We start from the raw sequence: 72,089 nt of genomic DNA, 5'->3' as shown, positions 1-72,089 counted from the left end.
TGAGGGACAGGAGTCACACCCAGTGAGGGACAGGAGTCACACCCAGCGAGGACAGGAGTCACATGTAGTGAGGGACAGGAGACACACCCAGTGAAGGACAGGAGTCACACCCAGTGAGGGACAGGAGTCACACCCAGTGAAGGACAGGAGTCACACCCAGTGAGGGACAGGAGTCATAACCAGTGAGGGACAGGAGACACACCCAGTGAAGGACAGGAGTCACACCCAGGGAGGGACAGGAGACACACCCAGTGAGGGACAGGAATCACACCCAGTGAGGACAGGAGTCACATGTAGTGAGGGACAGGAGTCACATCCAGGGAGGGACAGGAGTCACACCCAGTGAGGGACAGGAGACACACCCAGTGAGGGACAGGAGTCACATGTAGTGAGGGACAGGAGTCATATGTAGTGAGGGACAGGAGTCACACCCAGTGAAGGACAGGAGTCACACGCAGTGAGGGACAGGAGACACACCCAGTGAGGACAGGAGTCACATGTAGTGAGGGACAGGAGACACACCCAGTGAGGGACAGGAGTCACACCCAGTGAGGGACAGGAGTCACACCCAGTGAGGGACAGGAGTCACACCCAGTGAGGACAGGAGTCACACCCAGTGAGGGACAGGAGACACACCCAGTGAAGGACAGGAATCACACCCAGTGAGGGACAGGAGTCACACCCAGTGAGGACAGGAGTCACATGTAGTGAGGGACAGGAGACACACCCAGTGAAGGACAGGAGTCTCACCCAGTGAGGGACAGGAGTCACACCCAGTGAGGGACAGGAGACACACCCAGTGAGGGACAGGAGACACACCCAGTGAAGGGCAGGAGTCACACCCATTGAGGACAGGAGTCACACCCAGTGAGGGACAGGAGTCACACCCAGTGAGGGACAGGAGTCACATGTAGTGAGGGACAGGAGTCACAGCCAGTGAGGGACAGGAGTCACATCCAGTGAGGGACAGGAGACACACCCAGTGAGGACAGGAGTCACACCCAGTGAGGGACAGGAGTCACATGTAGTGAAGGACAGGAGACACACCCAGTGAGGGACAGGAGTCACACCCAGTGAGGGACAGGAGACACACCCAGTGAGGGACAGGAGTCACACCCAGTGAGGACAGGAGTCACACCCAGTGAGGGACAGTAGACACACCAAGTGAGGGACAGGAGTCACACCCAGTGAGGGACAGGAGTCACACCCAGTGAGGGACAGGAGTCACATAGTGAGGGACAGGAGTCACATAGTGAGGGACAGGAGTCACACCCAGTGAGGGACAGGAGACACACCCAGTGAGGGACATGAGTCACACCCAGTGAGGGACAGGAGTCACATCCAGTGAGGGACAGGAGTCACACCCAATGAGGGACAGGAGACACAATTAGTGAGGGACAGGAGTCACATTCAGTGAGGGACAGGAGTCAAATCCGGTGAGGGACAGGAGACACACCCAGCGAGGACAGGAGTCACATGTAGTGAGGGACAGGAGTCACTCCCAGTGAGGACAGGAGTCACGTAGTGAGGGACAGGAGTCACACCCAGTGAGGGACAGGAGTCACACCCAGTGAGGGACAGGAGACACACCCAGTGAGGGACAGGAGTCACACCCAGTGAGGGACAGGAGACACACCCAGTGAGGGACAGGAGTCACACTCAGTGAGGGACAGGAGTCACGTGTAGTGAAGGACAGGAGACACACCCAGTGAGGGACAGGAGTCACACCCAGTGAGGGACAGTAGTCACATGTAGTGAGGGACAGGTGACACACCAAGTGAAGGAAAGGATTCACACCCAGTGAGGGACAGGAGACACACCCAGTGAGGGACAGGAGACACACCCAGTGAGGGACAGGAGTCACACCCAGTAAGGACAAGAGTCACATGTTGTGAGGGACAGGAGACACACCCAGTGAGGAAAGGAGTCACATGTAGTGAGGACAGGAGTCACACCCAGTGAGGGACAGGAGTCACACCCGGTGAGGGTCATGAGACACACCCAGTGAGGGACAGGAGACACACCCAGTGAGTGACAGGAGTCAAACCCAGTGAGGGACAGGAGTCACACCCAGTAATGGACAGGAGTCACACCCAGTGAGGCACATGAGACACACCCAGTGAGGGACAGGAGTCACACCCAGTGAGGACAGGAGTCACATGTAGTGAGGGACAGGAGTCAGACCCAGTGAGGGACAGGAGTCACACCCAATGAGGGACAGGAGACACACCCGGTGAGGGGCAGGAGTCACACCCAGTGAGGGACAGGAGTCACACACAGTGAGGGACAGGAGACACACCCAGTGAGGACAGGAGTCACACCCAGTGAGGGACAGGAGTCACATGTAGTGAGGACAGGAGTCACATGTAGTGAGGGACAGGAGTCACACCCAGTGAGGGACAGGAGTCACACCCAGTGAGGACAGGAGTCACATGTAGTGAGGGACAGGAGTCACATGTAGTGAGGGACAGGAGTCAGACCCAGTGAGGGACAGGAGTCACACCCAATGAGGGACAGGAGACACATCCGGTGACGGGCAGGAGTCACGCCCAGTGAGGGACAGGAGTCACACACAGTGAGGGACAGGAGACACACCCAGTGAGGACAGGAGTCACACCCAGTGAGAGACAGGAGTCACATGTAGTGAGGACAGGCGTCACATGTAGTGAGGGACAGGAGTCACACCCAGTGAGGGACAGGAGTCACACCCAGTGAGGACAGGAGTCACATGTAGTGAGGGACAGGAGTCACATGTAGTGAGGGACAGGAGTCACACCCAGTAAGGACAAGAGTCACATGTTGTGAGGGACAGGAGACACACCCAGTGAGGAAAGGAGTCACACCCAGTGAGGGACAGGAGTCACACCCGGTGAGGGTCATGAGACACACCCAGTGAGGGACAGGAGACACACCCAGTGAGTGACAGGAGTCACACCCAGTGAGGGACAGGAGTCACACCCAGTAATGGACAGGAGTCACACCCAGTGAGGGACATGAGACACACCCAGTGAGGGACAGGAGTCACACCCAGTGAGGACAGGAGTCACATGTAGTGAGGGACAGGAGTCAGACCCAGTGAGGGACAGGAGTCACACCCAATGAGGGACAGGAGACACACCCGGTGAGGGGCAGGAGTCACACCCAGTGAGGGACAGGAGTCACACACAGTGAGGGACAGGAGACACACCCAGTGAGGACAGGAGTCACACCCAGTGAGGACAGGAGTCACATGTAGTGAGGGACAGGAGTCACATGTAGTGAGGGACAGGAGTCAGACCCAGTGAGGGACAGGAGTCACACCCAATGAGGGACAGGAGACACACCCGGTGAGGACAGGAGTCACACCCAGTGAGGGACAGGAGTCACACCCAGTGAGAGACAGGAGTCACATGTAGTGAGGACAGGAGTCACATGTAGTGAGGGACAGGAGTCACACCCAGTGAGGGACAGGAGTCACACCCAGTGAGGACAGGAGTCACATGTAGTGAGGGACAGGAGTCACATGTAGTGAGGGACAGGAGTCACACCCAGTGAAGGACAGGAGTCACACCCAGTGAGGGACAGGAGTCACACCCAGCGAGGACAGGAGTCACATGTAGTGAGGGACAGGAGACACACCCAGTGAAGGACAGGAGTCACACCCAGTGAGGGACAGGAGTCACACCCAGTGAGGACAGGAGTCACATGTAGTGAGGGACAGGAGACACACCCAGTGAAGGACAGGAGTCACACCCAGTGAGGGACAGGAGTCACACCCAGTGAGGGACAGGAGTCACACCCAGTGAGGGCAGGAGTCACATGTAGTGAGGGACAGGAGACACACCCAGTGAAGGACAGGAGTCACACGCAGTGAGGGACAGGAGTCACACCCAGTGAGGACAGGAGTCACATATAGTGAGGGACAGGAGACACAACCAGTGAAGGACAGGAGTCACACCCAGTGAGGGACAGGAGTCACACCCAGTGAGGGACAGGAGTCACACCCAGTGAGGGACAGGAGACACACCCAGTGAGGGACAGGAGTCACATAGTGAGGGACAGGAGACACACCCAGTGAGGGACAGGAGTCACACCCAGTGAGGACAAGAGTCACATGTCGTGAGGGACAGGAGACACACCCAGTGAGGGACAGGAGTCAGACCCAGTGTGGACAAGAGTCACATGTAGTGAGGGACAGGAGTCACACCCAGTGAGGGACAGGAGTCACACCCAGTGAGGACAGGAATCACATGTAGTGAGGGACAGGAGTCACGTAGTGAGGGACAGGAGACACACCCAGTGAAGGACAGGAGTCACACCCAGTGAGGGACAGGAGACACACCCAGTGAGGGACAGGAGACACACCCAGTGAAGGGCAGGAGTCACACCCAGTGAGGGACAGGAGTCACACCCAGTGAGGGACAGGAGACACACCCAGTGAAGGGCAGGAGTCACACCCAGTGAGGGACAGGAGTCACATAGTGAGGGACCGGAGTCAGACCCAGTGTGGACAAGAGTCACATGTAGTGAGGGACAGGAGACACACCCAGTGAAGGACAGGAGTCACACGCAGTGAGGGACAGGAGTCACACCCAGTGAGGACAGGAGTCACATGTAGTGAGGGACAGGAGACACAACCAGTGAAGGACAGGAGTCACACCCAGTGAGGGACAGGAGTCACACCCAGTGAGGGACAGGAGTCACACCCAGTGAGGAACAGGAGACACACCCAGTGAGGGACAGGAGTCACATAGTGAGGGACAGGAGACACACCCAGTGAGGGACAGGAGTCACACCCAGTTAGGACAAGAGTCACATGTAGTGAGGGACAGGAGACACACCCAGTGAGGGACAGGAGTCAGACCCAGTGTGGACAAGAGTCACATGTAGTGAGGGACAGGAGTCACACCCAGTGAGGGACAGGAGTCACACACAGTGAGGACAGGAGTCACATGTAGTGAGGGACAGGAGTCACGTAGTGAGGGACAGGAGACACACCCAGTGAGGGACAGGAGTCACACCCAGTGAGGGACAGTAGTCACACCCAGCGAGGACAGGAGTCACATGTAGTGAGGGACAGGAGACACACCCAGTGAAGGACAGGAGTCACACCCAGTGAGGGACAGGAGTCACACCCAGTGAAGGACAGGAGTCACACCCAGTGAGGGACAGGAGTCATAACCAGTGAGGGACAGGAGACACACCCAGTGAAGGACAGGAGTCACACCCAGGGAGGGACAGGAGACACACCCAGTGAGGGACAGGAATCACACCCAGTGAGGACAGGAGTCACATGTAGTGAGGGACAGGTGTCACATCCAGTGAGGGACAGGAGTCACACCCAGTGAGGGACAGGAGACACACCCAGTGAGGGACAGGAGTCACATGTAGTGAGGGACAGGAGTCATATGTAGTGAGGGACAGGAGTCACACCCAGTGAAGGACAGGAGTCACACGCAGTGAGGGACAGGAGACACACCCAGTGAGGACAGGAGTCACATGTAGTGAGGGACAGGAGACACACCCAGTGAAGGACAGGAGTCTCACCCAGTGAGGGACAGGAGTCACACCCAGTGAGGGACAGGAGACACACCCAGTGAGGGACAGGAGACACACCCAGTGAAGGGCAGGAGTCACACCCATTGAGGACAGGAGTCACACCCAGTGAGGGACAGGAGTCACACCCAGTGAGGGACAGGAGTCACACCCAGTGAGGACAGGAGTCACATGCAGTGAGGGACAGGAGTCACACCCAGTGAGGGACAGGAGTCACATGTAGAGAAGGACAGGAGACACACCCAGTGAGGGACAGGAGTCACATGTAGTGAGGGACAGGAGTCACACCCAGTGAGGGACAGGAGTCACATCCAGTGAGGGACAGGAGACACACCCAGTGAGGACAGGAGTCACACCCAGTGAGGGACAGGAGTCACATGTAGTGAAGGACAGGAGACACACCCAGTGAGGGACAGGAGTCACACCCAGTGAGGGACAGGAGACACACCCAGTGAGGGACAGGAGTCACACCCAGTGAGGACAGGAGTCACACCCAGTGAGGGACAGTAGACACACCAAGTGAGGGACAGGAGTCACACCCAGTGAGGGACAGGAGTCACACCCAGTGAGGGACAGGAGTCACATCCAGTGAGGGACAGGAGTCACACCCAGTGAGGGACAGGAGACACACCCAGTGAGGGACAGGAGTCACACCCAGTGAAGGACAGGAGTCACATCCAGTGAGGGACAGGAGTCACACCCAGTGAGGGACAGGAGACACAATTAGTGAGGGACAGGAGTCACATTCAGTGAGGGACAGGAGTCAAATCCAGTGAGGGACAGGAGACACACCCAGTGAGGACAGGAGTCACATGTAGTGAGGGACATGAGTCACTCCCAGTGAGGGCAGGAGTCACGTAGTGAGGGACAGGAGTCACACCCAGCAAGGGACAGGAGTCACACCCAGTGAGGGACAGGAGACACACCCAGTGAGGGACAGGAGTCACACCCAGTGAGGGACAGGAGACACACCCAGTGAGGGACAGGAGTCACACTCAGTGAGGGACAGGAGTCACATGTAGTGAAGGACAGGAGTCACATAGTGAGGGACAGGAGTCACACCCAGTGAGGGACAGGAGACACACCCAGTGAGGGACATGAGTCACACCCAGTGAGGGACAGGAGTCACATCCAGTGAGGGACAGGAGTCACACCCAATGAGGGACAGGAGACACAATTAGTGAGGGACAGGAGTCACATTCAGTGAGGGACAGGAGTCAAATCCGGTGAGGGACAGGAGACACACCCAGCGAGGACAGGAGTCACATGTAGTGAGGGACAGGAGTCACTCCCAGTGAGGACAGGAGTCACGTAGTGAGGGACAGGAGTCACACCCAGTGAGGGACAGGAGTCACACCCAGTGAGGGACAGGAGTCACACCCAGTGAGGGACAGGAGACACACCCAGTGAGGGACAGGAGTCACACTCAGTGAGGGACAGGAGTCACGTGTAGTGAAGGACAGGAGACACACCCAGTGAGGGACAGGAGTCACACCCAGTGAGGGACAGTAGTCACATGTAGTGAGGGACAGGTGACACACCAAGTGAAGGAAAGGATTCACACCCAGTGAGGGACAGGAGACACACCCAGTGAGGGACAGGAGACACACCCAGTGAGGGACAGGAGTCACACCCAGTAAGGACAAGAGTCACATGTTGTGAGGGACAGGAGACACACCCAGTGAGGAAAGGAGTCACATGTAGTGAGGACAGGAGTCACACCCAGTGAGGGACAGGAGTCACACCCGGTGAGGGTCATGAGACACACCCAGTGAGGGACAGGAGACACACCCAGTGAGTGACAGGAGTCACACCCAGTGAGGGACAGGAGTCACACCCAGTAATGGACAGGAGTCACACCCAGTGAGGGACATGAGACACACCCAGTGAGGGACAGGAGTCACACCCAGTGAGGACAGGAGTCACATGTAGTGAGGGACAGGAGTCAGACCCAGTGAGGGACAGGAGTCACACCCAATGAGGGACAGGAGACACACCCGGTGAGGGGCAGGAGTCACACCCAGTGAGGGACAGGAGTCACACACAGTGAGGGACAGGAGACACACCCAGTGAGGACAGGAGTCACACCCAGTGAGGGACAGGAGTCACATGTAGTGAGGACAGGAGTCACATGTAGTGAGGGACAGGAGTCACACCCAGTGAGGGACAGGAGTCACACCCAGTGAGGACAGGAGTCACATGTAGTGAGGGACAGGAGTCACATGTAGTGAGGGACAGGAGTCAGACCCAGTGAGGGACAGGAGTCACACCCAATGAGGGACAGGAGACACATCCGGTGACGGGCAGGAGTCACGCCCAGTGAGGGACAGGAGTCACACACAGTGAGGGACAGGAGACACACCCAGTGAGGACAGGAGTCACACCCAGTGAGAGACAGGAGTCACATGTAGTGAGGACAGGAGTCACATGTAGTGAGGGACAGGAGTCACACCCAGTGAAGGACAGGAGTCACACCCAGTGAGGGACAGGAGTCACACCCAGTGAGGACAGGAGTCACATGTAGTGAGGGACAGGAGTCACATGTAGTGAGGGACAGGAGTCACACCCAGTGAGGGACAGGAGTCACACCCAGTGAGGACAGGAGTCACATGTAGTGAGGGACAGGAGTCACATGTAGTGAGGGACAGGAGTCACACCCAGTGAAGGACAGGAGTCACACCCAGTGAGGGACAGGAGTCACACCCAGCGAGGACAGGAGTCACATGTAGTGAGGGACAGGAGACACACCCAGTGAAGGACAGGAGTCACACCCAGTGAGGGACAGGAGTCACACCCAGTGAGGACAGGAGTCACATGTAGTGAGGGACAGGAGACACACCCAGTGAAGGACAGGAGTCACACCCAGTGAGGGACAGGAGTCACACCCAGTGAGGGACAGGAGTCACACCCAGTGAGGGCAGGAGTCACATGTAGTGAGGGACAGGAGACACACCCAGTGAAGGACAGGAGTCACACGCAGTGAGGGACAGGAGTCACACCCAGTGAGGACAGGAGTCACATATAGTGAGGGACAGGAGACACAACCAGTGAAGGACAGGAGTCACACCCAGTGAGGGACAGGAGTCACACCCAGTGAGGGACAGGAGTCACACCCAGTGAGGGACAGGAGACACACCCAGTGAGGGACAGGAGTCACATAGTGAGGGACAGGAGACACACCCAGTGAGGGACAGGAGTCACACCCAGTGAGGACAAGAGTCACATGTAGTGAGGGACAGGAGACACACCCAGTGAGGGACAGGAGTCAGACCCAGTGTGGACAAGAGTCACATGTAGTGAGGGACAGGAGTCACACCCAGTGAGGGACAGGAGTCACACCCAGTGAGGACAGGAATCACATGTAGTGAGGGACAGGAGTCACGTAGTGAGGGACAGGAGACACACCCAGTGAAGGACAGGAGTCACACCCAGTGAGGGACAGGAGACACACCCAGTGAGGGACAGGAGACACACCCAGTGAAGGGCAGGAGTCACACCCAGTGAGGGACAGGAGTCACACCCAGTGAGGGACAGGAGACACACCCAGTGAAGGGCAGGAGTCACACCCAGTGAGGGACAGGAGTCACATAGTGAGGGACCGGAGTCAGACCCAGTGTGGACAAGAGTCACATGTAGTGAGGGACAGGAGACACACCCAGTGAAGGACAGGAGTCACACGCAGTGAGGGACAGGAGTCACACCCAGTGAGGACAGGAGTCACATGTAGTGAGGGACAGGAGACACAACCAGTGAAGGACAGGAGTCACACCCAGTGAGGGACAGGAGTCACACCCAGTGAGGGACAGGAGTCACACCCAGTGAGGAACAGGAGACACACCCAGTGAGGGACAGGAGTCACATAGTGAGGGACAGGAGACACACCCAGTGAGGGACAGGAGTCACACCCAGTTAGGACAAGAGTCACATGTAGTGAGGGACAGGAGACACACCCAGTGAGGGACAGGAGTCAGACCCAGTGTGGACAAGAGTCACATGTAGTGAGGGACAGGAGTCACACCCAGTGAGGGACAGGAGTCACACACAGTGAGGACAGGAGTCACATGTAGTGAGGGACAGGAGTCACGTAGTGAGAGACAGGAGACACACCCAGTGAGGGACAGGAGTCACACCCAGTGAGGGACAGTAGTCACACCCAGCGAGGACAGGAGTCACATGTAGTGAGGGACAGGAGACACACCCAGTGAAGGACAGGAGTCACACCCAGTGAGGGACAGGAGTCACACCCAGTGAAGGACAGGAGTCACACCCAGTGAGGGACAGGAGTCATAACCAGTGAGGGACAGGAGACACACCCAGTGAAGGACAGGAGTCACACCCAGGGAGGGACAGGAGACACACCCAGTGAGGGACAGGAATCACACCCAGTGAGGACAGGAGTCACATGTAGTGAGGGACAGGTGTCACATCCAGTGAGGGACAGGAGTCACACCCAGTGAGGGACAGGAGACACACCCAGTGAGGGACAGGAGTCACATGTAGTGAGGGAGAGGAATCATATGTAGTGAGGGACAGGAGTCACACCCAGTGAAGGACAGGAGTCACACGCAGTGAGGGACAGGAGACACACCCAGTGAGGACAGGAGTCACATGTAGTGAGGGACAGGAGACACACCCAGTGAAGGACAGGAGTCTCACCCAGTGAGGGACAGGAGTCACACCCAGTGAGGGACAGGAGACACACCCAGTGAGGGACAGGAGACACACCCAGTGAAGGGCAGGAGTCACACCCATTGAGGACAGGAGTCACACCCAGTGAGGGACAGGAGTCACACCCAGTGAGGGACAGGAGTCACACCCAGTGAGGACAGGAGTCACATGCAGTGAGGGACAGGAGTCACACCCAGTGAGGGACAGGAGTCACATGTAGAGAAGGACAGGAGACACACCCAGTGAGGGACAGGAGTCACATGTAGTGAGGGACAGGAGTCACACCCAGTGAGGGACAGGAGTCACATCCAGTGAGGGACAGGAGACACACCCAGTGAGGACAGGAGTCACACCCAGTGAGGGACAGGAGTCACATGTAGTGAAGGACAGGAGACACACCCAGTGAGGGACAGGAGTCACACCCAGTGAGGGACAGGAGACACACCCAGTGAGGGACAGGAGTCACACCCAGTGAGGACAGGAGTCACACCCAGTGAGGGACAGTAGACACACCAAGTGAGGGACAGGAGTCACACCCAGTGAGGGACAGGAGTCACACCCAGTGAGGGACAGGAGTCACATCCAGTGAGGGACAGGAGTCACACCCAGTGAGGGACAGGAGACACACCCAGTGAGGGACAGGAGTCACACCCAGTGAGGGACAGGAGTCACACCCAGTGAGGGACAGGAGACACACCCAGTGAGGGACAGGAGACACAATTAGTGAGGGACAGGAGTCACATGTAGTGAAGGACAGGAGTCAAATCCAGTGAGGGACAGGAGACACACCCAGTGAGGACAGGAGTCACATGTAGTGAGGGACAGGAGACACAACCAGTGAAGGAAAGGAGTCACACCCAGTGAGGGACAGGAGACACACCCAGTGAGGGACAGGAGACACACCCAGTGAGGGACAGGAGTCACACCCAGTAAGGACAAGAGTCACATGTTGTGAGGGACAGGAGACACACCCAGTGAGGAAAGGAGTCACATGTAGTGAGGACAGGAGTCACACCCAGTGAGGGACAGGAGTCACACCCGGTGAGGGTCATGAGACACACCCAGTGAGGGACAGGAGACACACCCAGTGAGTGACAGGAGTCACACCCAGTGAGGGACAGGAGTCACACCCAGTAATGGACAGGAGTCACACCCAGTGAGGGACATGAGACACACCCAGTGAGGGACAGGAGTCACACCCAGTGAGGACAGGAGTCACATGTAGTGAGGGACAGGAGTCAGACCCAGTGAGGGACAGCAGTCACACCCAATGAGGGACAGGAGACACACCCGGTGAGGGGCAGGAGTCACACCCAGTGAGGGACAGGAGTCACACACAGTGAGGGACAGGAGACACACCCAGTGAGGACAGGAGTCACACCCAGTGAGGGACAGGAGTCACATGTAGTGAGGACAGGAGTCACATGTAGTGAGGGACAGGAGTCACACCCAGTGAGGGACAGGAGTCACACCCAGTGAGGACAGGAGTCACATGTAGTGAGGGACAGGAGTCACATGTAGTGAGGGACAGGAGTCAGACCCAGTGAGGGACAGGAGTCACACCCAATGAGGGACAGGAGACACACCCGGTGAGGGGCAGGAGTCACACCCAGTGAGGGACAGGAGTCACACACAGTGAGGGACAGGAGACACACCCAGTGAGGACAGGAGTCACACCCAGTGAGGGACAGGAGTCACATGTAGTGAGGACAGGAGTCACATGTAGTGAGGGACAGGAGTCACACCCAGTGAGGGACAGGAGTCACACCCAGTGAGGACAGGAGTCACATGTAGTGAGGGACAGGAGTCACATGTAGTGAGGGACAGGAGTCACACCCAGTGAAGGACAGGAGTCACACCCAGTGAGGGACAGGAGTCACACCCAGCGAGGACAGGAGTCACATGTAGTGAGGGACAGGAGACACACCCAGTGAAGGACAGGAGTCACATCCAGTGAGGGACAGGAGTCACACCCAGTGAGGGACAGGAGACACAATTAGTGAGGGACAGGAGTCACATTCAGTGAGGGACAGGAGTCAAATCCAGTGAGGGACAGGAGACACACCCAGTGAGGACAGGAGTCACATGTAGTGAGGGACATGAGTCACTCCCATGGAGGGCAGGAGTCACGTAGTGAGGGACAGGAGTCACACCCAGCAAGGGACAGGAGTCACACCCAGTGAGGGACAGGAGACACACCCAGTGAGGGACAGGAGTCACACCCAGTGAGGGACAGGAGTCACACCCAGTGAGGGACAGTAGTCACATGTAGTGAGGGACAGGTGACACACCAAGTGAAGGAAAGGAGTCACACCCAGTGAGGGACAGGAGACACACCCAGTGAGGGACAGGAGACACACCCAGTGAGGGACAGGAGTCACACCCAGTGAAGGACAGGAGACACACCCAGTGAGGGACAGGAGACACACCCAGTGAGGGACAGGAGTCACACCCAGTAAGGACAAGAGTCACATGTTGTGAGGGACAGGAGACACACCCAGTGAGGAAAGGAGTCACATGTAGTGAGGACAGGAGTCACACCCAGTGAGGGACAGGAGTCACACCCGGTGAGGGTCATGAGACACACCCAGTGAGGGACAGGAGACACACCCAGTGAGTGACAGGAGTCACATCCAGTGAGGGACAGGAGTCACACCCAGTAATGGACAGGAGTCACACCCAGTGAGGGACATGAGACACACCCAGTGAGGGACAGGAGTCACACCCAGTGAGGACAGGAGTCACATGTAGTGAGGGACAGGAGTCAGACCCAGTGAGGGACAGGAGTCACACCCAATGAGGGACAGGAGACACACCCGGTGAGGGGCAGGAGTCACACCCAGTGAGGGACAGGAGTCACACACAGTGAGGGACAGGAGACACACCCAGTGAGGACAGGAGTCACACCCAGTGAGGGACAGGAGTCACATGTAGTGAGGACAGGAGTCACATGTAGTGAGGGACAGGAGTCACACCCAGTGAGGGACAGGAGTCACACCCAGTGAGGACAGGAGTCACATGTAGTGAGGGACAGGAGTCACATGTAGTGAGGGACAGGAGTCAGACCCAGTGAGGGACAGGAGTCACACCCAATGAGGGACAGGAGACACACCCGGTGAGGGGCAGGAGTCACACCCAGTGAGGGACAGGAGTCACACACAGTGAGGGACAGGAGACACACCCAGTGAGCACAGGAGTCACACCCAGTGAGGGACAGGAGTCACATGTAGTGAGGACAGGAGTCACATGTAGTGAGGGACAGGAGTCACACCCAGTGAGGGACAGGAGTCACACCCAGTGAGGACAGGAGTCACATGTAGTGAGGGACAGGAGTCACACCCAGTGAGGGACAGGAGACACACCCAGTGAAGGACAGGAGTCACACCCAGTGAGGGACAGGAGTCACACCCAGTGAGGACAGGAGTCACATGTAGTGAGGGACAGGAGACACACCCAGTGAAGGACAGGAGTCACACCCAGTGAGGGACAGGAGTCACACCCAGTGAGGACAGGAGTCACATGTAGTGAGGGACAGGAGACACACCCAGTGAAAGACAGGAGTCACACCCAGTGAGGGACAGGAGTCACACCCAGTGAGGGACAGGCGTCACACCCAGTGAGGGCAGGAGTCACATGTAGTGAGGAACAGGAGACACACCCAGTGAAGGACAGGAGTCACACGCAGTGAGGGACAGGAGTCACATCCAGTGAGGACAGGAGTCACATATAGTGAGGGACAGGAGACACAACCAGTGAAGGACAGGAGTCACACCCAGTGAGGGACAGGAGTCACACCCAGTGAGGGACAGGAGTCACACCCAGTGAGGGACAGGAGACACACCCAGTGAGGGACAGGAGTCACACATAGTGAGGGACAGGAGACACTCCCAGTGAGGAACAGGAGTCACACCCAGTGAGGGACAGGAGTCACACCCAGTGAGGGACAGGAGACACACCCAGTGAGGGACAGGAGTCACATATAGTGAGGGACAGGAGACACAACCAGTGAAGGACAGGAGTCACACCCAGTGAGGGACAGGAGTCACACCCAGTGAGGGACAGGAGTCACACCCAGTGAGGACAGGAGTCACACCCAGTGAGGACAAGAGTCACATGTAGTGAGGGACAGGAGACACACCCAGTGAGGGACAGGAGTCAGACCCAGTGTGGACAAGAGTCACATGTAGTGAGGGACAGGAGTCACACCCAGTGAGGGACAGGAGTCACACCCAGTGAGGACAGGAATCACATGTAGTGAGGGACAGGAGTCACGTAGTGAGGGACAGGAGACACACCCAGTGAAGGACAGGAGTCACACCCAGTGAGGGACAGGAGACACACCCAGTGAGGGACAGGAGACACACCCAGTGAAGGGCAGGAGTCACACCCAGTGAGGGACAGGAGTCACACCCAGTGAGGGACAGGAGACACACCCAGTGAAGGGCAGGAGTCACACCCAGTGAGGGACAGGAGTCACATAGTGAGGGACCGGAGTCAGACCCAGTGTGGACAAGAGTCACATGTAGTGAGGGACAGGAGACACACCCAGTGAAGGACAGGAGTCACACGCAGTGAGGGACAGGAGTCACACCCAGTGAGGACAGGAGTCACATGTAGTGAGGGACAGGAGACACAACCAGTGAAGGACAGGAGTCACACCCAGTGAGGGACAGGAGTCACACCCAGTGAGGGACAGGAGTCACACCCAGTGAGGGACAGGAGACACACCCAGTGAGGGACAGGAGTCACATAGTGAGGGACAGGAGACACACCCAGTGAGGGACAGGAGTCACACCCAGTTAGGACAAGAGTCACATGTAGTGAGGGACAGGAGACACACCCAGTGAGGGACAGGAGTCAGACCCAGTGTGGACAAGAGTCACATGTAGTGAGGGACAGGAGTCACACCCAGTGAGGGACAGGAGTCACACCCAGTGAGGACAGGAGTCACATGTAGTGAGGGACAGGAGTCAGACCCAGTGAGGAACAGGAGTCACACCCAATGAGGGACAGGAGACACACCCGGTGAGGGGCAGGAGTCACACCCAGTGAGGGACAGGAGTCACACACAGTGAGGGACAGGAGACACACCCAGTGAGGACAGGAGTCACACCCAGTGAGGGACAGGAGTCACATGTAGTGAGGACAGGAGTCACATGTAGTGAGGGACAGGAGTCACACCCAGTGAGGGACAGGAGTCACACCCAGTGAGGACAGGAGTCACATGCAGTGAGGGACAGGAGTCACATGTAGTGAGGGACAGGAGTCAGACCCAGTGAGGGACAGGAGTCACACCCAATGAGGGACAGGAGACACACCCGGTGAGGGGCAGGAGTCACACCCAGTGAGGGACAGGAGTCACACACAGTGAGGGACAGGAGACACACCCAGTGAGCACAGGAGTCACACCCAGTGAGGGACAGGAGTCACATGTAGTGAGGACAGGAGTCACATGTAGTGAGGGACAGGAGTCACACCCAGTGAGGGACAGGAGTCACACCCAGTGAGGACAGGAGTCACATGTAGTGAGGGACAGGAGTCACATGTAGTGAGGGACAGGAGTCACACCCAGTGAAGGACAGGAGTCACACCCAGTGAGGGACAGGAGTCACACCCAGCGAGGACAGGAGTCACATGTAGTGAGGGACAGGAGACACACCCAGTGAAGGACAGGAGTCACACCCAGTGAGGGACAGGAGTCACACCCAGTGAGGACAGGAGTCACATGTAGTGAGGGACAGGAGACACACCCAGTGAAGGACAGGAGTCACACCCAGTGAGGGACAGGAGTCACACCCAGTGAGGGACAGGCGTCACACCCAGTGAGGGCAGGAGTCACATGTAGTGAGGGACAGGAGACACACCCAGTGAAGGACAGGAGTCACATGCAGTGAGGGACAGGAGTCACATCCAGTGAGGACAGGAGTCACATATAGTGAGGGACAGGAGACACAACCAGTGAAGGACAGGAGTCACACCCAGTGAGGGACAGGAGTCACACCCAGTGAGGGACAGGAGTCACACCCAGTGAGGGACAGGAGACACACCCAGTGAGGGACAGGAGTCACATAGTGAGGGACAGGAGACACTCCCAGTGAGGGACAGGAGTCACACCCAGTGAGGACAAGAGTCACATGTAGTGAGGGACAGGAGACACACCCAGTGAGGGACAGGAGTCAGACCCAGTGTGGACAAGAGTCACATGTAGTGAGGGACAGGAGTCACACCCAGTGAGGGACAGGAGTCACACCCAGTGAGGACAGGAATCACATGTAGTGAGGGACAGGAGTCACGTAGTGAGGGACAGGAGACACACCCAGTGAAGGACAGGAGTCACACCCAGTGAGGGACAGGAGACACACCCAGTGAGGGACAGGAGACACACCCAGTGAAGGGCAGGAGTCACACCCAGTGAGGGACAGGAGTCACACCCAGTGAGGGACAGGAGACACACCCAGTGAAGGGCAGGAGTCACACCCAGTGAGGGACAGGAGTCACATAGTGAGGGACAGGAGTCAGACCCAGTGTGGACAAGAGTCACATGTAGTGAGGGACAGGAGACACACCCAGTGAAGGACAGGAGTCACACGCAGTGAGGGACAGGAGTCACACCCAGTGAGGACAGGAGTCACATGTAGTGAGGGACAGGAGACACAACCAGTGAAGGACAGGAGTCACACCCAGTGAGGGACAGGAGTCACACCCAGTGAGGGACAGGAGTCACACCCAGTGAGGGACAGGAGACACACCCAGTGAGGGACAGGAGTCACATAGTGAGGGACACGAGACACACCCAGTGAGGGACAGGAGTCACACCCAGTTAGGACAAGAGTCACATGTAGTGAGGGACAGGAGACACACCCAGTGAGGGACAGGAGTCAGACCCAGTGTGGACAAGAGTCACATGTAGTGAGGGACAGGAGTCACACCCAGTGAGGGACAGGAGTCACACCCAGTGAGGACAGGAGTCACATGTAGTGAGGGACAGGAGTCACGTAGTGAGGGACAGGAGACACACCCAGTGAGGGACAGGAGTCACACCCAGTGAGGGACAGGAGACACACACGGAGAGGGACAGGAGTCACACCCAGTGAGGACAGGAGTCACATGTAGTGGGGGACAGGTGACACACCCAGTGAAGGACATGAGTCACACCCAGTGAGGGACAGGAGTCACATGTAGTGAGGGACAGGTGACACTCCCAGTGATGGACAGGAGACACACCCAGTGAGGGACAGGAGTCACATGTAATGAGGGACAGGAGACACACCCAGTGAGGGACAGGAGACACACCCAGTGAGGACAGGAGTCAAATGTAGTGAGGGACAGGTGACACTCCCAGTGAGCGACAGGAGACACACCCAGTGAGGACAGGAGTCACATGTCATGAGGGACAGGAGACACACCCAGTGAGGGATAGAAGTCACATGGAGTAAGGGACAGGAGACAAACCCAGTGAGGGACAGGAGTCACACCCAGTGAGGACAGGAGTCACATGTAGTGAGGGACAGGAGACACACCCAGTGAGGGACAGAAGTCACATGGAGTAAGGGACAGGAGACACACCCAGTGAGGGACAGGAGACACACTGAGTGAAGGACAGGAGACACACCCAGTGAGGACAGGAGTCACATGTAGTGAGGGACAGGAGTCACACCCAGTGAGGACAGGAGTCACATGTATTGAGGGACAGGTGACACACCCAGTGAGGGACAGGAGTCACGTAGTGAGGGACAGGAGTCACGTAGTGAGGGACAGGAGTCACACCCAGTGAGGTACAGGAGTCACACCCATTGAGTACACGAGTCACATGTAGTGAGGGACAGGAGTCACATGTAGTGATGGACAGGAGTCACACCCAGTGAGGGACAGAAGTCACATGAAATGAAAGACAGATGACACACCCAGTGAGGGACAGGAGTCACATCCAGTGAGGGACAGGAGTCACACACAGTGAGGACAGGAGTCAGACCCAGTGAGGGACAGGAGTCACACCCAGTGAGGGACAGGAGTCACATCCAGTGAGGGACGGGAGTCACACCCAGTGAGGACAGGAGTCACACCCAGTGAGGGACAGGAGTCACACCCAGTGAGGGACAGGAGTCACACCCAGTGATGGACATGAGTCACACCCAGTGAGGACAGGAGACACACCCAGTGAGGGACAGGAGTCAGACCCAGTGAGGACAGGAGACACACCCAGTGAGGGACAGGAGTCACATGGAGTGAAGGACAAGAGACACACCCAGTGAGGGACAGGAGTCACACCCAGTGAGGGACAGGAGTCACATGTAGTGAGGGACAGGAGTCACACTCAGTGAGGGACAGGAGTCACATCCAGTGAGGGACAGGAGACACACCCAGTGAGGACAGGAGTCACACTCAGTGAGGGACAGGAGTCACATGTAGTGAAGGACAGGAGACACACCCAGTGAGGGAGAGGAGTCACACCCAGTGAGGGACAGGAGACACACCCAGTGAGGGACAGGAGTCACACCCAGTGAGGGACAGGAGTCACATCCAGTGAGGGACAGGAGACACACCCAGTGAGGGACAGGAGTCACACCCAGTGAGGGACAGGAGTCAAATCCAGTGAGGGACAGGAGACACACCCAGTGAGGACAGGAGTCACATGTAGTGAGGGACAGGAGTCACTCCCAGTGAGGACAGGAGTCACGTAGTGAGGGACAGGAGTCAAACCCAGTGAGGGACAGGAGACACACCCAGTGAAGGACAGGAGTCACACCCAGTGAGGGACAGGAGTCACACCCAGTGAGGGACAGGAGTCGCACCCAGTGAGGGACAGGAGTCACATGTAGTGAGGGACAGGTAACACACCCAGTGAAGGAAAGGAGTCACACCCAGTGAGGGACAGTAGACACACCCAGTGAGGGACAGGAGACACACCCAGTGAGGGACAGGAGTCACACCCAGTAAGGACAAGAGTCACATGTTGTGAGGGACAGGAGTCACATGTAGTGAGGGACAGAAGTCACACCCAGTGAGGGACAGGAGTCACACTCAGTGAGGGACAGGAGACACACCCAGTGAGGGACAGGAGTCACACCCAGTGAGGGACAGGAGACACACCCAGTGAGGGACAGGAGTCACACCCAGTGAGGGACAGGAGTCACGTAGTGAGGGACAGGAGTCACACCCAGTGAAGGACAGGAGTCACATAGTGAGGGACAGGAGTCACACCCGTGAGGGACAGGAGTCACACCCAATGAGGACAAGAGTCACATAGTGAGGGACAGGAGTCACACCCAGTGAGGGACAGGAGTCACACCCAATGAGGACAAGAGTCACATGTTGTGAGGGACAGGAGACACACCCAGTGAGGGACAGGAGTCACATCCAGTGAGGGACAGGAGACACACCCAGTGAGGGACAGGAGTCACACCCTGTGAGGGACAGGAGTCAAATCCAGTGAGGGACAGGAGACACACCCAGTGAGGACAGGAGTCACATGTAGTGAGGGACAGGAGTCAATCCCAGTGAGGACAGGAGTCACGTAGTGGGGGACAGGAGTCACACCCAGTGAGGGACAGGAGACACACCCAGTGAGGGACAGGACTCACACCCAGTGAGGGACAGGAGTCGCACCCAGTGAGGGACAGGAGTCACATGTAGTGAGGGACAGGTAGCACACCCAGTGAAGGAAAGGAGTCACACCCAGTGAGGGACAGGAGACACACCCAGTGAGGGACAGGAGACGCACCCAGTGAGGGACAGGAGTCACACCCAGTAAGGACAAGAGTCACATGTTGTGAGGGACAGGAGACACACGCAGTGAGGAAAGGAGTCACATGTAGTGAGGACAGGAGTAACATGTAGTGAGGGACAGGAGTCACACCCAGTGAGGGACAGGAGACACACCCAGTGAGGGACAGGAGACACACCCAGTGAGGGACAGGACTCACATGTAGTGAGGGACAGGAGTCACACCCAGTGAGGGACAGGAGTCACACCCAGTGAGGGACAGGAGACACACCCAGTGAGGGACAGGAGTCACACCCAGTGAGGGACAGGAGACACACCCAGTGAGGGACAGGAGACACACCCAGTGAGGGACAGGAGTCACATGTAGTGAGGGACAGGAGTCACACCCAGTGAGGGACAGGAGACACACCCAGTGAGGGACAGGAGACACACCCAGTGAGGTACAGGAGACACACCCAGTGAGGGACAGGAGACACACACAGTGAGGGACAGGAGTCACACCCAGTGAGGGACAGGAGACACACCCAGTGAGGGACAGGAGTCACACCCAGTGAGGACAGGAGTCACATGTAGTGAGGGACAGGAGTCACACCCAGTGAGGGACAGGAGACACACCCAGTGAGGGACAGGAGACACACCCAGTGAGGGACAGGACTCACATGTAGTGAGGGACAGGAGTCACACCCAGTGAGGGACAGGAGACACACCCAGTGAGGGACAGGAGTCACACCCAGTGAGGGACAGGAGTCACACCCAGTGAGGGACAGGAGACACCCAGTGAGGACAGGAGTCACACCCAGTGAGGGACAGGTGTCACATGTAGTGAGGGACAGGAGTCACACCCAGTGAGGGACAGGAGTCACACCCAGTGAAGGACAGGAGTCACACGCAGTGAGGGACAGGAGACACACTCAGTGAGGACAGGCGTCACATGTAGTGAGGGACAGGAGACACACCCAGTGAGGGACAGGAGTCACACCCAGTGAGGGACAGGAGTCACACCCAGTGAGGACAGGAGTCACACGTAGTGAGGGACAGGAGTCACATGTAGTGAGGGACAGGAGTCACACCCAGTGAAGGACAGGAGTCACACCCAGTGAGGGACAGGAGTCACACCCAGCGAGGACAGGAGTCACATGTAGTGAGGGACAGGAGACACACCCAGTGAAGGACAGGAGTCACACCCAGTGAGGGACAGGAGTCACACCCAGTGAAGGACAGGAGTCACACCCAGTGAGGGACAGGAGTCATAACCAGTGAGGGACAGGAGACACACCCAGTGAGGGACAGGAGTCACACCCAGGGAGGGACAGGAGACACACCCAGTGAGGGACAGGAATCACACCCAGTGAGGACAGGAGTCACATGTAGTGAGGGACAGGAGTCACATCCAGTGAGGGACAGGAGTCACACCCAGTGAGGGACAGGAGACACACCCAGTGAGGGACAGGAGTCACATGTAGTGAGGGATATGAGTCATATGTAGTGAGGGACAGGAGTCACACCCAGTGAGGGACAGGAGTCACACCCAGTGAGGGACAGGAGTCACACCCAGTGAGGACAGGAGTCACACCCAGTGAGGGACAGGAGACACACCCAGTGAAGGACAGGAGTCACACCCAGTGAGGGACAGGAGTCACACCCAGTGAGGACAGGAGTCACATGTAGTGAGGGACAGGAGTCACACCCAGTGAGGGACAGGAGACACACCCAGTGAGGGACAGGAGTCACATGTAGTGAGGGACAGGAGTCACACCCAGTGAGGGACAGGAGTCACATCCAGTGAGGGACAGGAGACACACCCAGTGAGGACAGGAGTCACACCCAGTGAGGGACAGGAGTCACATGTAGTGAAGGACAGTAGACACACCCAGTGAGGGACAGGAGTCACACCCAGTGAGGGACAGGAGACACACCCAGTGAGGGACAGCAGTCACACCCAGTGAGGACAGGAGTCACACCCAGTGAGGGACAGTAGACACACCAAGTGAGGGACAGGAGTCACACCCAGTGAGGGACAGGAGTCAACCCCAGTGAGGGACAGGAGTCACATCCAGTGAGGGACAGGAGTCACACCCAGTGAGGGACAGGAGACACACACAGTGAGGGACAGGAGACACACCCAGTGAGGGACAGGAGTCACACCCAGTGAGGGACAGGAGTCACATCCAGTGAGGGACAGGAGTCACACCCAGTGAGGGACAGGAGACACATGTAGTGAGGGACAGGAGTCACTCCCAGTGAGGACAGGAGTCACACTCAGTGAGGGACAGGAGTCACACCCAGTGAGGGACAGGAGTCACACCCAGTGAGGGACAGGAGTCACACCCAGTGAGGGACAGGAGACACACCCAGTGAGGGACAGGAGTCACACTCAGTGAGGGACAGGAGTCACACCCAGTAAGGGACAGGAGACACCCAGTGAGGACAGGAGTCACACCCAGTGAGGGACAGGAGTCACATGTAGTGAGGGACAGGAGTCACACCCAGTGAGGGACAGGAGTCACACCCAGTGAAGGACAGGAGTCACACGCAGTGATGGACAGGAGACACACTCAGTGAGGACAGGAGTCACATGTAGTGAGGGACAGGAGACATACCCAGTGAGGGACAGGAGTCACACCCAGTGAGGGACAGCAGTCACACCCAGTGAGGACAGGAGTCACACCCAGTGAGGGACAGTAGACACACCAAGTGAGGGACAGGAGTCACACCCAGTGAGGGACAGGAGTCAACCCCAGTGAGGGACAGGAGTCACATCCAGTGAGGGACAGGAGTCACACCCAGTGAGGGACAGGAGACACACACAGTGAGGGACAGGAGACACACCCAGTGAGGGACAGGAGTCACACCCAGTGAGGGACAGGAGTCACATCCAGTGAGGGACAGGAGTCACACCCAGTGAGGACAGGAGTCACATGTAGTGAGGGACAGGAGTCACTCCCAGTGAGGACAGGAGTCACACTCAGTGAGGGACAGGAGTCACACCCAGTGAGGGACAGGAGTCACACCCAGTGAGGGACAGGAGTCACACCCAGTGAGGGACAGGAGACACACCCAGTGAGGGACAGGAGTCACACTCAGTGAGGGACAGGAGTCACACCCAGTAAGGGACAGGAGACACCCAGTGAGGACAGGAGTCACACCCAGTGAGGGACAGGAGTCACATGTAGTGAGGGACAGGAGTCACACCCAGTGAGGGACAGGAGTCACACCCAGTGAAGGACAGGAGTCACACGCAGTGAGGGACAGGAGACACACTCAGTGAGGACAGGAGTCACATGTAGTGAGGGACAGGAGACATACCCAGTGAGGGACAGGAGTCACACCCAGTGAGGGACAGGAGTCACACCCAGTGAGGACAGGAGTCACACGTAGTGAGGGACAGGAGTCACATGTAGTGAGGGACAGGAGTCACACCCAGTGAAGGACAGGAGTCACACCCAGTGAGGGATAGGAGTCACACCCAGCGAGGACAGGAGTCACATGAAGTGAGGGACAGGAGACACACCCAGTGAAGGACAGGAGTCACACCCAGTGAGGGACAGGAGTCACACCCAGTGAAGGACAGGAGTCACACCCAGTGAGGGACAGGAGTCATAACCAGTGAGGGACAGGAGACACACCCAGTGAGGGACAGGAATCACACCCAGGGAGGGACAGCAGACACACCCAGTGAGGGACAGGAATCACACCCAGTGAGGACAGGAGTCACATGTAGTGAGGGACAGGAGTCACATCCAGTGAGGGACAGGAGTCACACCCAGTGAGGGACAGGAGACACACCCAGTGAGGGACAGGAGTCACATGTAGTGAGGGACAGGAGTCACACCCAGTGAGGGACAGGAGTCACACCCAGTGAGGGACAGGAGTCACACCTAGTGAGGACAGGAGTCACACCCAGTGAAGGACAGGAGTCACACCCAGTGAGGGACAGGAGTCACACCCAGTGAGGACAGGAGTCACATGTAGTGAGGGACAGGAGTCACACCCAGTGAGGGACAGGAGACACACCCAGTGAAGGACAGGAGTCACACCCAGTGAGGGACAGGAGTCACACCCAGTGAGGACAGGAGTCACATGTAGTGAGGGACAGGAGTCACACCCAGTGAGGGAAAGGAGACACACCCAGTGAGGGACAGGAGTCACACCTAGTGAGGACAGGAGTCACACCCAGTGAGGGACAGGAGTCACACCCAGTGAGGGACAGGAGTCACACCCAGTGAGGGACAGGAGTCACACCTAGTGAGGACAGGAGTCACACCCAGTGAGGGACAGGAGACACACCCAGTGAAGGACAGGAGTCACACCCAGTGAGGGACAGGAGTCACACCCAGTGAGGGACAGGAGTCACACCCAGTGAGGGACAGGAGACACACCTAGTGAGGACAGGAGTCACACCCAGTGAGGGACAGGAGACACACCCAGTGAAGGACAGGAGTCACACCCAGTGAGGGAGAGGAGTCACACCCAGTGAGGGACAGGAGTCACATCCAGTGAGGGACAGGAGACACACCCAGTGAGGGACAGGAGTCACACCCAGTGAGGGTCAGGAGACACACACAGTGAGGGACAGGAGACACACCCAGTGAGGGACAGGAGTCACACCCAGTGAGGGACAGGAGTCACATCCAGTGAGGGACAGGAGTCACACCCAGTGAGGGACAGGAGACACAATTAGTGAGGGACAGGAGTCACATTCAGTGAGGGACAGGAGTCAAATCCAGTGAGGGACAGGAGACACACCCAGTGAGGACAGGAGTCACATGTAGTGAGGGACAGGAGTCACTCCCAGTGAGGACAGGAGGCACGTAGTGAGGGACAGGAGTCACACCCAGTGAGGGACAGGAGTCACACCCAGTGAGGGACAGGAGACGCACCCAGTGAGGGACAGGAGTCACACCCAGTGAGGGACAGGAGACACACCCAGTGAGGGACAGGAATCACACTCAGTGAGTAACAGGAGTCACATGTAGTGAAGGACAGAAGACACACCCAGTGAGGGACAGGAGTCACACTCAGTGAGGGAAAGGAGTCACATGTAGTGAGGGACAGGAGTCACACCCAGTGAGGGACAGGAGTCACACCCAGTGAGGGACAGGAGTCACATGTAGTGAGGGACAGGTGACACACCCAGTGAAGGAAAGGAGTCACACCCAGTGAGGGACAGGAGACACACCCAGTGAGGGACAGGAGACACACCCAGTGAGGGACAGGAGTCACACCCAGTAAGGACAAGAGTCACACCCAGTGAGGGACAGGAGTCACACCCAGTGAGGGACAGGAGTCACATCCAGTGAGGGACAGGAGTCACACCCAGTGAGGGACAGGAGACACACACAGTGAGGGACAGGAGACACACCCAGTGAGGGACAGGAGTCACACCCAGTGAGGGACAGGAGTCACATCCAGTGAGGGACAGGAGTCACACCCAGTGAGGGACAGGAGACACAATTAGTGAGGGACAGGAGTCACATTCAGTGAGGGACAGCAGTCAAATCCAGTGAGGGACAGGAGACACACCCAGTGAGGACAGGAGTCACATGTAGTGAGGGACAGGAGTCACTCCCAGTGAGGATTGGAGTCACGTAGTGAGGGACAGGAGTCACACCCAGCGAGTGACAGGAGTCACGTAGTGAGGGACAGGAGTCAGACCCAGTGAGGGACAGAAGTCACACCCAGTTGGGGGACAGGAGACACACCCAGTGAGGGACAGGAGTCACGTAGTGAGGGACAGGAGTCACACCCAGCGAGGTACAGGAGACACACCCAGTGAGGACAGGAGTCACATGTAGTGAGGCACAGGTGTCACACCCAGTGAGGGACAGGAGTCACACCCAGTGAGAGACAGGAGTCACACCCATTGAGGCACAGGAGTCACACCCAGTGAGGCACAGGAGTCACACCCAGTTAGGGACAGGAGACACACCCAGTGAGGACAGGAGTCACATGTAGTGAGGGACAGGAGTCATGCAGTGAGGGACAGGATTCACAACCAGTGAGGGACAGGAGTCACACCCAGTGAGGGACGGGAGTCACACCCAGTGAGGACAGGAGTCACATGTAGTGAGGACAGGAGTCACATGTAGTGAGGGACAGGAGTCACACCCAGTGAGGGACAGGTGACACACCCAGTGAGGGACAGGAGTCACACCCAGTGAGGGACAGGTGACACACCCAGTGAGGGACAGGAGTCACACCCAGTGAGGGACAGGTGACACACCCAGTGAAGGACAGCAGTCACACCCAGTCAGGATAGGATTCACATCTAGTCAGGGACAGGAGACACACCCAGTGAAGGACAGGAGTCACATGTAGTGAGGGACAGGAGTCACACCCAGTGAGGGACAGGAGACACACCCAGTGAGGGACAGGAGACAAACCCAGTGAGGGACAGGAGACACACCCAGTGAGGACAAGAGTCACATGCAGTGAGGGACAGGAGACACACCCAGTGAGGGACAGGAGACACACACAGTGAGGGACAGGAGTCACACCCAGTGAGGACAAGAGTCACATGTAGTGAGGGACAGGAGACACACCCAGTGAGGGACAGGAGTCACACCCAGTGAGGGACAGTGTGGGACAGGAGACACACCCAGTGAGGGACAGGAGTCACACCCAGTGAGGGACAGTGTTGGGTCAGGAGACACACCCAGTGAAGGACAGGAGACACACCCAGTAAGGGACAGGAGTCACACCCAGTGAGGACAGGAGTCACATGTAGTGAGGGACAGGTGACACACCCAGTGAGGGACAGGAGTCACACCCAGTGAGGGACAGGAGACACACCCAGTTAGGGACAGGAGTCACACCCAGTGAGGACAGGAGTCACATGTAGTGAGGGACAGGTGACACACCCAGTGAGGGACAGGAGTCACACCCAGTGAGGGACAGGAGACACACCCAGTGAGGGACAGGAGTCACACCCAGTGAGGGACAGGAGACACACCCAGTTAGGGACAGGAGTCACACCCAGTGAGGGACAGGAGACACACCCAGTGAAGGACAGGAGACACACCCAGTAAGGGACAGGAGTCACACCCAGTGAGGACAGGAGTCACATGTAGTGAGGGACAGGTGACACACCCAGTGAGGGACAGGAGTCACACCCAGTGAGGGACAGGAGACACACCCAGTTAGGGACAGGAATCACACCCAGTGAGGGACAGGAGTCACACCCAGTAAGGACAGGAGTCACTTGTAGTGAGGGACAGGAGACACACGCAGTGAGTGACAGGAGTCACGTAGTGAGGACAGGAGTCAGACCAAGTGAGGGACAGAAGTCACACCCAGTTGGGGGACAGGAGACACACCCAGTGAGGGACAGGAGTCACACCCAGTGAGGGACAGGAGTCACACCCAGTGAGGTACAGGAGACACACCCAGTGAGGACAGGAGTCACATGTATTGAGGGACAGGAGACACACCAGTGAGGGACAGGAGTCACACCCAGTGAGGCACAGGAGTCACACCCAGTGAGGGACAGGAGTCACACCCAGTGAAGGACAGCAGTCACACCCAGTGAGGATAGGATTCACATTTAGTCAGGGACAGGAGACACACCCAGTGAAGGACAGGAGTCACATGTAGTGAGGGACAGGAGTCACACCCAGTGAGGGACAGGAGACACACCCAGTGAGGGACAGGAGACAAACCCAGTGAGGGACAGGAGACACACCCAGTGAGGACAAGAGTCACATGTAGTGAGGGACAGGAGACACACCCAGTGAGGGACAGGAGACACACGCAGTGAGGGACAGGAGTCACACCCAGTGAGGACAAGAGTCACATGTAGTGAGGGACAGGAGACACACCCAGTGAGGGACAGGAGTCACACCCAGTGAGGGACAGGAGACACACCCAGTGAGGGACAGGAGTCACACCCAGTGAGGGACAGTGTTGGGTCAGGAGACACACCCAGTGAAGGACAGGAGACACACCCAGTGAGGGACAGGAGTCACACCCAGTGAGGGACAGGAGTCACACCCAGTGAGGGACAGGAGTCACACCCAGTGAGGACAGGAGTCACATGTAGTGAGGGACAGGAGACACACCCAGTGAGGGACAGGAGTCACACCCAGTGAGGCACAGGAGTCACACCCAGTGAGGGACAGGAGTCACACCCAGTGAGGGACAGGAGTCACACCCAGTGAGGCACAGGAGTCACACCCAGTGAGGCACAGGAGTCACACCCAGTGAGGGACAGGAGGCACACCCAGTGAGGGACAGGAGTCACACCCAGTGAGGACAAGGGTCACATGTAGGGAGGGACAGGGGTCAGACCCAGTGAGGGACAGAAGTCACACCCAGTGAGGGACAGTAGACACACCCAGTGAGGGACAGGAGTCACACCCAGTGAGGGACAGGAGTCACACCCAGCGAGGGAGAGGAGACAGACACGTTGAGGACAGGAGTCACATGTAGTGAGTGACAGGAGACACACCCAGTGAGGGACAGGTGTCACACCCAGTGAGGGACAGGAGTCACACCCAGTGAGGGACAGGAGACACACCCAGTGAAGATAGGATTCACATGTAGTGAGGGACAGGAGTCACACCCAGTGAGGGACAGGAGTCACACCCAGTGAGGGACAGGAGACACACCAAGTGAGGGTCAGGAGACACACCCAGTGAGGACACGAGTCACATGTAGTGAGGGACAGGTGTCACATGTAGTGAGGGACAGGAGTCACACCCAGAGAGGACAGGAGTCACATGTAGTGAGGGACAGGTGACACACCCAGTGAGGGACAGGAGTCAATCCCAGTGAGGGACAGGAGACACACCCAGTGAGGGACAGGAGACACACCCAGTGAGGACAAGAGTCACATGTAATGAGGGACAGGAGACACACCCAGTGAGGGACAGGAGACACACCCAGTGAGGGACAGGAGTCACGTAGTGAGGGACAGGAGACACACCCAGTGAGGACAAGAGTCACATGTAGTGAGGGACAGGAGACACACCCAGTGAGGGACAGGAGTCACATGTAGTGAGGGACAGGAGTCACACCCAGTGATGGACAGGAGACACACGCAGTGAGGGACAGGAGTCACACCCAGTGAGGACAAGAGTCACATGTAGTGATGGACAGGAGACACACCCAGTGGGGGACAGGAGTCACACCCACTGAGGGACAGGAGTCACACCCAGTGAGGGCCCGGAGACATACCCAGTGAGGGACAGTGTTGGGACAGGAGACACACCCAGTGAAGGACAGGAGACACACCCAGTGAGGACAGGAGTCACATGTCGTGAGGGACAGGTGACACACCCAATGAGGGACAGGAGTCACACCCAGTGAGGGACAGGAGACACACCCAGTTAGGGACAGGAGTCCCACCCAATGAGGGACAGGAGACACACCCAGTGAGGGACAGGAGTCACACCCAGTAAGGACAGGAGTCACTTGTAGTGAGGTACAGGAGACACACCCAGCGAGTGACAGGAGTCACGTAGTGAGGGCAGGAGTCAGACCCAGTGAGGGACAGAAGTCACACCCAGTTGGGGGACAGGAGACACACCCAGTGAGGGACAGGAGTCACATAGTGAGGGACAGGAGTCACACCCAGCGAGATACAGGAGACACACCCAGTGAGGACAGGAGTCACATGTAGTGAGGCACAGGTGTCACACCCAGTGAGGGACAGGAGTCACACCCAGTGAGGGACAGGAGTCACACCCAGTGAGGCACAGGAGTCACACCCAGTGAGGACAGGAGTCACATGTAGTGAGGGACAGGAGTCATGCAGTGAGGGACAGGAGTCACACCCAGTGAGGGACAGGAGTCACACACAGTGAGGGACAGGAGTCACATGTAGTGAGGACAGGAGTCACATGTAGTGAGGGACAGGAGTCACACCCAGTGAGGGACAGGTCCACACCCAGTGAGGGACCAGAGTCAAACCCAGTGAGGGACAGGTGACACACCCAGTGAAGGACAGCAGTCACACCCAGTGAGGATAGGATTCACATTTAGTCAGGGACAGGAGACACACCCAGTGAAGGACAGGAGTCACATGTAGTGAGGGACAGGAGTCACACCCAGTGAGGGACAGGAGACACACCCAGTGAGGGACAGGAGACAAACCCAGTGAGGGACAGGAGACACACCCAGTGAGGACAAGAGTCACATGTAGTGAGGGACAGGAGACAAACCCAGTGAGGGACAGGAGACACACGCAGTGAGGGACAGGAGTCACACCCAGTGAGGACAAGAGTCACATGTAGTGAGGGACAGGAGACACACCCAGTGAGGGACAGGAGTCACACCCAGTGAGGGACAGGAGTCACACCCAGTGAGGGACAGGAGACACACCCAGTGAGGGACAGGAGTCACACCCAGTGAGGGACAGTGTTGGGTCAGGAGACACACCCAGTGAAGGACAGGAGACACACCCAGTGAGGGACAGGAGACACACCCAGTGAGGGACAGGAGACAAACCCAGTGAGGGACAGGAGACACACCCAGTGAGGACAAGAGTCACATGCAGTGAGGGACAGGAGACACACCCAGTGAGGGACAGGAGACACACGCAGTGAGGGACAGGAGTCACACCCAGTGAGGACAAGAGTCACATGTAGTGAGGGACAGGAGTCACACCCAGTGAGGGACAGGAGTCACACCCAGTGAGGGACAGGAGACACACCCAGTAAGGACAGGAGTCACTTGTAGTGAGGGACAGGAGACACACGCAGTGAGTGACAGGAGTCACGTAGTGAGGACAGGAGTCAGACCAAGTGAGGGACAGAAGTCACACCCAGTTGGGGGACAGGAGACACACCCAGTGAGGGACAGGAGTCACACCCAGTGAGGGACAGGAGTCACACCCAGTGAGGTACAGGAGACACACCCAGTGAGGACAGGAGTCACATGTATTGAGGGACAGGAGACACACCAGTGAGGGACAGGAGTCACACCCAGTGAGGCACAGGAGTCACACCCAGTGAGGGACAGGAGTCACACCCAGTGAAGGACAGCAGTCACACCCAGTGAGGATAGGATTCACATTTAGTCAGGGACAGGAGACACACCCAGTGAAGGACAGGAGTCACATGTAGTGAGGGACAGGAGTCACACCCAGTGAGGGACAGGAGACACACCCAGTGAGGGACAGGAGACAAACCCAGTGAGGGACAGGAGACACACCCAGTGAGGACAAGAGTCACATGTAGTGAGGGACAGGAGACACACCCAGTGAGGGACAGGAGACACACGCAGTGAGGGACAGGAGTCACACCCAGTGAGGACAAGAGTCACATGTAGTGAGGGACAGGAGACACACCCAGTGAGGGACAGGAGTCACACCCAGTGAGGGACAGGAGACACACCCAGTGAGGGACAGGAGTCACACCCAGTGAGGGACAGTGTTGGGTCAGGAGACACACCCAGTGAAGGACAGGAGACACACCCAGTGAGGGACAGGAGTCACACCCAGTGAGGGACAGGAGTCACACCCAGTGAGGGACAGGAGTCACACCCAGTGAGGGACAGGAGTCACACCCAGTGAGGACAGGAGTCACATGTAGTGAGGGACAGGAGACACACCCAGTGAGGGACAGGAGTCACACCCAGTGAGGCACAGGAGTCACACCCAGTGAGGGACAGGAGTCACACCCAGTGAGGGACAGGAGTCACACCCAGTGAGGCACAGGAGTCACACCCAGTGAGGCACAGGAGTCACACCCAGTGAGGGACAGGAGGCACACCCAGTGAGGGACAGGAGTCACACCCAGTGAGGACAAGGGTCACATGTAGGGAGGGACAGGGGTCAGACCCAGTGAGGGACAGAAGTCACACCCAGTGAGGGACAGTAGACACACCCAGTGAGGGACAGGAGTCACACCCAGTGAGGGACAGGAGTCACACCCAGCGAGGGAGAGGAGACAGACACGTTGAGGACAGGAGTCACATGTAGTGAGTGACAGGAGACACAGCCAGTGAGGGACAGGTGTCACACCCAGTGAGGGACAGGAGTCACACCCAGTGAGGGACAGGAGACACACCCAGTGAAGATAGGATTCACATGTAGTGAGGGACAGGAGTCACACCCAGTGAGGGACAGGAGTCACACCCAGTGAGGGACAGGAGACACACCAAGTGAGGGTCAGGAGACACACCCAGTGAGGACACGAGTCACATGTAGTGAGGGACAGGTGTCACATGTAGTGAGGGACAGGAGTCACACCCAGAGAGGACAGGAGTCACATGTAGTGAGGGACAGGTGACACACCCAGTGAGGGACAGGAGTCAATCCCAGTGAGGGACAGGAGACACACCCAGTGAGGGACAGGAGACACACCCAGTGAGGACAAGAGTCACATGTAATGAGGGACAGGAGACACACCCAGTGAGGGACAGGAGACACACCCAGTGAGGGACAGGAGTCACGTAGTGAGGGACAGGAGACACACCCAGTGAGGACAAGAGTCACATGTAGTGAGGGACAGGAGACACACCCAGTGAGGGACAGGAGTCACATGTAGTGAGGGACAGGAGTCACACCCAGTGATGGACAGGAGACACACGCAGTGAGGGACAGGAGTCACACCCAGTGAGGACAAGAGTCACATGTAGTGATGGACAGGAGACACACCCAGTGGGGGACAGGAGTCACACCCACTGAGGGACAGGAGACACACCTAGTGAGGACAGGAGTCACACCCAGTGAGGGACAGGAGACACACCCAGTGAAGGACAGGAGTCACACCCAGTGAGGGAGAGGAGTCACACCCAGTGAGGGACAGGAGTCACATCCAGTGAGGGACAGGAGACACACCCAGTGAGGGACAGGAGTCACACCCAGTGAGGGTCAGGAGACACACACAGTGAGGGACAGGAGACACACCCAGTGAGGGACAGGAGTCACACCCAGTGAGGGACAGGAGTCACATCCAGTGAGGGACAGGAGTCACACCCAGTGAGGGACAGGAGACACAATTAGTGAGGGACAGGAGTCACATTCAGTGAGGGACAGGAGTCAAATCCAGTGAGGGACAGGAGACACACCCAGTGAGGACAGGAGTCACATGTAGTGAGGGACAGGAGTCACTCCCAGTGAGGACAGGAGGCACGTAGTGAGGGACAGGAGTCACACCCAGTGAGGGACAGGAGTCACACCCAGTGAGGGACAGGAGACGCACCCAGTGAGGGACAGGAGTCACACCCAGTGAGGGACAGGAGACACACCCAGTGAGGGACAGGAATCACACTCAGTGAGTAACAGGAGTCACATGTAGTGAAGGACAGAAGACACACCCAGTGAGGGACAGGAGTCACACTCAGTGAGGGAAAGGAGTCACATGTAGTGAGGGACAGGAGTCACACCCAGTGAGGGACAGGAGTCACACCCAGTGAGGGACAGGAGTCACATGTAGTGAGGGACAGGTGACACACCCAGTGAAGGAAAGGAGTCACACCCAGTGAGGGACAGGAGACACACCCAGTGAGGGACAGGAGACACACCCAGTGAGGGACAGGAGTCACACCCAGTAAGGACAAGAGTCACACCCAGTGAGGGACAGGAGTCACACCCAGTGAGGGACAGGAGTCACATCCAGTGAGGGACAGGAGTCACACCCAGTGAGGGACAGGAGTCACACCCAGCGAGGGAGAGGAGACAGACACGTTGAGGACAGGAGTCACATGTAGTGAGTGACAGGAGACACAGCCAGTGAGGGACAGGTGTCACACCCAGTGAGGGACAGGAGTCACACCCAGTGAGGGACAGGAGACACACCCAGTGAAGATAGGATTCACATGTAGTGAGGGACAGGAGTCACACCCAGTGAGGGACAGGAGTCACACCCAGTGAGGGACAGGAGACACACCAAGTGAGGGTCAGGAGACACACCCAGTGAGGACACGAGTCACATGTAGTGAGGGACAGGTGTCACATGTAGTGAGGGACAGGAGTCACACCCAGAGAGGACAGGAGTCACATGTAGTGAGGGACAGGTGACACACCCAGTGAGGGACAGGAGTCAATCCCAGTGAGGGACAGGAGACACACCCAGTGAGGGACAGGAGACACACCCAGTGAGGACAAGAGTCACATGTAATGAGGGACAGGAGACACACCCAGTGAGGGACAGGAGACACACCCAGTGAGGGACAGGAGTCACGTAGTGAGGGACAGGAGACACACCCAGTGAGGACAAGAGTCACATGTAGTGAGGGACAGGAGACACACCCAGTGAGGGACAGGAGTCACATGTAGTGAGGGACAGGAGTCACACCCAGTGATGGACAGGAGACACACGCAGTGAGGGACAGGAGTCACACCCAGTGAGGACAAGAGTCACATGTAGTGATGGACAGGAGACACACCCAGTGGGGGACAGGAGTCACACCCACTGAGGGACAGGAGACACACCTAGTGAGGACAGGAGTCACACCCAGTGAGGGACAGGAGACACACCCAGTGAAGGACAGGAGTCACACCCAGTGAGGGAGAGGAGTCACACCCAGTGAGGGACAGGAGTCACATCCAGTGAGGGACAGGAGACACACCCAGTGAGGGACAGGAGTCACACCCAGTGAGGGTCAGGAGACACACACAGTGAGGGACAGGAGACACACCCAGTGAGGGACAGGAGTCACACCCAGTGAGGGACAGGAGTCACATCCAGTGAGGGACAGGAGTCACACCCAGTGAGGGACAGGAGACACAATTAGTGAGGGACAGGAGTCACATTCAGTGAGGGACAGGAGTCAAATCCAGTGAGGGACAGGAGACACACCCAGTGAGGACAGGAGTCACATGTAGTGAGGGACAGGAGTCACTCCCAGTGAGGACAGGAGGCACGTAGTGAGGGACAGGAGTCACACCCAGTGAGGGACAGGAGTCACACCCAGTGAGGGACAGGAGACGCACCCAGTGAGGGACAGGAGTCACACCCAGTGAGGGACAGGAGACACACCCAGTGAGGGACAGGAATCACACTCAGTGAGTAACAGGAGTCACATGTAGTGAAGGACAGAAGACACACCCAGTGAGGGACAGGAGTCACACTCAGTGAGGGAAAGGAGTCACATGTAGTGAGGGACAGGAGTCACACCCAGTGAGGGACAGGAGTCACACCCAGTGAGGGACAGGAGTCACATGTAGTGAGGGACAGGTGACACACCCAGTGAAGGAAAGGAGTCACACCCAGTGAGGGACAGGAGACACACCCAGTGAGGGACAGGAGACACACCCAGTGAGGGACAGGAGTCACACCCAGTAAGGACAAGAGTCACACCCAGTGAGGGACAGGAGTCACACCCAGTGAGGGACAGGAGTCACATCCAGTGAGGGACAGGAGTCACACCCAGTGAGGGACAGGAGACACACACAGTGAGGGACAGGAGACACACCCAGTGAGGGACAGGAGTCACACCCAGTGAGGGACAGGAGTCACATCCAGTGAGGGACAGGAGTCACACCCAGTGAGGGACAGGAGACACAATTAGTGAGGGACAGGAGTCACATTCAGTGAGGGACAGCAGTCAAATCCAGTGAGGGACAGGAGACACACCCAGTGAGGACAGGAGTCACATGTAGTGAGGGACAGGAGTCACTCCCAGTGAGGATTGGAGTCACGTAGTGAGGGACAGGAGTCACACCCAGCGAGTGACAGGAGTCACGTAGTGAGGGACAGGAGTCAGACCCAGTGAGGGACAGAAGTCACACCCAGTTGGGGGACAGGAGACACACCCAGTGAGGGACAGGAGTCACGTAGTGAGGGACAGGAGTCACACCCAGCGAGGTACAGGAGACACACCCAGTGAGGACAGGAGTCACATGTAGTGAGGCACAGGTGTCACACCCAGTGAGGGACAGGAGTCACACCCAGTGAGAGACAGGAGTCACACCCAGTGAGGCACAGGAGTCACACCCAGTGAGGCACAGGAGTCACACCCAGTTAGGGACAGGAGACACACCCAGTGAGGACAGGAGTCACATGTAGTGAGGGACAGGAGTCATGCAGTGAGGGACAGGATTCACAACCAGTGAGGGACAGGAGTCACACCCAGTGAGGGACGGGAGTCACACCCAGTGAGGACAGGAGTCACATGTAGTGAGGACAGGAGTCACATGTAGTGAGGGACAGGCGTCACACCCAGTGAGGGACAGGTGACACACCCAGTGAGGGACAGGAGTCACACCCAGTGAGGGACAGGTGACACACCCAGTGAGGGACAGGAGTCACACCCAGTGAGGGACAGGTGACACACCCAGTGAAGGACAGCAGTCACACCCAGTCAGGATAGGATTCACATCTAGTCAGGGACAGGAGACACACCCAGTGAAGGACAGGAGTCACATGTAGTGAGGGACAGGAGTCACACCCAGTGAGGGACAGGAGACACACCCAGTGAGGGACAGGAGACAAACCCAGTGAGGGACAGGAGACACACCCAGTGAGGACAAGAGTCACATGCAGTGAGGGACAGGAGACACACCCAGTGAGGGACAGGAGACACACACAGTGAGGGACAGGAGTCACACCCAGTGAGGACAAGAGTCACATGTAGTGAGGGACAGGAGACACACCCAGTGAGGGACAGGAGTCACACCCAGTGAGGGACAGTGTGGGACAGGAGACACACCCAGTGAGGGACAGGAGTCACACCCAGTGAGGGACAGTGTTGGGTCAGGAGACACACCCAGTGAAGGACAGGAGACACACCCAGTAAGGGACAGGAGTCACACCCAGTGAGGACAGGAGTCACATGTAGTGAGGGACAGGTGACACACCCAGTGAGGGACAGGAGTCACACCCAGTGAGGGACAGGAGACACACCCAGTTAGGGACAGGAATCACACCCAGTGAGGGACAGGAGACACACCCAGTGAGGGACAGGAGTCACACCCAGTAAGGACAGGAGTCACTTGTAGTGAGGGACAGGAGACACACGCAGTGAGTGACAGGAGTCACGTAGTGAGGACAGGAGTCAGACCAAGTGAGGGACAGAAGTCACACCCAGTTGGGGGACAGGAGACACACCCAGTGAGGGACAGGAGTCACACCCAGTGAGGGACAGGAGTCACACCCAGTGAGGTACAGGAGACACACCCAGTGAGGACAGGAGTCACATGTATTGAGGGACAGGAGACACACCAGTGAGGGACAGGAGTCACACCCAGTGAGGCACAGGAGTCACACCCAGTGAGGGACAGGAGTCACACCCAGTGAAGGACAGCAGTCACACCCAGTGAGGATAGGATTCACATTTAGTCAGGGACAGGAGACACACCCAGTGAAGGACAGGAGTCACATGTAGTGAGGGACAGGAGTCACACCCAGTGAGGGACAGGAGACACACCCAGTGAGGGACAGGAGACAAACCCAGTGAGGGACAGGAGACACACCCAGTGAGGACAAGAGTCACATGTAGTGAGGGACAGGAGACACACCCAGTGAGGGACAGGAGACACACGCAGTGAGGGACAGGAGTCACACCCAGTGAGGACAAGAGTCACATGTAGTGAGGGACAGGAGACACACCCAGTGAGGGACAGGAGTCACACCCAGTGAGGGACAGGAGACACACCCAGTGAGGGACAGGAGTCACACCCAGTGAGGGACAGTGTTGGGTCAGGAGACACACCCAGTGAAGGACAGGAGACACACCCAGTGAGGGACAGGAGTCACACCCAGTGAGGGACAGGAGTCACACCCAGTGAGGGACAGGAGTCACACCCAGTGAGGACAGGAGTCACATGTAGTGAGGGACAGGAGACACACCCAGTGAGGGACAGGAGTCACACCCAGTGAGGCACAGGAGTCACACCCAGTGAGGGACAGGAGTCACACCCAGTGAGGGACAGGAGTCACACCCAGTGAGGCACAGGAGTCACACCCAGTGAGGCACAGGAGTCACACCCAGTGAGGGACAGGAGGCACACCCAGTGAGGGACAGGAGTCACACCCAGTGAGGACAAGGGTCACATGTAGGGAGGGACAGGGGTCAGACCCAGTGAGGGACAGAAGTCACACCCAGTGAGGGACAGTAGACACACCCAGTGAGGGACAGGAGTCACACCCAGTGAGGGACAGGAGTCACACCCAGCGAGGGAGAGGAGACAGACACGTTGAGGACAGGAGTCACATGTAGTGAGTGACAGGAGACACACCCAGTGAGGGACAGGTGTCACACCCAGTGAGGGACAGGAGTCACACCCAGTGAGGGACAGGAGACACACCCAGTGAAGATAGGATTCACATGTAGTGAGGGACAGGAGTCACACCCAGTGAGGGACAGGAGTCACACCCAGTGAGGGACAGGAGACACACCAAGTGAGGGTCAGGAGACACACCCAGTGAGGACACGAGTCACATGTAGTGAGGGACAGGTGTCACATGTAGTGAGGGACAGGAGTCACACCCAGAGAGGACAGGAGTCACATGTAGTGAGGGACAGGTGACACACCCAGTGAGGGACAGGAGTCAATCCCAGTGAGGGACAGGAGACACACCCAGTGAGGGACAGGAGACACACCCAGTGAGGACAAGAGTCACATGTAATGAGGGACAGGAGACACACCCAGTGAGGGACAGGAGACACACCCAGTGAGGGACAGGAGTCACGTAGTGAGGGACAGGAGACACACCCAGTGAGGACAAGAGCCACATGTAGTGAGGGACAGGAGACACACCCAGTGAGGGACAGGAGTCACATGTAGTGAGGGACAGGAGTCACACCCAGTGATGGACAGGAGACACACGCAGTGAGGGACAGGAGTCACACCCAGTGAGGACAAGAGTCACATGTAGTGATGGACAGGAGACACACCCAGTGGGGGACAGGAGTCACACCCACTGAGGGACAGGAGTCACACCCAGTGAGGGACCGGAGACATACCCAGTGAGGGACAGTGTTGGGACAGGAGACACACCCAGTGAAGGACAGGAGACACACCCAGTGAGGACAGGAGTCACATGTCGTGAGGGACAGGTGACACACCCAATGAGGGACAGGAGTCACACCCAGTGAGGGACAGGAGACACACCCAGTTAGGGACAGGAGTCCCACCCAATGAGGGACAGGAGACACACCCAGTGAGGGACAGGAGTCACACCCAGTAAGGACAGGAGTCACTTGTAGTGAGGTACAGGAGACACACCCAGCGAGTGACAGGAGTCACGTAGTGAGGGCAGGAGTCAGACCCAGTGAGGGACAGAAGTCACACCCAGTTGGGGGACAGGAGACACACCCAGTGAGGGACAGGAGTCACATAGTGAGGGACAGGAGTCACACCCAGCGAGATACAGGAGACACACCCAGTGAGGACAGGAGTCACATGTAGTGAGGCACAGGTGTCACACCCAGTGAGGGACAGGAGTCACACCCAGTGAGGGACAGGAGTCACACCCAGTGAGGCACAGGAGTCACACCCAGTGAGGACAGGAGTCACATGTAGTGAGGGACAGGAGTCATGCAGTGAGGGACAGGAGTCACACCCAGTGAGGGACAGGAGTCACACACAGTGAGGGACAGGAGTCACATGTAGTGAGGACAGGAGTCACATGTAGTGAGGGACAGGAGTCACACCCAGTGAGGGACAGGTCCACACCCAGTGAGGGACCAGAGTCAAACCCAGTGAGGGACAGGTGACACACCCAGTGAAGGACAGCAGTCACACCCAGTGAGGATAGGATTCACATTTAGTCAGGGACAGGAGACACACCCAGTGAAGGACAGGAGTCACATGTAGTGAGGGACAGGAGTCACACCCAGTGAGGGACAGGAGACACACCCAGTGAGGGACAGGAGACAAACCCAGTGAGGGACAGGAGACACACCCAGTGAGGACAAGAGTCACATGTAGTGAGGGACAGGAGACAAACCCAGTGAGGGACAGGAGACACACGCAGTGAGGGACAGGAGTCACACCCAGTGAGGACAAGAGTCACATGTAGTGAGGGACAGGAGACACACCCAGTGAGGGACAGGAGTCACACCCAGTGAGGGACAGGAGTCACACCCAGTGAGGGACAGGAGACACACCCAGTGAGGGACAGGAGTCACACCCAGTGAGGGACAGTGTTGGGTCAGGAGACACACCCAGTGAAGGACAGGAGACACACCCAGTGAGGGACAGGAGACACACCCAGTGAGGGACAGGAGACAAACCCAGTGAGGGACAGGAGACACACCCAGTGAGGACAAGAGTCACATGCAGTGAGGGACAGGAGACACACCCAGTGAGGGACAGGAGACACACGCAGTGAGGGACAGGAGTCACACCCAGTGAGGACAAGAGTCACATGTAGTGAGGGACAGGAGTCACACCCAGTGAGGGACAGGAGTCACACCCAGTGAGGGACAGGAGACACACCCAGTAAGGACAGGAGTCACTTGTAGTGAGGGACAGGAGACACACGCAGTGAGTGACAGGAGTCACGTAGTGAGGACAGGAGTCAGACCAAGTGAGGGACAGAAGTCACACCCAGTTGGGGGACAGGAGACACACCCAGTGAGGGACAGGAGTCACACCCAGTGAGGGACAGGAGTCACACCCAGTGAGGTACAGGAGACACACCCAGTGAGGACAGGAGTCACATGTATTGAGGGACAGGAGACACACCAGTGAGGGACAGGAGTCACACCCAGTGAGGCACAGGAGTCACACCCAGTGAGGGACAGGAGTCACACCCAGTGAAGGACAGCAGTCACACCCAGTGAGGATAGGATTCACATTTAGTCAGGGACAGGAGACACACCCAGTGAAGGACAGGAGTCACATGTAGTGAGGGACAGGAGTCACACCCAGTGAGGGACAGGAGACACACCCAGTGAGGGACAGGAGACAAACCCAGTGAGGGACAGGAGACACACCCAGTGAGGACAAGAGTCACATGTAGTGAGGGACAGGAGACACACCCAGTGAGGGACAGGAGACACACGCAGTGAGGGACAGGAGTCACACCCAGTGAGGACAAGAGTCACATGTAGTGAGGGACAGGAGACACACCCAGTGAGGGACAGGAGTCACACCCAGTGAGGGACAGGAGACACACCCAGTGAGGGACAGGAGTCACACCCAGTGAGGGACAGTGTTGGGTCAGGAGACACACCCAGTGAAGGACAGGAGACACACCCAGTGAGGGACAGGAGTCACACCCAGTGAGGGACAGGAGTCACACCCAGTGAGGGACAGGAGTCACACCCAGTGAGGGACAGGAGTCACACCCAGTGAGGACAGGAGTCACATGTAGTGAGGGACAGGAGACACACCCAGTGAGGGACAGGAGTCACACCCAGTGAGGCACAGGAGTCACACCCAGTGAGGGACAGGAGTCACACCCAGTGAGGGACAGGAGTCACACCCAGTGAGGCACAGGAGTCACACCCAGTGAGGCACAGGAGTCACACCCAGTGAGGGACAGGAGGCACACCCAGTGAGGGACAGGAGTCACACCCAGTGAGGACAAGGGTCACATGTAGGGAGGGACAGGGGTCAGACCCAGTGAGGGACAGAAGTCACACCCAGTGAGGGACAGTAGACACACCCAGTGAGGGACAGGAGTCACACCCAGTGAGGGACAGGAGTCACACCCAGCGAGGGAGAGGAGACAGACACGTTGAGGACAGGAGTCACATGTAGTGAGTGACAGGAGACACACCCAGTGAGGGACAGGTGTCACACCCAGTGAGGGACAGGAGTCACACCCAGTGAGGGACAGGAGACACACCCAGTGAAGATAGGATTCACATGTAGTGAGGGACAGGAGTCACACCCAGTGAGGGACAGGAGTCACACCCAGTGAGGGACAGGAGACACACCAAGTGAGGGTCAGGAGACACACCCAGTGAGGACACGAGTCACATGTAGTGAGGGACAGGTGTCACATGTAGTGAGGGACAGGAGTCACACCCAGAGAGGACAGGAGTCACATGTAGTGAGGGACAGGTGACACACCCAGTGAGGGACAGGAGTCAATCCCAGTGAGGGACAGGAGACACACCCAGTGAGGGACAGGAGACACACCCAGTGAGGACAAGAGTCACATGTAATGAGGGACAGGAGACACACCCAGTGAGGGACAGGAGACACACCCAGTGAGGGACAGGAGTCACGTAGTGAGGGACAGGAGACACACCCAGTGAGGACAAGAGTCACATGTAGTGAGGGACAGGAGACACACCCAGTGAGGGACAGGAGTCACATGTAGTGAGGGACAGGAGTCACACCCAGTGATGGACAGGAGACACACGCAGTGAGGGACAGGAGTCACACCCAGTGAGGACAAGAGTCACATGTAGTGATGGACAGGAGACACACCCAGTGGGGGACAGGAGTCACACCCACTGAGGGACAGGAGTCACACCCAGTGAGGGACCGGAGACATACCCAGTGAGGGACAGTGTTGGGACAGGAGACACACCCAGTGAAGGACAGGAGACACACCCAGTGAGGACAGGAGTCACATGTCGTGAGGGACAGGTGACACACCCAATGAGGGACAGGAGTCACACCCAGTGAGGGACAGGAGACACACCCAGTTAGGGACAGGAGTCCCACCCAATGAGGGACAGGAGACACACCCAGTGAGGGACAGGAGTCACACCCAGTAAGGACAGGAGTCACTTGTAGTGAGGTACAGGAGACACACCCAGCGAGTGACAGGAGTCACGTAGTGAGGGCAGGAGTCAGACCCAGTGAGGGACAGAAGTCACACCCAGTTGGGGGACAGGAGACACACCCAGTGAGGGACAGGAGTCACATAGTGAGGGACAGGAGTCACACCCAGCGAGATACAGGAGACACACCCAGTGAGGACAGGAGTCACATGTAGTGAGGCACAGGTGTCACACCCAGTGAGGGACAGGAGTCACACCCAGTGAGGGACAGGAGTCACACCCAGTGAGGCACAGGAGTCACACCCAGTGAGGACAGGAGTCACATGTAGTGAGGGACAGGAGTCATGCAGTGAGGGACAGGAGTCACACCCAGTGAGGGACAGGAGTCACACACAGTGAGGGACAGGAGTCACATGTAGTGAGGACAGGAGTGACATGTAGTGAGGGACAGGAGTCACACCCAGTGAGGGACAGGTCCACACCCAGTGAGGGACCAGAGTCAAACCCAGTGAGGGACAGGTGACACACCCAGTGAAGGACAGCAGTCACACCCAGTGAGGATAGGATTCACATTTAGTCAGGGACAGGAGACACACCCAGTGAAGGACAGGAGTCACATGTAGTGAGGGACAGGAGTCACACCCAGTGAGGGACAGGAGACACACCCAGTGAGGGACAGGAGACAAACCCAGTGAGGGACAGGAGACACACCCAGTGAGGACAAGAGTCACATGTAGTGAGGGACAGGAGACAAACCCAGTGAGGGACAGGAGACACACGCAGTGAGGGACAGGAGTCACACCCAGTGAGGACAAGAGTCACATGTAGTGAGGGACAGGAGACACACCCAGTGAGGGACAGGAGTCACACCCAGTGAGGGACAGGAGTCACACCCAGTGAGGGACAGGAGACACACCCAGTGAGGGACAGGAGTCACACCCAGTGAGGGACAGTGTTGGGTCAGGAGACACACCCAGTGAAGGACAGGAGACACACCCAGTGAGGGACAGGAGACACACCCAGTGAGGGACAGGAGACAAACCCAGTGAGGGACAGGAGACACACCCAGTGAGGACAAGAGTCACATGCAGTGAAGGACAGGAGACACACCCAGTGAGGGACAGGAGACACACGCAGTGAGGGACAGGAGTCACACCCAGTGAGGACAAGAGTCACATGTAGTGAGGGACAGGAGTCACACCCAGTGAGGGACAGGAGTCACACCCAGTGAGGGACAGGAGACACACCCAGTGAGGGACAGGAGTCACACCCAGTGAGGGACAGTGTTGGGTCAGGAGACACACCCAGTGAAGGACAGGAGACACACCCAGTAAGGGACAGGAGTCACACCCAGTAAGGACAGGAGTCACTTGTAGTGAGGGACAGGAGACACACGCAGTGAGTGACAGGAGTCACGTAGTGAGGACAGGAGTCAGACCAAGTGAGGGACAGAAGTCACACCCAGTTGGCGGACAGGAGACACACCCAGTGAGGGACAGGAGTCACACCCAGTGAGGGACAGGAGTCACACCCAGTGAGGTACAGGAGACACGCCCAGTGAGGACAGGAGTCACATGTATTGAGGGACAGGAGACACACCAGTGAGGGACAGGAGTCACACCCAGTGAGGCACAGGAGTCACACCCAGTGAGGGACAGGAGTCATACCCAGTGAAGGACAGCAGTCACACCCAGTGAGGATAGGATTCACATTTAGTCAGGGACAGGAGACACACCCAGTGAAGGACAGGAGTCACATGTAGTGAGGGACAGGAGTCACACCCAGTGAGGGACAGGAGACACACCCAGTGAGGGACAGGAGACAAACCCAGTGAGGGACAGGAGACACACCCAGTGAGGACAAGAGTCACATGTAGTGAGGGACAGGAGACACACCCAGTGAGGGACAGGAGACACACGCAGTGAGGGACAGGAGTCACACCCAGTGAGGACAAGAGTCACATGTAGTGAGGGACAGGAGACACACCCAGTGAGGGACAGGAGTCACACCCAGTGAGGGACAGGAGACACACCCAGTGAGGGACAGGAGTCACACCCAGTGAGGGACAGTGTTGGGTCAGGAGACACACCCAGTGAAGGACAGGAGACACACCCAGTGAGGGACAGGAGTCACACCCAGTGAGGACAGGAGTCACATGTAGTGAGGGACAGGAGACACACCCAGTGAGGGACAGGAGTCACACCCAGTGAGGCACAGGAGTCACACCCAGTGAGGGACAGGAGTCACACCTAGTGAGGGACAGGAGTCACACCCAGTGAGGCACAGGAGTCACACCCAGTGAGGGACAGGAGGCACACCCAGTGAGGGACAGGAGTCACACCCAGTGAGGACAAGGGTCACATGTAGGGAGGGACAGGGGTCAGACCCAGTGAGGGACAGAAGTCACACCCAGTGAGGGACAGTAGACACACCCAGTGAGGGACAGGAGTCACACCCAGTGAGGGACAGGAGTCACACCCAGCGAGGGAGAGGAGACAGACACGTTGAGGACAGGAGTCACATGTAGTGAGTGACAGGAGACACACCCAGTGAGGGACAGGTGTCACACCCAGTGAGGGACAGAAGTCACACCCAGTGAGGGACAGGAGACACACCCAGTGAGGATAGGATTCACATGTAGTGAGGGACAGGAGTCACACCCAGTGAGGGACAGGAGTCACACCCAGTGAGCGACAGGAGACACACCCAGTGAGGGTCAGGAGACACACCCAGTGAGGACACGAGTCACATGTAGTGAGGGACAGGTGTCACATGTAGTGAGGGACAGGAGTCACACCCAGTGAGGACAGGAGTCACATGTAGTGAGGGACAGGTGACACACCCAGTGAGGGACAGGAGTCAATCCCAGTGAGGGACAGGAGACACACCCAGTGAGGGACAGGAGACACACCCAGTGAGGACAAGAGTCACATGTAATGAGGGAAAGGAGACACACCCAGTGAGGGACAGGAGTCACGTAGTGAGGGACAGGAGACACACCCAGTGAGGACAAGAGTCACATGTAGTGAGGGACAGGAGTCACACCCAGTGATGGACAGGAGACACACGCAGTGAGGGACAGGAGTCACACCCAGTGAGGACAAGAGTCACATGTAGTGAGGGACAGGAGACACACCCAGTGGGGGACAGGAGTCACACCCAGTGAGGGACAGGAGTCACACCCAGTGAGGGACAGGAGTCACACCCAGTGAGGGACAGGAGACACACACAGTGAGGGACAGGAGACATACCCAGTGAGGGACAGTGTTGGGACAGGAGACACACCCAGTGAAGGACAGGAGACACACCCAGTGAGGACAGGAGTCACATGTAGTGAGGGACAGGTGACACACCCAGTGAGGGACAGGAGTCACACCCAGTGAGGGACAGGAGACACACCCAGTTAGGGACAGGAGTCACACCCAATGAGGGACAGGAGACACACCCAGTGAGGGACAGGACTCACACCCAGTAAGGACAGGAGTGACTTGTAGTGAGGTACAGGAGACACACCCAGCGAGTGACAGGAGTCACGTAGTGAGGGCAGGAGTCAGACCCAGTGAGGGACAGAAGTCACACCCAGTTGGGGGACAGGAGACACACCCAGTGAGGGACAGGAGTCACGTAGTGAGGGACAGGAGTCACACCCAGCGAGGTACAGGAGACACACCCAGTGAGGACAGGAGTCACATGTAGTGAGGCACAGGTGTCACACCCAGTGAGGGACAGGAGTCACACCCAGTGAGAGACAGGAGTCACACCCAGTGAGGCACAGGAGTCACACCCAGTGAGGCACAGGAGTCACACCCAGTTAGGGACAGGAGACACACCCAGTGAGGACAGGAGTCACATGTAGTGAGGGACAGGAGTCATGCAGTGAGGGACAGGATTCACACCCAGTGAGGGACAGGAGTCACACCCAGTGAGGGACGGGAGTCACACCCAGTGAGGACAGGAGTCACATGTAGTGAGGACAGGAGTCACATGTAGTGAGGGACAGGAGTCACACCCAGTGAGGGACAGGTGACACACCCAGTGAGGGACAGGAGTCACACCCAGTGAGGGACAGGTGACACACCCAGTGAGGGACAGGAGTCACACCCAGTGAGGGACAGGTGACACACCCAGTGAAGGACAGCAGTCACACCCAGTCAGGATAGGATTCACATTTAGTCAGGGACAGGAGACACACCCAGTGAAGGACAGGAGTCACATGTAGTGAGGGACAGGAGTCACACCCAGTGAGGGACAGGAGACACACCCAGTGAGGGACAGGAGACAAACCCAGTGAGGGACAGGAGACACACCCAGTGAGGACAAGAGTCACATGCAGTGAGGGACAGGAGACACACCCAGTGAGGGACAGGAGACACACACAGTGAGGGACAGGAGTCACACCCAGTGAGGACAAGAGTCACATGTAGTGAGGGACAGGAGACACACCCAGTGAGGGACAGGAGTCACACCCAGTGAGGGACAGGAGACACACCCAGTGAGGGACAGGAGTCACACCCAGTGAGGGACAGTGTTGGGTCAGGAGACACACCCAGTGAAGGACAGGAGACACACCCAGTAAGGGACAGGAGTCACACCCAGTGAGGACAGGAGTCACATGTAGTGAGGGACAGGTGACACACCCAGTGAGGGACAGGAGTCACACCCAGTGAGGGACAGGAGACACACCCAGTTAGGGACAGGAATCACACCCAGTGAGGGACAGGAGACACACCCAGTGAGGGACAGGAGTCACACCCAGTAAGGACAGGAGTCACTTGTAGTGAGGGACAGGAGACACACGCAGTGAGTGACAGGAGTCACGTAGTGAGGACAGGAGTCAGACCAAGTGAGGGACAGAAGTCACACCCAGTTGGGGGACAGGAGACACACCCAGTGAGGGACAGGAGTCACACCCAGTGAGGGACAGGAGTCACACCCAGTGAGGTACAGGAGACACACCCAGTGAGGACAGGAGTCACATGTATTGAGGGACAGGAGACACACCAGTGAGGGACAGGAGTCACACCCAGTGAGGCACAGGAGTCACACCCAGTGAGGGACAGGAGTCACACCCAGTGAAGGACAGCAGTCACACCCAGTGAGGATAGGATTCACATTTAGTCAGGGACAGGAGACACACCCAGTGAAGGACAGGAGTCACATGTAGTGAGGGACAGGATTCACACCCAGTGAGGGACAGGAGACACACCCAGTGAGGGACAGGAGACAAACCCAGTGAGGGACAGGAGACACACCCAGTGAGGACAAGAGTCACATGTAGTGAGGGACAGGAGACACACCCAGTGAGGGACAGGAGACACACGCAGTGAGGGACAGGAGTCACACCCAGTGAGGACAAGAGTCACATGTAGTGAGGGACAGGAGACACACCCAGTGAGGGACAGGAGTCACACCCAGTGAGGGACAGGAGACACACCCAGTGAGGGACAGGAGTCACACCCAGTGAGGGACAGTGTTGGGTCAGGAGACACACCCAGTGAAGGACAGGAGACACACCCAGTGAGGGACAGGAGTCACACCCAGTGAGGGACAGGAGTCACACCCAGTGAGGGACAGGAGTCACACCCAGTGAGGGACAGGAGTCACATGTAGTGAGGGACAGGAGACACACCCAGTGAGGGACAGGAGTCACACCCAGTGAGGGACAGGAGTCACACCCAGTGAGGGACAGGAGTCACACCCAGTGAGGACAGGAGTCACATGTAGTGAGGGACAGGAGACACACCCAGTGAGGGACAGGAGTCACACCCAGTGAGGCACAGGAGTCACACCCAGTGAGGGACAGGAGTCACACCCAGTGAGGGACAGGAGTCACACCCAGTGAGGCACAGGAGTCACACCCAGTGAGGCACAGGAGTCACACCCAGTGAGGGACAGGAGGCACACCCAGTGAGGGACAGGAGTCACACCCAGTGAGGACAAGGGTCACATGTAGGGAGGGACAGGGGTCAGACCCAGTGAGGGACAGAAGTCACACCCAGTGAGGGACAGTAGACACACCCAGTGAGGGACAGGAGTCACACCCAGTGAGGGACAGGAGTCACACCCAGCGAGGGAGAGGAGACAGACACGTTGAGGACAGGAGTCACATGTAGTGAGTGACAGGAGACACACCCAGTGAGGGACAGGTGTCACACCCAGTGAGGGACAGGAGTCACACCCAGTGAGGGACAGGAGACACACCCAGTGAAGATAGGATTCACATGTAGTGAGGGACAGGAGTCACACCCAGTGAGGGACAGGAGTCACACCCAGTGAGGGACAGGAGACACACCAAGTGAGGGTCAGGAGACACACCCAGTGAGGACACGAGTCACATGTAGTGAGGGACAGGTGTCACATGTAGTGAGGGACAGGAGTCACACCCAGAGAGGACAGGAGTCACATGTAGTGAGGGACAGGTGACACACCCAGTGAGGGACAGGAGTCAATCCCAGTGAGGGACAGGAGACACACCCAGTGAGGGACAGGAGACACACCCAGTGAGGACAAGAGTCACATGTAATGAGGGACAGGAGACACACCCAGTGAGGGACAGGAGACACACCCAGTGAGGGACAGGAGTCACGTAGTGAGGGACAGGAGACACACCCAGTGAGGACAAGAGTCACATGTAGTGAGGGACAGGAGACACACCCAGTGAGGGACAGGAGTCACATGTAGTGAGGGACAGGAGTCACACCCAGTGATGGACAGGAGACACACGCAGTGAGGGACAGGAGTCACACCCAGTGAGGACAAGAGTCACATGTAGTGATGGACAGGAGACACACCCAGTGGGGGACAGGAGTCACACCCACTGAGGGACAGGAGTCACACCCAGTGAGGGACCGGAGACATACCCAGTGAGGGACAGTGTTGGGACAGGAGACACACCCAGTGAAGGACAGGAGACACACCCAGTGAGGACAGGAGTCACATGTCGTGAGGGACAGGTGACACACCCAATGAGGGACAGGAGTCACACCCAGTGAGGGACAGGAGACACACCCAGTTAGGGACAGGAGTCCCACCCAATGAGGGACAGGAGACACACCCAGTGAGGGACAGGAGTCACACCCAGTAAGGACAGGAGTCACTTGTAGTGAGGTACAGGAGACACACCCAGCGAGTGACAGGAGTCACGTAGTGAGGGCAGGAGTCAGACCCAGTGAGGGACAGAAGTCACACCCAGTTGGGGGACAGGAGACACACCCAGTGAGGGACAGGAGTCACATAGTGAGGGACAGGAGTCACACCCAGCGAGATACAGGAGACACACCCAGTGAGGACAGGAGTCACATGTAGTGAGGCACAGGTGTCACACCCAGTGAGGGACAGGAGTCACACCCAGTGAGGGACAGGAGTCACACCCAGTGAGGCACAGGAGTCACACCCAGTGAGGACAGGAGTCACATGTAGTGAGGGACAGGAGTCATGCAGTGAGGGACAGGAGTCACACCCAGTGAGGGACAGGAGTCACACACAGTGAGGGACAGGAGTCACATGTAGTGAGGACAGGAGTGACATGTAGTGAGGGACAGGAGTCACACCCAGTGAGGGACAGGTCCACACCCAGTGAGGGACCAGAGTCAAACCCAGTGAGGGACAGGTGACACACCCAGTGAAGGACAGCAGTCACACCCAGTGAGGATAGGATTCACATTTAGTCAGGGACAGGAGACACACCCAGTGAAGGACAGGAGTCACATGTAGTGAGGGACAGGAGTCACACCCAGTGAGGGACAGGAGACACACCCAGTGAGGGACAGGAGACAAACCCAGTGAGGGACAGGAGACACACCCAGTGAGGACAAGAGTCACATGTAGTGAGGGACAGGAGACAAACCCAGTGAGGGACAGGAGACACACGCAGTGAGGGACAGGAGTCACACCCAGTGAGGACAAGAGTCACATGTAGTGAGGGACAGGAGACACACCCAGTGAGGGACAGGAGTCACACCCAGTGAGGGACAGGAGTCACACCCAGTGAGGGACAGGAGACACACCCAGTGAGGGACAGGAGTCACACCCAGTGAGGGACAGTGTTGGGTCAGGAGACACACCCAGTGAAGGACAGGAGACACACCCAGTAAGGGACAGGAGTCACACCCAGTAAGGACAGGAGTCACTTGTAGTGAGGGACAGGAGACACACGCAGTGAGTGACAGGAGTCACGTAGTGAGGACAGGAGTCAGACCAAGTGAGGGACAGAAGTCACACCCAGTTGGCGGACAGGAGACACACCCAGTGAGGGACAGGAGTCACACCCAGTGAGGGACAGGAGTCACACCCAGTGAGGTACAGGAGACACGCCCAGTGAGGACAGGAGTCACATGTATTGAGGGACAGGAGACACACCAGTGAGGGACAGGAGTCACACCCAGTGAGGCACAGGAGTCACACCCAGTGAGGGACAGGAGTCATACCCAGTGAAGGACAGCAGTCACACCCAGTGAGGATAGGATTCACATTTAGTCAGGGACAGGAGACACACCCAGTGAAGGACAGGAGTCACATGTAGTGAGGGACAGGAGTCACACCCAGTGAGGGACAGGAGACACACCCAGTGAGGGACAGGAGACAAACCCAGTGAGGGACAGGAGACACACCCAGTGAGGACAAGAGTCACATGTAGTGAGGGACAGGAGACACACCCAGTGAGGGACAGGAGACACACGCAGTGAGGGACAGGAGTCACACCCAGTGAGGACAAGAGTCACATGTAGTGAGGGACAGGAGACACACCCAGTGAGGGACAGGAGTCACACCCAGTGAGGGACAGGAGACACACCCAGTGAGGGACAGGAGTCACACCCAGTGAGGGACAGTGTTGGGTCAGGAGACACACCCAGTGAAGGACAGGAGACACACCCAGTGAGGGACAGGAGTCACACCCAGTGAGGACAGGAGTCACATGTAGTGAGGGACAGGAGACACACCCAGTGAGGGACAGGAGTCACACCCAGTGAGGCACAGGAGTCACACCCAGTGAGGGACAGGAGTCACACCTAGTGAGGGACAGGAGTCACACCCAGTGAGGCACAGGAGTCACACCCAGTGAGGGACAGGAGGCACACCCAGTGAGGGACAGGAGTCACACCCAGTGAGGACAAGGGTCACATGTAGGGAGGGACAGGGGTCAGACCCAGTGAGGGACAGAAGTCACACCCAGTGAGGGACAGTAGACACACCCAGTGAGGGACAGGAGTCACACCCAGTGAGGGACAGGAGTCACACCCAGCGAGGGAGAGGAGACAGACACGTTGAGGACAGGAGTCACATGTAGTGAGTGACAGGAGACACACCCAGTGAGGGACAGGTGTCACACCCAGTGAGGGACAGAAGTCACACCCAGTGAGGGACAGGAGACACACCCAGTGAGGATAGGATTCACATGTAGTGAGGGACAGGAGTCACACCCAGTGAGGGACAGGAGTCACACCCAGTGAGCGACAGGAGACACACCCAGTGAGGGTCAGGAGACACACCCAGTGAGGACACGAGTCACATGTAGTGAGGGACAGGTGTCACATGTAGTGAGGGACAGGAGTCACACCCAGTGAGGACAGGAGTCACATGTAGTGAGGGACAGGTGACACACCCAGTGAGGGACAGGAGTCAATCCCAGTGAGGGACAGGAGACACACCCAGTGAGGGACAGGAGACACACCCAGTGAGGACAAGAGTCACATGTAATGAGGGAAAGGAGACACACCCAGTGAGGGACAGGAGTCACGTAGTGAGGGACAGGAGACACACCCAGTGAGGACAAGAGTCACATGTAGTGAGGGACAGGAGTCACACCCAGTGATGGACAGGAGACACACGCAGTGAGGGACAGGAGTCACACCCAGTGAGGACAAGAGTCACATGTAGTGAGGGACAGGAGACACACCCAGTGGGGGACAGGAGTCACACCCAGTGAGGGACAGGAGTCACACCCAGTGAGGGACAGGAGTCACACCCAGTGAGGGACAGGAGACACACACAGTGAGGGACAGGAGACATACCCAGTGAGGGACAGTGTTGGGACAGGAGACACACCCAGTGAAGGACAGGAGACACACCCAGTGAGGACAGGAGTCACATGTAGTGAGGGACAGGTGACACACCCAGTGAGGGACAGGAGTCACACCCAGTGAGGGACAGGAGACACACCCAGTTAGGGACAGGAGTCACACCCAATGAGGGACAGGAGACACACCCAGTGAGGGACAGGACTCACACCCAGTAAGGACAGGAGTGACTTGTAGTGAGGTACAGGAGACACACCCAGCGAGTGACAGGAGTCACGTAGTGAGGGCAGGAGTCAGACCCAGTGAGGGACAGAAGTCACACCCAGTTGGGGGACAGGAGACACACCCAGTGAGGGACAGGAGTCACGTAGTGAGGGACAGGAGTCACACCCAGCGAGGTACAGGAGACACACCCAGTGAGGACAGGAGTCACATGTAGTGAGGGACAGGAGACACACCCAGTGAGGGACAGGAGTCACATGTAGTGAGGGACAGGAGTCACACCCAGTGATGGACAGGAGACACACGCAGTGAGGGACAGGAGTCACACCCAGTGAGGACAAGAGTCACATGTAGTGATGGACAGGAGACACACCCAGTGGGGGACAGGAGTCACACCCACTGAGGGACAGGAGTCACACCCAGTGAGGGACCGGAGACATACCCAGTGAGGGACAGTGTTGGGACAGGAGACACACCCAGTGAAGGACAGGTGACACACCCAGTGAGGACAGGAGTCACATGTCGTGAGGGACAGGTGACACACCCAATGAGGGACAGGAGTCACACCCAGTGAGGGACAGGAGACACACCCAGTTAGGGACAGGAGTCCCACCCAATGAGGGACAGGAGACACACCCAGTGAGGGACAGGAGTCACACCCAGTAAGGACAGGAGTCACTTGTAGTGAGGTACAGGAGACACACCCAGCGAGTGACAGGAGTCACGTAGTGAGGGCAGGAGTCAGACCCAGTGAGGGACAGAAGTCACACCCAGTTGGGGGACAGGAGACACACCCAGTGAGGGACAGGAGTCACATAGTGAGGGACAGGAGTCACACCCAGCGAGATACAGGAGACACACCCAGTGAGGACAGGAGTCACATGTAGTGAGGCACAGGTGTCACACCCAGTGAGGGACAGGAGTCACACCCAGTGAGGGACAGGAGTCACACCCAGTGAGGCACAGGAGTCACACCCAGTGAGGACAGGAGTCACATGTAGTGAGGGACAGGAGTCATGCAGTGAGGGACAGGAGTCACACCCAGTGAGGGACAGGAGTCACACACAGTGAGGGACAGGAGTCACATGTAGTGAGGACAGGAGTGACATGTAGTGAGGGACAGGAGTCACACCCAGTGAGGGACAGGTCCACACCCAGTGAGGGACCAGAGTCAAACCCAGTGAGGGACAGGTGACACACCCAGTGAAGGACAGCAGTCACACCCAGTGAGGATAGGATTCACATTTAGTCAGGGACAGGAGACACACCCAGTGAAGGACAGGAGTCACATGTAGTGAGGGACAGGAGTCACACCCAGTGAGGGACAGGAGACACACCCAGTGAGGGACAGGAGACAAACCCAGTGAGGGACAGGAGACACACCCAGTGAGGACAAGAGTCACATGTAGTGAGGGACAGGAGACAAACCCAGTGAGGGACAGGAGACACACGCAGTGAGGGACAGGAGTCACACCCAGTGAGGACAAGAGTCACATGTAGTGAGGGACAGGAGACACACCCAGTGAGGGACAGGAGTCACACCCAGTGAGGGACAGGAGTCACACCCAGTGAGGGACAGGAGACACACCCAGTGAGGGACAGGAGTCACACCCAGTGAGGGACAGTGTTGGGTCAGGAGACACACCCAGTGAAGGACAGGAGACACACCCAGTGAGGGACAGGAGACACACCCAGTGAGGGACAGGAGACACACCCAGTGAGGGACAGGAGTCACACCCAGTGAGGGACAGGAGTCACACCCAGTGAGGGACAGGAGACACACCCAGTGAGGGACAGGAGTCACACCCAGTGAGGGACAGTGTTGGGTCAGGAGACACACCCAGTGAAGGACAGGAGACACACCCAGTGAGGGACAGGAGACACACCCAGTGAGGGACAGGAGACAAACCCAGTGAGGGACAGGAGACACACCCAGTGAGGACAAGAGTCACATGCAGTGAAGGACAGGAGACACACCCAGTGAGGGACAGGAGACACACGCAGTGAGGGACAGGAGTCACACCCAGTGAGGACAAGAGTCACATGTAGTGAGGGACAGGAGTCACACCCAGTGAGGGACAGGAGTCACACCCAGTGAGGGACAGGAGACACACCCAGTGAGGGACAGGAGTCACACCCAGTGAGGGACAGTGTTGGGTCAGGAGACACACCCAGTGAAGGACAGGAGACACACCCAGTAAGGGACAGGAGTCACACCCAGTAAGGACAGGAGTCACTTGTAGTGAGGGACAGGAGACACACGCAGTGAGTGACAGGAGTCACGTAGTGAGGACAGGAGTCAGACCAAGTGAGGGACAGAAGTCACACCCAGTTGGCGGACAGGAGACACACCCAGTGAGGGACAGGAGTCACACCCAGTGAGGGACAGGAGTCACACCCAGTGAGGTACAGGAGACACGCCCAGTGAGGACAGGAGTCACATGTATTGAGGGACAGGAGACACACCAGTGAGGGACAGGAGTCACACCCAGTGAGGCACAGGAGTCACACCCAGTGAGGGACAGGAGTCATACCCAGTGAAGGACAGCAGTCACACCCAGTGAGGATAGGATTCACATTTAGTCAGGGACAGGAGACACACCCAGTGAAGGACAGGAGTCACATGTAGTGAGGGACAGGAGTCACACCCAGTGAGGGACAGGAGACACACCCAGTGAGGGACAGGAGACAAACCCAGTGAGGGACAGGAGACACACCCAGTGAGGACAAGAGTCACATGTAGTGAGGGACAGGAGACACACCCAGTGAGGGACAGGAGACACACGCAGTGAGGGACAGGAGTCACACCCAGTGAGGACAAGAGTCACATGTAGTGAGGGACAGGAGACACACCCAGTGAGGGACAGGAGTCACACCCAGTGAGGGACAGGAGACACACCCAGTGAGGGACAGGAGTCACACCCAGTGAGGGACAGTGTTGGGTCAGGAGACACACCCAGTGAAGGACAGGAGACACACCCAGTGAGGGACAGGAGTCACACCCAGTGAGGACAGGAGTCACATGTAGTGAGGGACAGGAGACACACCCAGTGAGGGACAGGAGTCACACCCAGTGAGGCACAGGAGTCACACCCAGTGAGGGACAGGAGTCACACCTAGTGAGGGACAGGAGTCACACCCAGTGAGGCACAGGAGTCACACCCAGTGAGGGACAGGAGGCACACCCAGTGAGGGACAGGAGTCACACCCAGTGAGGACAAGGGTCACATGTAGGGAGGGACAGGGGTCAGACCCAGTGAGGGACAGAAGTCACACCCAGTGAGGGACAGTAGACACACCCAGTGAGGGACAGGAGTCACACCCAGTGAGGGACAGGAGTCACACCCAGCGAGGGAGAGGAGACAGACACGTTGAGGACAGGAGTCACATGTAGTGAGTGACAGGAGACACACCCAGTGAGGGACAGGTGTCACACCCAGTGAGGGACAGAAGTCACACCCAGTGAGGGACAGGAGACACACCCAGTGAGGATAGGATTCACATGTAGTGAGGGACAGGAGTCACACCCAGTGAGGGACAGGAGTCACACCCAGTGAGCGACAGGAGACACACCCAGTGAGGGTCAGGAGACACACCCAGTGAGGACACGAGTCACATGTAGTGAGGGACAGGTGTCACATGTAGTGAGGGACAGGAGTCACACCCAGTGAGGACAGGAGTCACATGTAGTGAGGGACAGGTGACACACCCAGTGAGGGACAGGAGTCAATCCCAGTGAGGGACAGGAGACACACCCAGTGAGGGACAGGAGACACACCCAGTGAGGACAAGAGTCACATGTAATGAGGGAAAGGAGACACACCCAGTGAGGGACAGGAGTCACGTAGTGAGGGACAGGAGACACACCCAGTGAGGACAAGAGTCACATGTAGTGAGGGACAGGAGTCACACCCAGTGATGGACAGGAGACACACGCAGTGAGGGACAGGAGTCACACCCAGTGAGGACAAGAGTCACATGTAGTGAGGGACAGGAGACACACCCAGTGGGGGACAGGAGTCACACCCAGTGAGGGACAGGAGTCACACCCAGTGAGGGACAGGAGTCACACCCAGTGAGGGACAGGAGACACACACAGTGAGGGACAGGAGACATACCCAGTGAGGGACAGTGTTGGGACAGGAGACACACCCAGTGAAGGACAGGAGACACACCCAGTGAGGACAGGAGTCACATGTAGTGAGGGACAGGTGACACACCCAGTGAGGGACAGGAGTCACACCCAGTGAGGGACAGGAGACACACCCAGTTAGGGACAGGAGTCACACCCAATGAGGGACAGGAGACACACCCAGTGAGGGACAGGACTCACACCCAGTAAGGACAGGAGTGACTTGTAGTGAGGTACAGGAGACACACCCAGCGAGTGACAGGAGTCACGTAGTGAGGGCAGGAGTCAGACCCAGTGAGGGACAGAAGTCACACCCAGTTGGGGGACAGGAGACACACCCAGTGAGGGACAGGAGTCACGTAGTGAGGGACAGGAGTCACACCCAGCGAGGTACAGGAGACACACCCAGTGAGGACAGGAGTCACATGTAGTGAGGCACAGGTGTCACACCCAGTGAGGGACAGGAGTCACACCCAGTGAGAGACAGGAGTCACACCCAGTGAGGCACAGGAGTCACACCCAGTGAGGCACAGGAGTCACACCCAGTTAGGGACAGGAGACACACCCAGTGAGGACAGGAGTCACATGTAGTGAGGGACAGGAGTCATGCAGTGAGGGACAGGATTCACACCCAGTGAGGGACAGGAGTCACACCCAGTGAGGGACGGGAGTCACACCCAGTGAGGACAGGAGTCACATGTAGTGAGGACAGGAGTCACATGTAGTGAGGGACAGGAGTCACACCCAGTGAGGGACAGGTGACACACCCAGTGAGGGACAGGAGTCACACCCAGTGAGGGACAGGTGACACACCCAGTGAGGGACAGGAGTCACACCCAGTGAGGGACAGGTGACACACCCAGTGAAGGACAGCAGTCACACCCAGTCAGGATAGGATTCACATTTAGTCAGGGACAGGAGACACACCCAGTGAAGGACAGGAGTCACATGTAGTGAGGGACAGGAGTCACACCCAGTGAGGGACAGGAGACACACCCAGTGAGGGACAGGAGACAAACCCAGTGAGGGACAGGAGACACACCCAGTGAGGACAAGAGTCACATGCAGTGAGGGACAGGAGACACACCCAGTGAGGGACAGGAGACACACACAGTGAGGGACAGGAGTCACACCCAGTGAGGACAAGAGTCACATGTAGTGAGGGACAGGAGACACACCCAGTGAGGGACAGGAGTCACACCCAGTGAGGGACAGGAGACACACCCAGTGAGGGACAGGAGTCACACCCAGTGAGGGACAGTGTTGGGTCAGGAGACACACCCAGTGAAGGACAGGAGACACACCCAGTAAGGGACAGGAGTCACACCCAGTGAGGACAGGAGTCACATGTAGTGAGGGACAGGTGACACACCCAGTGAGGGACAGGAGTCACACCCAGTGAGGGACAGGAGACACACCCAGTTAGGGACAGGAATCACACCCAGTGAGGGACAGGAGACACACCCAGTGAGGGACAGGAGTCACACCCAGTAAGGACAGGAGTCACTTGTAGTGAGGGACAGGAGACACACGCAGTGAGTGACAGGAGTCACGTAGTGAGGACAGGAGTCAGACCAAGTGAGGGACAGAAGTCACACCCAGTTGGGGGACAGGAGACACACCCAGTGAGGGACAGGAGTCACACCCAGTGAGGGACAGGAGTCACACCCAGTGAGGTACAGGAGACACACCCAGTGAGGACAGGAGTCACATGTATTGAGGGACAGGAGACACACCAGTGAGGGACAGGAGTCACACCCAGTGAGGCACAGGAGTCACACCCAGTGAGGGACAGGAGTCACACCCAGTGAAGGACAGCAGTCACACCCAGTGAGGATAGGATTCACATTTAGTCAGGGACAGGAGACACACCCAGTGAAGGACAGGAGTCACATGTAGTGAGGGACAGGAGTCACACCCAGTGAGGGACAGGAGACACACCCAGTGAGGGACAGGAGACAAACCCAGTGAGGGACAGGAGACACACCCAGTGAGGACAAGAGTCACATGTAGTGAGGGACAGGAGACACACCCAGTGAGGGACAGGAGACACACGCAGTGAGGGACAGGAGTCACACCCAGTGAGGACAAGAGTCACATGTAGTGAGGGACAGGAGACACACCCAGTGAGGGACAGGAGTCACACCCAGTGAGGGACAGGAGACACACCCAGTGAGGGACAGGAGTCACACCCAGTGAGGGACAGTGTTGGGTCAGGAGACACACCCAGTGAAGGACAGGAGACACACCCAGTGAGGGACAGGAGTCACACCCAGTGAGGGACAGGAGTCACACCCAGTGAGGGACAGGAGTCACACCCAGTGAGGGACAGGAGTCACATGTAGTGAGGGACAGGAGACACACCCAGTGAGGGACAGGAGTCACACCCAGTGAGGGACAGGAGTCACACCCAGTGAGGGACAGGAGTCACACCCAGTGAGGACAGGAGTCACATGTAGTGAGGGACAGGAGACACACCCAGTGAGGGACAGGAGTCACACCCAGTGAGGCACAGGAGTCACACCCAGTGAGGGACAGGAGTCACACCCAGTGAGGGACAGGAGTCACACCCAGTGAGGCACAGGAGTCACACCCAGTGAGGCACAGGAGTCACACCCAGTGAGGGACAGGAGGCACACCCAGTGAGGGACAGGAGTCACACCCAGTGAGGACAAGGGTCACATGTAGGGAGGGACAGGGGTCAGACCCAGTGAGGGACAGAAGTCACACCCAGTGAGGGACAGTAGACACACCCAGTGAGGGACAGGAGTCACACCCAGTGAGGGACAGGAGTCACACCCAGCGAGGGAGAGGAGACAGACACGTTGAGGACAGGAGTCACATGTAGTGAGTGACAGGAGACACACCCAGTGAGGGACAGGTGTCACACCCAGTGAGGGACAGGAGTCACACCCAGTGAGGGACAGGAGACACACCCAGTGAAGATAGGATTCACATGTAGTGAGGGACAGGAGTCACACCCAGTGAGGGACAGGAGTCACACCCAGTGAGGGACAGGAGACACACCAAGTGAGGGTCAGGAGACACACCCAGTGAGGACACGAGTCACATGTAGTGAGGGACAGGTGTCACATGTAGTGAGGGACAGGAGTCACACCCAGAGAGGACAGGAGTCACATGTAGTGAGGGACAGGTGACACACCCAGTGAGGGACAGGAGTCAATCCCAGTGAGGGACAGGAGACACACCCAGTGAGGGACAGGAGACACACCCAGTGAGGACAAGAGTCACATGTAATGAGGGACAGGAGACACACCCAGTGAGGGACAGGAGACACACCCAGTGAGGGACAGGAGTCACGTAGTGAGGGACAGGAGACACACCCAGTGAGGACAAGAGTCACATGTAGTGAGGGACAGGAGACACACCCAGTGAGGGACAGGAGTCACATGTAGTGAGGGACAGGAGTCACACCCAGTGATGGACAGGAGACACACGCAGTGAGGGACAGGAGTCACACCCAGTGAGGACAAGAGTCACATGTAGTGATGGACAGGAGACACACCCAGTGGGGGACAGGAGTCACACCCACTGAGGGACAGGAGTCACACCCAGTGAGGGACCGGAGACATACCCAGTGAGGGACAGTGTTGGGACAGGAGACACACCCAGTGAAGGACAGGAGACACACCCAGTGAGGACAGGAGTCACATGTCGTGAGGGACAGGTGACACACCCAATGAGGGACAGGAGTCACACCCAGTGAGGGACAGGAGACACACCCAGTTAGGGACAGGAGTCCCACCCAATGAGGGACAGGAGACACACCCAGTGAGGGACAGGAGTCACACCCAGTAAGGACAGGAGTCACTTGTAGTGAGGTACAGGAGACACACCCAGCGAGTGACAGGAGTCACGTAGTGAGGGCAGGAGTCAGACCCAGTGAGGGACAGAAGTCACACCCAGTTGGGGGACAGGAGACACACCCAGTGAGGGACAGGAGTCACATAGTGAGGGACAGGAGTCACACCCAGCGAGATACAGGAGACACACCCAGTGAGGACAGGAGTCACATGTAGTGAGGCACAGGTGTCACACCCAGTGAGGGACAGGAGTCACACCCAGTGAGGGACAGGAGTCACACCCAGTGAGGCACAGGAGTCACACCCAGTGAGGACAGGAGTCACATGTAGTGAGGGACAGGAGTCATGCAGTGAGGGACAGGAGTCACACCCAGTGAGGGACAGGAGTCACACACAGTGAGGGACAGGAGTCACATGTAGTGAGGACAGGAGTGACATGTAGTGAGGGACAGGAGTCACACCCAGTGAGGGACAGGTCCACACCCAGTGAGGGACCAGAGTCAAACCCAGTGAGGGACAGGTGACACACCCAGTGAAGGACAGCAGTCACACCCAGTGAGGATAGGATTCACATTTAGTCAGGGACAGGAGACACACCCAGTGAAGGACAGGAGTCACATGTAGTGAGGGACAGGAGTCACACCCAGTGAGGGACAGGAGACACACCCAGTGAGGGACAGGAGACAAACCCAGTGAGGGACAGGAGACACACCCAGTGAGGACAAGAGTCACATGTAGTGAGGGACAGGAGACAAACCCAGTGAGGGACAGGAGACACACGCAGTGAGGGACAGGAGTCACACCCAGTGAGGACAAGAGTCACATGTAGTGAGGGACAGGAGACACACCCAGTGAGGGACAGGAGTCACACCCAGTGAGGGACAGGAGTCACACCCAGTGAGGGACAGGAGACACACCCAGTGAGGGACAGGAGTCACACCCAGTGAGGGACAGTGTTGGGTCAGGAGACACACCCAGTGAAGGACAGGAGACACACCCAGTGAGGGACAGGAGACACACCCAGTGAGGGACAGGAGACAAACCCAGTGAGGGACAGGAGACACACCCAGTGAGGACAAGAGTCACATGCAGTGAAGGACAGGAGACACACCCAGTGAGGGACAGGAGACACACGCAGTGAGGGACAGGAGTCACACCCAGTGAGGACAAGAGTCACATGTAGTGAGGGACAGGAGTCACACCCAGTGAGGGACAGGAGTCACACCCAGTGAGGGACAGGAGACACACCCAGTGAGGGACAGGAGTCACACCCAGTGAGGGACAGTGTTGGGTCAGGAGACACACCCAGTGAAGGACAGGAGACACACCCAGTAAGGGACAGGAGTCACACCCAGTAAGGACAGGAGTCACTTGTAGTGAGGGACAGGAGACACACGCAGTGAGTGACAGGAGTCACGTAGTGAGGACAGGAGTCAGACCAAGTGAGGGACAGAAGTCACACCCAGTTGGCGGACAGGAGACACACCCAGTGAGGGACAGGAGTCACACCCAGTGAGGGACAGGAGTCACACCCAGTGAGGTACAGGAGACACGCCCAGTGAGGACAGGAGTCACATGTATTGAGGGACAGGAGACACACCAGTGAGGGACAGGAGTCACACCCAGTGAGGCACAGGAGTCACACCCAGTGAGGGACAGGAGTCATACCCAGTGAAGGACAGCAGTCACACCCAGTGAGGATAGGATTCACATTTAGTCAGGGACAGGAGACACACCCAGTGAAGGACAGGAGTCACATGTAGTGAGGGACAGGAGTCACACCCAGTGAGGGACAGGAGACACACCCAGTGAGGGACAGGAGACAAACCCAGTGAGGGACAGGAGACACACCCAGTGAGGACAAGAGTCACATGTAGTGAGGGACAGGAGACACACCCAGTGAGGGACAGGAGACACACGCAGTGAGGGACAGGAGTCACACCCAGTGAGGACAAGAGTCACATGTAGTGAGGGACAGGAGACACACCCAGTGAGGGACAGGAGTCACACCCAGTGAGGGACAGGAGACACACCCAGTGAGGGACAGGAGTCACACCCAGTGAGGGACAGTGTTGGGTCAGGAGACACACCCAGTGAAGGACAGGAGACACACCCAGTGAGGGACAGGAGTCACACCCAGTGAGGACAGGAGTCACATGTAGTGAGGGACAGGAGACACACCCAGTGAGGGACAGGAGTCACACCCAGTGAGGCACAGGAGTCACACCCAGTGAGGGACAGGAGTCACACCTAGTGAGGGACAGGAGTCACACCCAGTGAGGCACAGGAGTCACACCCAGTGAGGGACAGGAGGCACACCCAGTGAGGGACAGGAGTCACACCCAGTGAGGACAAGGGTCACATGTAGGGAGGGACAGGGGTCAGACCCAGTGAGGGACAGAAGTCACACCCAGTGAGGGACAGTAGACACACCCAGTGAGGGACAGGAGTCACACCCAGTGAGGGACAGGAGTCACACCCAGCGAGGGAGAGGAGACAGACACGTTGAGGACAGGAGTCACATGTAGTGAGTGACAGGAGACACACCCAGTGAGGGACAGGTGTCACACCCAGTGAGGGACAGAAGTCACACCCAGTGAGGGACAGGAGACACACCCAGTGAGGATAGGATTCACATGTAGTGAGGGACAGGAGTCACACCCAGTGAGGGACAGGAGTCACACCCAGTGAGCGACAGGAGACACACCCAGTGAGGGTCAGGAGACACACCCAGTGAGGACACGAGTCACATGTAGTGAGGGACAGGTGTCACATGTAGTGAGGGACAGGAGTCACACCCAGTGAGGACAGGAGTCACATGTAGTGAGGGACAGGTGACACACCCAGTGAGGGACAGGAGTCAATCCCAGTGAGGGACAGGAGACACACCCAGTGAGGGACAGGAGACACACCCAGTGAGGACAAGAGTCACATGTAATGAGGGAAAGGAGACACACCCAGTGAGGGACAGGAGTCACGTAGTGAGGGACAGGAGACACACCCAGTGAGGACAAGAGTCACATGTAGTGAGGGACAGGAGTCACACCCAGTGATGGACAGGAGACACACGCAGTGAGGGACAGGAGTCACACCCAGTGAGGACAAGAGTCACATGTAGTGAGGGACAGGAGACACACCCAGTGGGGGACAGGAGTCACACCCAGTGAGGGACAGGAGTCACACCCAGTGAGGGACAGGAGTCACACCCAGTGAGGGACAGGAGACACACACAGTGAGGGACAGGAGACATACCCAGTGAGGGACAGTGTTGGGACAGGAGACACACCCAGTGAAGGACAGGAGACACACCCAGTGAGGACAGGAGTCACATGTAGTGAGGGACAGGTGACACACCCAGTGAGGGACAGGAGTCACACCCAGTGAGGGACAGGAGACACACCCAGTTAGGGACAGGAGTCACACCCAATGAGGGACAGGAGACACACCCAGTGAGGGACAGGACTCACACCCAGTAAGGACAGGAGTGACTTGTAGTGAGGTACAGGAGACACACCCAGCGAGTGACAGGAGTCACGTAGTGAGGGCAGGAGTCAGACCCAGTGAGGGACAGAAGTCACACCCAGTTGGGGGACAGGAGACACACCCAGTGAGGGACAGGAGTCACGTAGTGAGGGACAGGAGTCACACCCAGCGAGGTACAGGAGACACACCCAGTGAGGACAGGAGTCACATGTAGTGAGGCACAGGTGTCACACCCAGTGAGGGACAGGAGTCACACCCAGTGAGAGACAGGAGTCACACCCAGTGAGGCACAGGAGTCACACCCAGTGAGGCACAGGAGTCACACCCAGTTAGGGACAGGAGACACACCCAGTGAGGACAGGAGTCACATGTAGTGAGGGACAGGAGTCATGCAGTGAGGGACAGGATTCACACCCAGTGAGGGACAGGAGTCACACCCAGTGAGGGACGGGAGTCACACCCAGTGAGGACAGGAGTCACATGTAGTGAGGACAGGAGTCACATGTAGTGAGGGACAGGAGTCACACCCAGTGAGGGACAGGTGACACACCCAGTGAGGGACAGGAGTCACACCCAGTGAGGGACAGGTGACACACCCAGTGAGGGACAGGAGTCACACCCAGTGAGGGACAGGTGACACACCCAGTGAAGGACAGCAGTCACACCCAGTCAGGATAGGATTCACATTTAGTCAGGGACAGGAGACACACCCAGTGAAGGACAGGAGTCACATGTAGTGAGGGACAGGAGTCACACCCAGTGAGGGACAGGAGACACACCCAGTGAGGGACAGGAGACACACCCAGTGAGGACAAGAGTCACATGCAGTGAGGGACAGGAGACACACCCAGTGAGGGACAGGAGACACACACAGTGAGGGACAGGAGTCACACCCAGTGAGGACAAGAGTCACATGTAGTGAGGGACAGGAGACACACCCAGTGAGGGACAGGAGTCACACCCAGTGAGGGACAGGAGACACACCCAGTGAGGGACAGGAGTCACACCCAGTGAGGGACAGTGTTGGGTCAGGAGACACACCCAGTGAAGGACAGGAGACACACCCAGTAAGGGACAGGAGTCACACCCAGTGAGGACAGGAGTCACATGTAGTGAGGGACAGGTGACACACCCAGTGAGGGACAGGAGTCACACCCAGTGAGGGACAGGAGACACACCCAGTTAGGGACAGGAATCACACCCAGTGAGGGACAGGAGACACACCCAGTGAGGGACAGGAGTCACACCCAGTAAGGACAGGAGTCACTTGTAGTGAGGGACAGGAGACACACGCAGTGAGTGACAGGAGTCACGTAGTGAGGACAGGAGTCAGACCAAGTGAGGGACAGAAGTCACACCCAGTTGGGGGACAGGAGACACACCCAGTGAGGGACAGGAGTCACACCCAGTGAGGGACAGGAGTCACACCCAGTGAGGTACAGGAGACACACCCAGTGAGGACAGGAGTCACATGTATTGAGGGACAGGAGACACACCAGTGAGGGACAGGAGTCACACCCAGTGAGGCACAGGAGTCACACCCAGTGAGGGACAGGAGTCACACCCAGTGAAGGACAGCAGTCACACCCAGTGAGGATAGGATTCACATTTAGTCAGGGACAGGAGACACACCCAGTGAAGGACAGGAGTCACATGTAGTGAGGGACAGGAGTCACACCCAGTGAGGGACAGGAGACACACCCAGTGAGGGACAGGAGACAAACCCAGTGAGGGACAGGAGACACACCCAGTGAGGACAAGAGTCACAAGTAGTGAGGGACAGGAGACACACCCAGTGAGGGACAGGAGACACACGCAGTGAGGGACAGGAGTCACACCCAGTGAGGACAAGAGTCACATGTAGTGAGGGACAGGAGACACACCCAGTGAGGGACAGGAGTCACACCCAGTGAGGGACAGGAGACACACCCAGTGAGGGACAGGAGTCACACCCAGTGAGGGACAGTGTTGGGTCAGGAGACACACCCAGTGAAGGACAGGAGACACACCCAGTGAGGGACAGGAGTCACACCCAGTGAGGGACAGGAGTCACACCCAGTGAGGGACAGGAGTCACACCCAGTGAGGACAGGAGTCACATGTAGTGAGGGACAGGAGACACACCCAGTGAGGGACAGGAGGCACACCCAGTGAGGGACAGGAGTCACACCCAGTGAGGACAAGGGTCACATGTAGGGAGGGACAGGGGTCAGACCCAGTGAGGGACAGAAGTCACACCCAGTGAGGGACAGTAGACACACCCAGTGAGGGACAGGAGTCACACCCAGTGAGGGACAGGACTCACACCCAGCGAGGGAGAGGAGACAGACACGTTGAGGACAGGAGTCACATGTAGTGAGTGACAGGAGACACACCCAGTGAGGGACAGGAGACACACCAAGTGAGGGTCAGGAGACACACCCAGTGAGGACACGAGTCACATGTAGTGAGGGACAGGTGTCACATGTAGTGAGGGACAGGAGTCACACCCAGAGAGGGCAGGAGTCACATGTAGTGAGGGACAGGTGACACACCCAGTGAGGGACAGGAGTCAATCCCAGTGAGGACAAGAGTCACATGTAATGAGGGACAGGAGACACACCCAGTGAGGGACAGGAGACACACCCAGTGAGGGACAGGAGTCACGTAGTGAGGGACAGGAGACACACCCAGTGAGGACAAGAGTCACATGTAGTGAGGGACAGGAGACACACCCAGTGAGGGACAGGAGTCACATGTAGTGAGGGACAGGAGTCACACCCAGTGATGGACAGGAGACACACGCAGTGAGGGACAGGAGTCACACCCAGTGAGGACAAGAGTCACATGTAGTGATGGACAGGAGTCACACCCAGTGAGGACAAGAGTCACATGTAGTGATGGACAGGAGACACACCCAGTGGGGGACAGGAGTCACACCCACTGAGGGACAGGAGTCACACCCAGTGAGGACAAGAGTCACATGTAATGAGGGACAGGAGACACACCCAGTGAGGAACAGGAGACACACCCAGTGAGGGACAGGAGTCACGTAGTGAGGGACAGGAGACACACCCAGTGAGGACAAGAGTCACATGTAGTGAGGGACAGGAGACACACCCAGTGAGGGACAAGAGTCACATGTAGTGAGGGACAGGAGTCACACCCAGTGATGGACAGGAGACACACGCAGTGGGGGACAGGAGTCACACCCACTGAGGGACAGGAGTCACACCCAGTGAGGGACCGGAGACATACCCAGTGAGGGACAGTGTTGGGACAGGAGACACACCCAGTGAAGGACAGGAGACACACCCAGTGAGGACAGGAGTCACATGTCGTGAGGGACAGGTGACACACCCAGTGAGGGACAGGAGTCACACCCAGTGAGGGACAGGAGACACACCCAGTTAGGGACAGGAGTCCCACCCAATGAGGGACAGGAGACACACCCAGTGAGGGACAGGAGTCACACCCAGTAAGGACAGGAGTCACTTGTAGTGAGGTACAGGAGACACACCCAGCAAGTGACAGGAGTCACGTAGTGAGGGCAGGAGTCAGACCCAGTGAGGGACAGAAGTCACACCCAGTTGGGGGACAGGAGACACACCCAGTGAGGGACAGGAGTCACATAGTGAGGGACAGGAGTCACACCCAGCGAGATACAGGAGACACACCCAGTGAGGACAGGAGTCACATGTAGTGAGGCACAGGTGTCACACCCAGTGAGGGACAGGAGTCACACCCAGTGAGGGACATGAGTCACACCCAGTGAGGCACAGGAGTCACACCCAGTGAGGCACAGGAGTCACACCCAGTGAGGACAGGAGTCACGTGTAGTGAGGGACAGGAGTCATGCAGTGAGGGACAGGAGTCACACCCAGTGAGGGACAGGAGTCACACACAGTGAAGGACAGGAGTCACATGTAGTGAGGACAGGAGTCACATGTAGTGAGGGACAGGAGTCACACCCAGTGAGGGACAGGTCCACACCCAGTGAGGGACCAGAGTCACACCCAGTGAGGGACAGGTGACACACCCAGTGAAGGACAGCAGTCACACCCAGTGAGGATAGGATTCACATTTAGTCAGGGACAGGAGACACACCCAGTGAAGGACAGGAGTCACATGTAGTGAGGGACAGGAGTCACACCCAGTGAGGGACAGGAGACACACCCAGTGAGGGACAGGAGACAAACCCAGTGAGGGACAGGAGACACACCCAGTGAGGACAAGAGTCACATGTAGTGAGGGACAGGAGACAAACCCAGTGAGGGACAGGAGACACACGCAGTGAGGGACAGGAGTCACACCCAGTGAGGACAAGAGTCACATGTAGTGAGGGACAGGAGACACACCCAGTGAGGGACAGGAGTCACACCCAGTGAGGGACAGGAGTCACACCCAGTGAGGGACAGGAGACACACCCAGTGAGGGACAGGAGTCACACCCAGTAAGGGACAGGAGTCACACCCAGTGAGGACAGGAGTCACATGTAGTGAGGGACAGGTGACACACCCAGTGAGGGACAGGAGTCACACCCAGTGAGGGACAGGAGACACACCCAGTTAGGGACAGGAATCACACCCAGTGAGGGACAGGAGACATACCCAGTGAGGGACAGGAGTCACACCCAGTAAGGACAGGAGTCACTTGTAGTGAGGGACAGGAGACACACGCAGTGAGTGACAGGAGTCACGTAGTGAGGACAGGAGTCAGACCAAGTGAGGGACAGAAGTCACACCCAGTTGGGGGACAGGAGACACACCCAGTGAGGGACAGGAGTCACACCCAGTGAGGGACAGGAGTCACACCCAGTGAGGTACAGGAGACACACCCAGTGAGGACAGGAGTCACATGTATTGAGGGACAGGAGACACACCAGTGAGGGACAGGAGTCACACCCAGTGAGGCACAGGAGTCACACCCAGTGAGGGACAGGAGTCACTTGTAGTGAGGGACAGGAGACACACCCAGTGAGGGACAGGAGACACACCCAGTGAGGGACAGGAGTCACATAGTGAGGGACAGGAGTCACACCCAGCGAGGTACAGGAGACACACCCAGTGAGGACAGGAGTCACATGTAGTGAGGCACAGGTGTCACACCCAGTGAGGGACAGGAGTCACACCCAGTGAGGGACAGGAGTCACACCCAGTGAGGCACAGGAGTCACACCCAGTGAGGGACAGGAGACACACCCAGTGAGGACAGGAGTCACATATAATGAGGGACAGGAGTCATGCAGTGAGGGACAGGATTCACACCCAGTGAGGGACAGGAGTCACACCCAGTGAGGGACAGGAGTCACACCCAGTGAGGACAGGAGTCACATGTAGTGAGGACAGGAGTCACATGTAGTGAGGGACAGGAGTCACACCCAGTGAGGGACAGGTGACACACCCAGTGAGGGACAGGAGTCACACCCAGTGAGGGACAGGTGACACACCCAGTGAAGGACAGCAGTCACACCCAGTGAGGATAGGATTCACATTTAGTCAGGGACAGGAGACACACCCAGTGAAGGACAGGAGTCACATGTAGTGAGGGACAGGAGACACACCCAGTGAGGGACAGGAGACACACGCAGTGAGGGACAGGAGACACACCCAGTGAGGACAAGAGTCACATGTAGTGAGGGACAGGAGACACACCCAGTGAGGGACAGGAGACACACGCAGTGAGGGACAGGAGTCACACCCAGTGAGGACAAGAGTCACATGTAGTGAGGGACAGGAGACACACCCAGTTAGGGACAGGAATCACACCCAGTGAGGGACAGGAGACATACCCAGTGAGGGACAGGAGTCACACCCAGTTAGGACAAGAGTCACATGTAGTGAGGGACAGGAGACACACCCAGTGAGGGACAGGAGTCAGACCCAGTGTGGACAAGAGTCACATGTAGTGAGGGACAGGAGTCACACCCAGTGAGGGACAGGAGTCACACACAGTGAGGACAGGAGTCACATGTAGTGAGGGACAGGAGTCACGTAGTGAGGGACAGGAGACACACCCAGTGAGGGACAGGAGTCACACCCAGTGAGGGACAGTAGTCACACCCAGCGAGGACAGGAGTCACATGTAGTGAGGGACAGGAGACACACCCAGTGAAGGACAGGAGTCACACCCAGTGAGGGACAGGAGTCACACCCAGTGAAGGACAGGAGTCACACCCAGTGAGGGACAGGAGTCATAACCAGTGAGGGACAGGAGACACACCCAGTGAAGGACAGGAGTCACACCCAGGGAGGGACAGGAGACACACCCAGTGAGGGACAGGAATCACACCCAGTGAGGACAGGAGTCACATGTAGTGAGGGACAGGTGTCACATCCAGTGAGGGACAGGAGTCACACCCAGTGAGGGACAGGAGACACACCCAGTGAGGGACAGGAGTCACATGTAGTGAGGGACAGGAGTCATATGTAGTGAGGGACAGGAGTCACACCCAGTGAAGGACAGGAGTCACACGCAGTGAGGGACAGGAGACACACCCAGTGAGGACAGGAGTCACATGTAGTGAGGGACAGGAGACACACCCAGTGAAGGACAGGAGTCTCACCCAGTGAGGGACAGGAGTCACACCCAGTGAGGGACAGGAGACACACCCAGTGAGGGACAGGAGACACACCCAGTGAAGGGCAGGAGTCACACCCATTGAGGACAGGAGTCACACCCAGTGAGGGACAGGAGTCACACCCAGTGAGGGACAGGAGTCACACCCAGTGAGGACAGGAGTCACATGCAGTGAGGGACAGGAGTCACACCCAGTGAGGGACAGGAGTCACATGTAGAGAAGGACAGGAGACACACCCAGTGAGGGACAGGAGTCACATGTAGTGAGGGACAGGAGTCACACCCAGTGAGGGACAGGAGTCACATCCAGTGAGGGACAGGAGACACACCCAGTGAGGACAGGAGTCACACCCAGTGAGGGACAGGAGTCACATGTAGTGAAGGACAGGAGACACACCCAGTGAGGGACAGGAGTGACACCCAGTGAGGGACAGGAGACACACCCAGTGAGGGACAGGAGTCACACCCAGTGAGGACAGGAGTCACACCCAGTGAGGGACAGTAGACACACCAAGTGAGGGACAGGAGTCACACCCAGTGAGGGACAGGAGTCACACCCAGTGAGGGACAGGAGTCACATCCAGTGAGGGACAGGAGTCACACCCAGTGAGGGACAGGAGACACACCCAGTGAGGGACAGGAGTGACACCCAGTGAAGGACAGGAGTCACATCCAGTGAGGGACAGGAGTCACACCCAGTGAGGGACAGGAGACACAATTAGTGAGGGACAGGAGTCACATTCAGTGAGGGACAGGAGTCAAATCCAGTGAGGGACAGGAGACACACCCAGTGAGGACAGGAGTCACATGTAGTGAGGGACATGAGTCACTCCCAGTGAGGGCAGGAGTCACGTAGTGAGGGACAGGAGTCACACCCAGCAAGGGACAGGAGTCACACCCAGTGAGGGACAGGAGACACACCCAGTGAGGGACAGGAGTCACACCCAGTGAGGGACAGGAGACACACCCAGTGAGGGACAGGAGTCACACTCAGTGAGGGACAGGAGTCACATGTAGTGAAGGACAGGAGACACACCCAGTGAGGGACAGGAGTCACACCCAGTGAGGGACAGTAGTCACATGTAGTGAGGGACAGGTGACACACCAAGTGAAGGAAAGGAGTCACACCCAGTGAGGGACAGGAGACACACCCAGTGAGGGACAGGAGACACACCCAGTGAGGGACAGGAGTCACAGCCAGTAAGGACAAGAGTCACATGTTGTGAGGGACAGGGGACACACCCAGTGAGGAAAGGAGTCACATGTAGTGAGGACAGGAGTCACACCCAGTGAGGGACAGGAGTCACACCCGGTGAGGGTCATGAGACACACCCAGTGAGGGACAGGAGACACAC

Source organism: Pristiophorus japonicus, unplaced genomic scaffold (assembly GCF_044704955.1).
Source record: "Pristiophorus japonicus isolate sPriJap1 unplaced genomic scaffold, sPriJap1.hap1 HAP1_SCAFFOLD_435, whole genome shotgun sequence".
NCBI classification, from domain to species: Eukaryota; Metazoa; Chordata; class Chondrichthyes; family Pristiophoridae; genus Pristiophorus; species Pristiophorus japonicus.
Note: the sequence above shows the minus strand (reverse complement) of the source record.